The following is a 72,089-nucleotide window of genomic DNA, read 5'->3' on the forward strand; positions in this document are numbered from 1 at the left end:
ACCATGCTGCCTCTCGCTAATAAGTTTATTTGTTTCCAAATGGGAGTAAATCCTGTTCCGAAGAATCCTCTCCAATAATTTCCCTACCACTGACGTAAGGTTCACCGGCCTATAATTTCCTGGATTATCCTTGCTACCCTTCTTAAACAAAGGAACAATATTGGCTATTCTCCAGTCCTCTGGGACCTCACCTGTAGCCAATGAGGGTACAAAGATTTCTGTCAAGGCCCCAGCAATTTCTTCCCTTGCCTCCCTCAGTATTCTGGTGTAGATCCCATCAGGCCCTGGGGACTTATCTACCTTAATGCTTTGCAAGACGCCCAACACCTCCTCCTTTTTGATAACGACATGACCCAGACTATCTACACTCCCTTCCCTAGACTCATCATCCACCAAGTGCTTCTCCTTGGTGAATACTGATGCAAAGTACTCATTTAGTACCTCGCCCATTTCCTCTGGCTGCACACATAGATTCCCTCCTCTGTCCGTGAGTGGGCCAACCCTTTCCCTGGTTACCCTTTTGCTCTTTATATATGTATAAAAAGCCTTGGGATTTTCCTCAATCTTAGCGATGAGGAGAGGTTAGATAAACTTGGATTGTTTTCACTGGAACGACAGAGGTGGAGGGGCGACATGATCGAGGTTTACAAAGTTATGAGTGGCATGGGCAGAGTGGACAGTCAGAAGCTTTTTCCCAGGGTGGAAGAGTCAGTTACAAGGGGACATAGGTTTACGGTGAGAGGGGCAAAGTTTAGAGGGGATGTGCGAGGCAAGTTCTTTACACAGAGGGTGGTGAGTGCCTGGAACTTGCTGCTGGGGGAGGTGGTGGAAGCAGGTATGATAGCGACGTTTAAGAGGCATCTTGACAAATACATGAATAGGATGGGAATAGAGGGATACGGTCCTTGGAAGTGCAGAAGGTTTTAGTTTAGACAGGCATCAAGATCGGCGCAGGCTTGGAGGGCCGAATGGCCTGTTCCTGTGCTGTGCTGTTCTTTGTTCTTTGTTCTTTTAATCCAGTTTGCAAATGACTTTTCATGACCCCTTTTAGCCCTCCTGATTCCTTGCTTAAGTTCTTTCCTACTTTCTTGATATTCTTCAAGGGCTTCGGCTGTTCCCAGCCTTCTAGCCCTTACGAATGCTTCCTTTTTCTTTTTGACTAGGCTCACAATATCCCTCTTTATCCAAGGTTCCCGAAACTTGCCAAACGTATCCTTCTTCCTCACAGGAACATGCTGGTCCTGGAATCTAATCAACTGACGTTTGAAGGACTCCCACATGTCAGATGTTGATTTACCCTCAAACAGCCGCCCCCAGTCTAAATTCTTCAGTTCCTGCCTAATTTTGTTATAATTAGCCTTCCCCCAATTTAGCACCTTCACCCGAGGACTACTCTTATCCTTATCCACAGTACCTTAAAACTTACAGAATTATGGTCACTGTTCCCGAAATGCTCCCCTACTGAGACTTCGACCACTTGGCCGGGCTCATCCCACAATACCAGGTCCAGAATGGCCCCATCCCTAGTTGGACTATCTACATATTGTTTCAAGAAGCTCTCCTGGATGCTCCTTACAAATTCTGCCCCATCCAAGTCCCCAGCACTAAGTGAGTCCCAGTCAATATTGGGGAAGTTAAAATCACCCACCACTACAACCCTGTTACCTTTACATCTTTCCAAAATCTGTCTACATATCTGCTCCTCTACCTCCCGCTGGCTTTTGGGAGGCCTGTAGTAAATCCCCAACATCGTGACTGCACCCTTCCTATTCCTGAGTTCCACCCATATTGCGTCGCTGCACGTCCCCTCCGAGGTGTCCTCCCGCAGTACAGCTGTGATATTCTCCTTAACCAGTAATGCAACTCCCCCACCCCTTTTACATCCCCCTCTATCCCGCCTGAATCTTCTAAATCCTGGAACATTTATCTGCCAATCCTGTCCTTCCCTCAACCAAGTCTCTGTAATAGCAACAACATCATAGTTCCAAGTACTAATCCAAGCTCTAAGTTCATCTGCCTTACCTGTTATACTTCTCGCATTGAAACAAATGCACTTCAGACCACCAGTCCCGCTGTGCTCAGCAACATCTCCCTGCCTGCTCTTCCTCTTAGTCTTACTGGCCTTATTTACTAGTTCCCCCTCATTTATTTCACTTGCTGTCCTACTACTCTGGTTCCCACCCCACTGCCACACTAGTTTAAACCCTCCCGAGTGACGCTAGCAAACCTCGCAGCCAGGATATTTGTGCCCCTCCAGTTTAGATGCAACCCGTCCTTCTTGTACAGGTCTCACCTATGCCTGAAGAGATCCCAATGATCCAGATATCTGAAACCCTCCTTCCTACACCAGCTGTTCAGCCACATGTTTAACTGCACTATCTTCCTATTTCTAGCCTCACTGGCGCGTGGCACAGGGAGTAATCCCGAGATTACAACCCTAGAGGTCCTGTCTTTTAACTTTCTACCTAACTCCCTAAACTCCCCCTGCAGGACCTCGTCACTCTTCCTGCCTATGTAGTTGGTATCGATGTGTACCACATCCTCTGGCTGTTCACCCTCCCCCTTCAGAATACCCCCTGTCCATTCAGAGACATCCTTGACCCTGGCACCAGGGAGGCAACATACCATCCTGGACTCTCTTTCATGTCCACAGAAGTGCCTATCTGTGCCCCTGACTATAGAGTCCCCTATAACTATTGCTCTTCTGCGCTTTGTCCCTCCCTGCTGAACAACAGTGCCAGCCGTGGTGCCACTGCTCTGGATGCTGCTGTCGTTTTCCCCTGATAGTCCATCCTCCCCCAACAGTATCCAAAACGGTATACTTGTTAGAGAGGGGGATAGCCACAGGGGATTCCTGCACTGACTGCCTGCCCCTTCTAGCGGTCACCCATCTATCTGCCTGCACCTTGGGTGTAACCACTTCTCTAAAACTCTTGTCTATGACGCTTTCTGCCACCTGCATGCTCCTAAGTGCATCCAGTTGCTGCTGCAACGGATCCATGCGGTCTGTGAGGAGCTGCAACTGGGTACACTTCCTGCAGATGTAGTCGTCCAGAACGCTGAAAGCGTCACGGACCTCCCATCTCACAGGTGAAACACTTCACCCCTCTAACTGACATTTCTAGCACTAATTAATAAATTAATTTAAAATAAATAAATACTTATTAAATCCTTACCAAATTATGTTACAATTAACTATATGGTCCCTAGTGCTAGATTTCTACTATAAATATTAAATGCTAACTAAATACAGTAATCACCTCCCTCTGGTTTAGTTACTCTACTTATTAATTAATTAGTTAATTAGGGTTTTAATCAAATTTTATCGACGTTTTGTTTTCAAATTCAGTACAGATTCCCTACCAGCCCAATCATGTCACAGCTTTCCTGTGACGTCACTTTTTCACTTTTTTTTAGGTTTTTTTTCAGTTTGTCTTTACCAGAGGTAAGTTTTTTATACTGACCGGTCTGGAACTCCACCCTTTGAGTCTTCTCCCTGGATGTAGGTCGCGAATCCTCGAGGTAAGTTTTTTATACTTACCGGTCTGGAACTCCGCCCTCCGAGTCTTCTCCCTGGATGTAGGTCGCGAATCCCCGAGGTAAGTTTTTTATACTTACCGGTCTGGAACTGCGCCCTCCGAGTCTTCTCCCTGGATGTAGGTCGCGAATCACCGAGGTAAGTTTTTTATACTTACCGGTCTGGAACTCCGCCCTCCGAGTCTTCTCCCTGGATGTAGGTCGCGAATCCCCGAGGTAAGTTTTTTATACTTACCGGTCTGGAACTGCGCCCTCCGAGTCTTCTCCCTGGATGTAGGTCGCGAATCACCGAGGTAAGTTTTTTATACTTACCGGTCTGGAACTCCGCCCTCCGAGTCTTCTCCCTGGATGTAGGTCGCGAATCCCAGAGGTAAGTTTTTTATACTTACCGGTCTGGAACTGCGCCCTCCGAGTCTTCTCCCTGGATGTAGGTCGCGAATCCTCGAGGTAAGTTTTTTATACTTACCGGTCTGGAACTCCACCCTCCGAGTCTTCTCCCTGGATGTAGGTTGCGAATCCCCGAGGTAAGTTTTTTATAGTTACCGGTCTGGAACTCCACCCTCCGAGTCTTTTCCCTGGATGTAGGTCATGTACAGGTTGAGGGGAAACCCAACCTACAGTGAAATCTGCACCCCCTAAGTCCTGTAGCGGTATTTGGAGGACCCTTCAGCAGAGGGCTGGTGAACCCTAAGGGATCTTTGCCGAGAACAAAAGGGGACTGGCAGGCACATGGCTGGCAAAAGAATGGAATGGGGAAAAAGCGACCAAGAGGGCAAGTTAAAAGAAGTCTGGGAGGAATCCCAAATGGAAACTCCTACTGTCGGGTCAGCCAACCCCGAAATATTTGAAAGGTTAGAGCCCACATCCTCCTATGTAAATGCAGACACTAGAAGCACCCCACCAGAGTTGCTCACAACATTTACAAGACCCTGCAGAGACAAAGAAAGTCCTCAAGAGGACAGAGAAACTGTGAGGGCGATACCTCACCTAGTCGAGGTGCTGCAGGGGCATGCAGCAGAATCTGGACAAATGCCTGCAAGCAGAAGTATCCCAGAGAACAAAGGGATTAGCAATGAATCTACCCCCACAGTCAGGAGAAAAGGGAACCAACCATCCCCTAAGGTGAAATGTCCTTGCATGACTCCTCAAAGCACTAAAAGAGAGTTCAGAATGGTTCCACCTATTGCCGCCGCCCATGAGCAGAACTCCAACCTAGGGCTAATTAAATCTAACCCTCCCCCACAACCTCAAAAAGAACAAAGACACCCGAGGCAGTCATGGAAATGTGCAAACTGAAAAACTTCCCCAAAAACCACATGTTTATTGGGATGCCAAAAAGGGCAGTTTAAAGCATCACTGCTACCACCAAAAGATAGGCTGTAACAACTGTTAGGATTTCTGAATGAATGAGAGAGAAAAATGTGTGTTTTCCTGTACGTATCTTCTCTCTAGTCCCTTTTAATGAAATGCTGTTTTGAAAAAAAATTGCATTTCATTCCATTGGGTGTGGAGGTTTCATGAAGACCCCCACCCCCACCTGCCAAGAATGAGGCAGATTAATTTTGTCATTTTGTCGGAAAATGAGATGCTGTTCCTCGAGCTTGCGTTTGCTCTCATGCTCACATCTCTATCCTGGGCTTGCTGCAGTGTTCCACTGAACATCAACGCAAACTCGAGGAACAGCATCTCATTTTCTGATTAGGCACACTACAGCCTGCCGGACTGAACATTGAGTTCAATAATTTCAGAGCATGACGGGCCCTCCATTTGACTTTTATTTAGTTATTTTTACTTTTTTCTTTTTTACATTAAATTTTTTTTTCTTTTGTTAATTTCATTTCATTGTAGTTTGCTTACCCACTGTTTTTTTCATGTTTGTACTTGCTGCTGTTCAATATTCAGTCCGTTAACACCCTGTCTGTACTAATGCTTTGTCTTTCAACACACCATTAACATATTGTTTGCCTTTGCTCCATGACCTCTTGGTCAGCTATGTGGCCTTGTCCAATCTACACCTTCTCCTTTGTTATCTCTTGCCCCACCCCTGGCTCACTTGCTTATAACCTTTGATATTTCTAATATTTGCCAGTTCCGAAGAAGGGTCACTGACCCGAAACGTTAACTCTGCTTCTCTTTCCACAGATGCTGCCAGACCTGCTGAGTGGTTCCAACATTTTTTGTTTTTATTTCAGCTTTCCAGCATCCGCAGTATTTTGCTTTTATTTAAGTGCGTGTAGTAGTTGTTTGTTTACAAATTGTGGACCATTATCGTAAACAACCTGGTCAGGAACGCCATGTGTTGCAAAGATCTCTGTTAAAGTTCGAATGACTGTCTCAGTGGTTGTTGTGTGCAAACGTTTGACCTCGATCCACCTGGAAAAATAATCAATGACAATCAGGTAGGTTTTCCCATTAAACATGAATTGATCCATCCCCAGATGTTCCCACGGTTTGGTTGAAAATTGGGTTGAGATAAAAGATCTCGTCTGGTCCAGTCTGTGCACTGCGCATACCTGGCAATTAGAAATAATTTTTTCTATATCTCTCGAAATTCCCAGCCACCACATGGATGCCTGAGCCGGTGCTCTGCATTTCGTGATACTCATGTGGCCCTGGTGTATTTTCTCCAAGATATCTGCCTGGCGTGAGACCAGAGTCACCAGTCTTTTGACATATACCAACAAATCATCCACAATAGTAAAGTGCTTTCTGTACTCAGATTTTCACCACTGTACCACTGGGACTGCTGTGGTCAAACTTGCATGCAGTATTGGTGGGTACAGATGCACCCTCATCTTGCAGCTGAGCATGATGAATTTCTTGGAGCTTCTTTTTTTAGCTTGCTGGCCATTATGATGCAGTGAACTGAGAATATGACCCAATCTCATGAATGAAGTTAACATCCTGTTGTGTAGGATGGTCAACAATAGCTCTGGACATGCATCTGCTTCCACTTTCCTGATAAAATGAAGGTCTATACAAGCTCTTCTACTTAAAAGAGAAAATCCTTGATTCTGTAGAACATACTGTTTCCAATATCTGTTTTCGCTCATACTGGAGTGTTGCCTGTAGCTTTCCCTTGACTTTCAGTTCAATCCCTCCTGGACCGTGTAACTGAGTTTCCGTTGGTTGCAGGCAATGCATTGATAACCACGGTTGGTTGTCTGATGAAACTGTTACACTTGCTCCAGTTTCTAGTTTAAAGTTGGTGATATGTCCATTGACATATATATCTGCAGTCCAGAATGCATGATTAGGGTTATTGATCTTACCAAGGAAATTTTCTGATTTCTCTTCTGATGGAGATTGTTCAACTTCATTAATAACTCTAGGCATGAAGTCTTTCCCTTTAGAACCTGTGAATGTTGAGGTTTTACTTTGTCACATCTTCCCAAAATGACCTACTTTCTTGCAGTGAAAGCATTCTGTTTTGTTTGCAGAACACTATTTGCACTGGTGTGTCTTTTTGACACCACAGCACTGGCAGGGTTTCATGACGTTTTGCACTTTCCCTCCCAGGTATACCTTCTTTTCTGGTGCTTCTTTTACAGTCCTGTGCTTAAGGAACTGTATGGTCATTGGAGGTTTCCTCACTCAAGGTTGTTCTTCATCTCTCAGGATTGCTCTGTTCTGCTTACGGACCTCTGCTTGTCTCACCAATTGTATTACTTTTTCTAGGGTGAGGTCTTCTGTAGACTGCAATAAATCTGATAGGGATTCATCAGCAATACCTATTACAATGCGGTCTCGTATTAATTCTGATTTTAGGTCTTCATATTCGTATCCTTCAACTAGCCTGTAAAGCTCATTAATAAAAGCATCTACCAGTTTACTTGGCATCTGGACCCTTCTGTTGAATTTGACCCTTTCTAGAATCTTGTTGCTCCTCAGGTTGAAATCATTATTAAAGGCTTTTAAGACTTCTTCATATTTATCTGATGTCTCATTAATGCTTTGTCTTGCAATAACATTGTCTGCTATTGCTCCTATGGAGCAATGTGTTGACTTGTCCTGCTTCAGACCTGCTGTCTAATTTTGAAGCAATTCTGTATCTCAAAAATCTTTTTCTCCAAAGTGACCAATTTTGAGTTTGATTTGGTCCTTCCATGTGTCCAAACCTGTCTGGTGGTGTAACTTTAAGATCCATGGCTTTTCTAAGCTTTCTTTGTAGTTTACTTGCTGATTTAAATTTCCCTTCGAGCATTGGAAGTTTTCCTGCGTTTCTCAGCCTCACACTGACTTCTGCTACGGTCATTGTCTTTCCCTGGGAAATCTCTCTGCTAGACTATGTATTTATTTCTTGAACGCAGCTTTGCTGTGTTATGTCAATAATCTCTTCTTTCCCTTTTCCTGGAGTATCGAGTATTTGCAGTTGCTTTTTTTCCCCTTCTCGTGCTGCCTCACAGTCGCCATGTGGAATGGCGCTGACCTCGGATCTGCCTTTGCTAGGAATTTGGTTTTCCCTGTGCTGCCTGCCTAGTACACCATTAAAAACAAATTTCTACCCTTTTTAAGGGCTGCTCACCAGATTCCCGACCATTGCTTGGTTCTCTGACTGGAAGCCTGTGATCGCTGGACCGGAAATGCTTTTTTTTGCAGAACACCATGCCTCTGTGGTGCAGCCTGAATGCCCCTGCAAGCCGATTCCCCAACTCTCCGTGCCTCTACTTCATCCATGGAGCAGCTCTGGAGCTCCACACAGCCTCTTCTTGAGTTCTGCAGTTTTGGTGCCACTTTTTTCAGGTCTGACTTTCCAACCTTCTTGAAAGTGGTTTTTCATATTTTCTGGGTATTGTACAGCAAGAACCCCCACTGTTCACCATATTGGTTAGTCTAACTAGAAGAGATTACTGAGTCTTTGGTAAGCTTTAATAATAGATAGTTTATTACATATTAAAGAACTATGTGCAGCTTTACAGAAGTATGTCTAACTGCACAAACACCATGCTGCTACTTCTTCTTCAAATCTCCCTCTCGTGTGGTCTCTTGCATCATCATTGTGGGAGGTGTCCCAGACATTAACCCTTCCAAATCCTTATACTACAGTTTGTGCATGTTAAACTCTAAGTTTTATTTAAAGAAAAAGAAAGGAATCTGTTAATTGTGTTTAATCATATGCAGGTAGAGGGTGTTAATTAGGTCTTACCTGAGTGTATATATAAGGGGACACTTACTGAAACGTGAAAGTTTGAGTGCAGAGCTGCATATTTGTAATCTTTTTATTTTGTAAAATAAATGCAAGACTGAGTAAAGATTGGCTTCAGTATAATCCTTTAATAACAAGCTTTCTGGAGCATAATATAGAGGATGTATGAATGGCAGAATAATGAACAGCTGACGTCATAAAGCAAAACAAGGGAAAACAGGATTAAGACTGAAACATGCAAAGAGAAGGAAACAAAATGGGGCAGAAATTGTGGTCTGAAATTGTTGAACTCGATGTTAGTCTGGAAGGCCGTAAAGTGCTTTATCAAAAGATAAGGTGCTGTTTCTCGAACTTATGTTGAACTTCATTGGAACACTGCAGTAGTTGGAGGACAGAGATGTGAGTGTGGAGCTAGGTGGAAAGTAAAAATGGCAGGCCACTGGAAGCTCAAGGTCGTACTTGCGGACTAAATGGAGGTGTTCTGCAAAGTGGTTACCCAATTTGTGTTTGATCTCCCCTATGTAGAGCAGGCTGCATTGTGAGCAATGAATATACATCGACCATCAGATGCTGCATGGTGGTTGGCTCTACCACTGTGCTAATGGAGTTGGCCACCACTTCCGTGCTGCAAAGGATGGGCTTCAAGCTCTGCACAGAGCCCTACCAAGTTGGCGCCAGGCTCCGCCTTGCTCCTTGACATTGAACGCAGGATTTTTGACAAGCCTGCCAATGCAGCAAGCATTTCACTGCGTATATCTATCAGCCTTCTTCTGCAGGCTGCCCCATCAAAGTCGTCACCTGAGTCCTCTGCAGCAGAACTCGTGTGCGGCCTCACTATCTGGCAAGTTGGCACATGTGCTACGCTTGTTCCCTGCCTTGTCTGCTGGTCACCTGTGCCCGGTGTCTCACCACGTGCAGATCTCACCACATGCAGATCCCACCTCGAAGCTACCCTCTAAAGTTTGGGCCATGTTAGTATCTGAACTGATGGCTGTGAATGTGAGAGTGAGCGAGGCTGTTTCTTCTTCATCACTGTCTTCCTGTTCTTCCACTTCTTTCTGTTCCACCATTGCCTAGCCAGGTTGCAGTTCTTTGGTATCTGAAAGGAGAAAGGTGCAAGTATTAGCACCGTCTCCTCTTCACTATGGACGTCCAATCGCTCTACACCTCCATCCCCCACCAGGATGGTTTGAGGGCTCTCCGCTTCTTCCTGGAACAGAGGCCCAACCGGTCCCCATCCACCACTACCCTCCTCCACCTGGCTGAACTTGTTCTCACATTGAACAACTTCTCCTTCCACTCCACGCACTTCCTTCAAGTAAAAGGTGTCGCTATGGGTACCCGCATTGCTCCTAGTTATGCCTGTCTTTTTGTGGGATATGTCGAGCATTCTTTGTTCCAGTCCTACTCAGGCCCCCTCCCCCAACTCTTTTTCCGGTACATTGATGACTGTATCGGTGCCGTTTCCTGCTCCCGCCCCGAACTGGAAAACTTTATCAACTTTGCTTCCAATTTCCACCCTTCTCTCACCTTTACATGGTCTATCTCTGACACTTCCCTTCCCTTCCTCGACTTCTCTGTCTCCATCTCTGGGGATAGGTTGTCTACTAATATCCATTATAAGCCCACCGACTCCCACAGCTACCTCGACTACACTTCTTCGCACCCTACCTCCTGTAAGGACTCCACTCCATTCTCCCAGTTTCTCCGTCTTTGACGCATCTGCTCTGATGATGCTACCTTCCATGACGGTGCTTCTGGTATGACCTCCTTTTTCCTCAACCGAGGATTCCCCCCACTGTTGTTGACAGGGCCCTCAACCGTGTCCGGCCCATTTCTCGTACCTCTGCTCTCAACCCTTCCCCTCCCTCCCAGAACCGCGACAGGGTTCCCCTTGTCCTCACTTTCCACCCCATCAGCCTCCATATCCAAAGGATCATCCTCCGTCATTTCCGCCACCTTCAGCGTGATGCCACTACCAAACTCATCTTCCCCTCCCTTCCCCTGTCAGCATTTCGAAGGGATCGCTCCCTCCGCGACACCCTGGTCCACTCCTCCATTACCCCCACCACCTCGCCCCCGTCCCATGGCACCTTCCCCTCAACCTGCCCATTTACCTCCTCTCTCCTCACTATCCCAGGCCCCAAACACTCCTTTCAGGTGAAGCAGCGATTTACTTGTACTTCTTTCAATGTAGTATACTGTATTCGCTGCTCACAATGTGGTCTCCTCTACATTGGGGAGACCAAGCGCAGACTGGGTGACCGCTTTGCGGAACATCTCCGCTCAGTCCGCAAGCAGGACCCTGAGCTTCCGGTTGCTTGCCATTTCAACACTCCCCCCTGCTCTCATGCTCACATCTCTGTCCTGGGATTGCTGCAGTGTTCCAGTCAACATCAACGCAAGCTCGAGGAACAGCATCTCATCTACCGATTAGGCACACTACAGCCTGCTGGACTGAACATTGAGTTCAATAAATTCAGAGCATGACAGTCCCCCATTTTACTTTTATTTTTAGTTGTTTTTTCTTTTTTCTTTTTTTCTTTTTTACATTTTTTACAACCTTTTTTTGCATTTATTTCATTTCATCTTAGTTTGTTCAGTTTGCTTATCCACTGTTTTTTTTCATGTTTGCACTTGCTGCTGTTCAATATTCAGTCCGTTAACACCTTTTCTGTACTAATGCTTTGTCTTTCAACACACCATTAACATATTGTTTGCCTTTGCTCCATGACCTTTTGGTCAGCTATGTGGCCTTGTCCAATCTACACCTTCTCCTTTGTTATCTCTTGCCCCACCCCCACCTCACTTGCTTATAACCTGTGACATTTTTAATATTTGTCAGTTCCGAAGAAGGGTCACTGACCCGAAACGTTAACTCTGCTTCTCTTTCCACAGATGCTGCCAGACCTGCTGAGTGGTTCCAGCATTTCTTGTTTTTATTTCAGATTTCCAGCATCCGCAGTATTTTGCTTTTATTATATATGCAAGTATTAGGTTGTGTTGAGGGGAAGGTTGGGGTGAAGAAAGAGGTGCATGCTTCATCATCTGTAGTTTGTAAATCAGAAGAGATTATGGGATTGGGGGAAGTGGGATGTGAGAAGGAGGGTTAGGTATGAGGACACCATTATCTTCAATGGCTTCAGACCCACAGCTGGCCATAGTCTCCAATGATGGTGACAACCATCTCCTCCATTGAGGTAAGGACATGCAGCCATGCCTGTCCCCTGCCAGCTCTGTGCTGCTGCCTCCAGTTGTGGGCCACCTTATCCCGCAGGAGAGAGGGAAGTGTGTCAGTGAGTGTAGTGATGTGGCTGTCATGGTTGAATAGCTGGCAGTGTGTACAGGCTGTGAGATGTTAATGTAATGCTTGCAGCAGTACTAAGTGTGTGAGGGTGAGGTGAAGCTAAGTGTTAGGTATGAACATGAAAGATAGAGATTGTTGGTAGATAAGTGATGGGGGTTTGGTGCCTTGAGCAGTGTTTGAGCCTATGATGCAGTTGATGGTATATGGCATTTGAAGATACATTCACTGACCTTGGCCACTCATGCAAGATCATTGAACATTTTGTGGCACTGCATCCAGGCCATCAAGGCTGGACACCTGGCAGCCACAGCTATCAGGTCCCATTGCCTTAGAGCTCTTGTAGGGGGTCTTTGGCCCCCTGTGGGTGGAGGACATGTCACCACTTTTCCCCTTTTGCACAAAGGACTCCAGTCAGCATTGGAAAATCTTGGAGTTCAGTCTCTGCCATGTTGTGCCATTTTTGAGTATTCCCCATGTCAAAATCACTTTTAGAATGTCTTCCATTACCTGCTGCAGCCACAATACACCTCCCCTTTAAGTGGTGCAGGCTGGCTTTAAGTATTTTAGGGTAACTCTAACTTGTGCTAGCATCTCTTGATTTTGTGCCTTGCTTATGCGTGCAGCCACTCAACAGGATGCTTAGTGCTGGCTACACACTGCAATCATTTAAACAAGCAGGCAGCACAAAATTTGTGTGCTGCCTGCATCAGATGCAATGGGTGTGGGGTAATCTTGCGTCACAATTCATGGGGCTAGTGGCCCCTGTAGAGAAAAGCACTAGCACTGACTTGAGAGGCCTGGTGACTGGCTTCTGTGTTGTAGTGATATAATGTACAGAAAATGCTGATAAAAATTGCAGTTATCAACAAAAAAAGGCTGTAATTGTTAGTTATACCATTACTGACATGTTTGTATATGTGGGAGGCAGATCTGTGTTAATGCCATTGTTTTATTTCATTTTTCGTTTTATTGCATTAGTTGAGAATGCAGGCTGAGTTCTGGTAGCAAATAGGTATGTCTGTTTTTCTGGCTGCATTTGTCCTTGTAACATAATCCATGGTAATTGTAAATATCTCGAGCTCCTAAAAGAAATATTTCAAACCATTCTGAATAAAATGTCGGAATTTTGGATGGTTGGAAATTAATGATATGGCTGTAATTTACTTGACATTCTGATATCACAAGCACATGACTGAAGATTGAATGGTTCGCAGAAGACATATGAGCTCAAGATTAAATCATAGAATTGTTGCTAAATTTGGACCCTCTGTTTCTTTTATATTACAAGTGTAACAAAATGAAAATAACGCTAAAAGCAGTGCCACTGAATTTCCTCAGGGCCTGTGGTGCAACGGTGGAAAGGGGGTAAAGCAGCCACAAGAGGTCTGACTGGTGAGAGAAATCAGGTGGGACTTGTAGAAACTTGGTGCCTTCCCGGAGGACGATCCATAAGCAGTTTCTGCTGGAGCCTGGAACAAGAGGTATTCTTGTCCTCCCCATTAACTCTGTTTCTGCTCCATAGATGCTGTGACCTGCTGAGTATTTCCAACATATTCTATTTTTAGTTTACAATTTCTCAAACATCAGTAATCTTTCAGCAAATTTATGCTATTGTATAAATTTTTTTTATAGTTCAAATAATAGTTTATATTTCAAGCAGGCAGAGCTGGTAGGAGAGCTGGCCGCATAGAAACTCTATGGCTTCCTTCTCCTTTCTGGTGAGTGATCTGTTCGCTGGGGAGAAACTGACGTCCAAGTTATAGCAAGGGCAAAAGTGGGGCCCAACAGGGTCTCCAGGCTGCAGATGGTTGGCCGAAGACAGTTCCCTGAGGAACTCCTGCAGCAACATCTCAGGCCTGCAATAAATCACCTCTGACAACCATGACCATTTTCCTTTGTATCAAAAATGACTTCTGCCGCTGGGTTATTTTCTCTTTGACCACCATTGATCTCAGCTTTGTTAGTGTTCCTTGATGCTATACTTTGTTGAATGCTGCCTTAATATTAAGGGCAGTTATTCCCATCTGTCACTTATGATCATGATCTCTCAGGATATCAGATCATGGTATAGGTCCCTGTGGGATATTGTGCTCTGATGCAGATGATTAGTTACTTTGCCTTGTGAATTACAGGAAAATGCAACATTGAAAGCTTAGAGAATAATGGATACTAGCATGTATTTTCTTTAATACAATCTACACACTGTTGAAATTATTCCACGATGGGTCTCCTTTTGTCTACAGCAAGTATCATGATGGCCAGCACATTAGTTTGCTTATGGGTCAAGCATACTCCATTTCAGGGAATTGTTTGGTATATCTATTTTCCCTGGATATTATCAGACATCAAGTCCCTAGCTCATGCAATGTCATTACCAGTTTCCTGAGGAGTCACTGACTTTGGCTGTGATGTGTACTCAGATTTGCTTATCAGGTCTGGCTGGCAGATATCAAACTGATGTTTGTTAAAAGACAGGGATACAATCATGGAGTAATAGTACACTCCAGTGCACTGAGTTCACTGCGTATAGTGGCTAAACTGAAATGTGCATGGAAGATCAACAGAACAGCAAGTCTGGTTGTGGTTGATTTTTGTGAAGTTTGAGAATTGTGTCTGAAACAGTAAGGTGTAATTTGTTACTTTTTGGTAATAGCCTTAATTGTACACATTAGATCTATAGAAAAATATTTATATAATAACATGGATTTGCTGAAAGAGTACTGATGTATGAGAAATTGTAAAATAAAAACAGAAAATGTTGAAAATACTCAGCAGGTCACACAGCATCTGTGGACACAGAAGCAAAGTTAATGGGCTGAATTTTACCAGCCCTATGGAAATGGGTTTATAAGTGGGGGGGACTGGGGAAAGGCGGGGAGTTGTGTCCAGATGGCTTCCCACTGCATTCCCGCCTCCAGGGTAACATCCCAGGGGCAGGTAGGGAAGAAAGTCAGCAGCCTGCTCCAACGAGGCAGGCAACCAATTACACCACTCAAGGGCCCAATTTGGGGCTATTTTCTGATGTCGACAAGATCTTCCTGCAGTTGGAGTGACACTTTGCCGTGTGCAGAGCCCACCAACTCTCCAGAGATGGCCTTCTGGAGAGGCTCCCCCTCCACATCGATGGCACTACCAGCTGTGGGCCTCTTCAATCTAATATTTGCAGAAGGTGTCGGAGACCAGATCCATGTTGTTGTGCTCTTGCCCTCACCTACCTGCCTCAGCAACGCCCAAAACTCTCGATGGGGCTGCTAGCTGGACATCGCTGCCGGCCCTCGGATTGGTCCTCTGGCTTCCCAGATCTGCCCACCATCTTTAATTGGATTGGACTCCAGGAGGTGCCTTCTTAATTGGCTGCCTCCAGGAAGATTGTGCTCGATGTCCTGCCACGGCCACTTCCGGGTTCCCGACCTGGAATTGAGGCTGATGTCAGGGTTACAACCAAACTGGGAAAATCCAGTCCAACGTTTCAGGCCGATGACCTGTCATCAGAACTGAAATGTTTCTCTCGTCGCAGATGTTATCTGACCTGCTGAGTGTTTTCCAGCATTTTCTATTTTTAGTTCAGATTTCTGGCATCCGTAGTACTTTGCTCTTGTATGAGAAATTGTACCTGATTTAGGAGTGTGGGTAAACTCATGATCTCATTCAGTCTAATCAGTTTTCATCTGAAATGTCAGTAATTTCTATTTTGACAGGGTTGTGCCAAAACTTAAGTATGATAGGCTCTAACAATTCATCAGCTGTGACATTTACTTAATTCAATTAAGTTCGTAAATCATGCGGTGAGCTAATTTTCAGATAGAGTTTGACTTATGACTCATTATATTTGGAAATAAGATCTACAGGGTAGATTTTCTTGTTCCTGCAGTTGGGCATGTAGATCAAGGGTTCTCAACAATGGTCTGCAGCCCCCTAGGGGTCTGTGAGCAGGTTCCCAGGGGTTTGCCAAAAATAATTACAGGATTATAGGTCCTCATTTGTAAATGGAAATTCTTAGCTATGAGTCCTAGAATCAGTTACACCTTTACAAGTCTCTCCCTGGCGACAGGAAGCTTTTGTTACAAACTTGCCGAATGGCTATATTTCCCTCTTCCTCCATTCACCAGAAATATCTACAGCTGAGCTGTTTAGATTTGTTTTCGATACTCAGCCACAAACCTTTCTCTGTTTCTCTCACATTGCATTTACTATGTAATGACAGAATGTAACTAGTAGCACACATAATGTTAGATGTGGTTTGGGAGCTCCTGGTTTAATTCAGAATATATGTGGTGAATTAGTTTGCTTTCATAGATAATTTTGTGTTTGTGTTTTCTTTTATTCTTTCATGGGATATGGGTGTCACTAGCAGGTCAGCATTTTTTGCCCATCCCTAATTGACCTTGACAACTGAGTGGCTAGCTAGGCCATTTCAGAGGACAGTTAAGAGTCAACCACATTGCTGTGGGGCTGGAATCACATGTAGGCCAGACCAGGTAAGGCCAGCAGATTTCCTTCCGAAAGGGCATTAGTGAACCAGATGGGTTTTTATAACAATCAATGCTAGTTTCATGGCACCATTACTTTAAAAAAAAATAATTTATTCATTTTTGGGATGTGGGCGTCGCTGGCTAGGCCAGCATTCATTGCCTATCCCGAACTACCCTTAACTGAGTGGCTTGCTGGGCCATTTCAGAGGGCCACATTGCTGTGGATTTGGAATCACATGTAGGCCAGACCAGGTAAGTATGGCAGATTTCCTTCCCGAAAGGACATTAGTGAACCAGATGGGTTTTTACAACAATCGACAATGGTCACCATTAGACTAGCTTTATTTTAAAATTCCAGATTTTTATGAATTAGAGTCAAATTTCACCATCCGCCATGGTGGGATTCGAGCCCATGTTTCCAGAGCATTAGCCTAGGCCTCTGGATTACTAGTCTGGTGACAATACCACGAGGCTATCATCACCCCTGTGTGTATAGGTTAGACAGGTATTTTCCCAAAATTTTACTCACAAAAATTGACGCTGATGTGTTGTAGCAGTCAAAGTGATGCTTGTCAATACATCCTGTTATATGGATGTATATGGTGTATATATTGTTCTCACTGATGAATCACTGTGTAAATGCACTAATCCAAAGTAATAGCACAGCAGGGTCCCAGCTGGATCCCTGGGCTGTGCTCAGTTAGCCATCCTGAGTCGAATGGCAATAAGAGTGCCTCCAACATCAATTGGAAAGGTCGAATAAAGTCAGCCAGGATTCCTACTCCTGATTGCCATCCAGTGACCCCTGCTGGAAAGTGCATGTATGAGGACATCACACAAAACCGGATCATGTTGTCTATGATGCAACTGAATACAGCGTTGCTTCTTTTGCAGCAGTGGAAGTCTTAGCCCCATTTCGTACAACCCACTTCTGGTAAGGTGGATTTTCAGCAATGACATCAATGCAAACAAAGTACTGAGTCAGGATGAATATTGACATGCACATGTGCTTGTCAAAGATATCTCCACGTCTTTTCAGAATTGTTGTTCAGCACCAGAAACATGTTTCACATTTAGGAAGTAAAACAAAAATGCTAACAAATATATATTCTAAATTGTATAACTTTTTATTAAGAAAATATACTTGTGTATTTTGGAGGTCCTTGGAATTATTATAACACAGGAGGGGAGCCTCAGAAACAAAAATGTTGAAAACCACTGGTGTAGATTACCTGGGATCAGTGTATGGAGGGAAGAAGAAGGAAGGGAATGTATCCATTGTAAAAGAGTCTGCCGGTTTTGCTGCAGTAATTTAAAAGAGCAGAGGTTAGACAGGCTTCCTTATGGGTGTGACCTTTGCGGTCTGATTTTCCAGTATGAGCTGTGCTCAGGAGATACAATGCGCTCAGAGAAATCTGTCCTTATGTTTTTCTGAGCAGAAACAAGCCAATTTTCTCCCTCCTTATTAACTCCGCGATGCTTATATATTTATAATAATACTACCACTCCCCAGCTGAGATCTGCTAATTCAGCACAGACTGGAGATTGGATATGGGACCTTCATGGTCTGCATGACTCAAATAATGCCTGGATACATTCATGGAGAATTTGGGGGAGCCAGAAGTAGACTTTATAATATATGGAAGTGTGTCAAAGAACAAAGAACAAAGAACAGTACAGCACAGGAACAGGCCATTCAGCCCTCCAAGCCTGCGCCGATCTTGATGTCTGCCTAAACTAAAACCTTCTGCACTTCCGGGGACCGTATCCCTGTATTCCCATCCTATTCATGTATTTGTCAAGATGTCTCTTAAACGTCGCTATCGTATCTGCTTCCACCACCTCCCCCGGCAGCAAGTTCCAGGCACTCTGTAAAGAACTTGCCTCGCACATCCCCTCTAAACTTTGCCCCTCTCACCTTAAACCTATGTCCCCTAGCAACTGACTCTTCCACCCTGGGAAGAAGCTACTGACTATCCACTCTGTCCATGCCGCTCATAACTTTGTAAACCTCTATCATGTTGCCCCTCCACCTCCGTCGTTCCAGTGAAAACAATCCGAGTTTATCCAACCTCTCCTCATAGCTAATGATCTCCAGACCAGGCAACATCCTGGTAAACCTCTTCTGTACCCTCTCCAAAGCCTCCACGTCCTTCTGGTAGTGTGGCGACCAGAATTGCACGCAATATCCTAAGTGTGGCCTAACTAAAGTTCTGTACAGCTGCAGCATGACTTGCCTATTTTTATACTCTATGCCCCGACCAATGAAGGCAAGCATGCCTTATGCCTTCCTGACTACCTTATCCACCTGCGTTGCCGTTTTCAGTGACCTGTGGACCTGTACGCCCAGATCTCTCTGCCTGTCAATACTCCTAAGGGTTCTGCCATTTACTGTATACTTCCCACCTGCATTAGACCTTCCAAAATGCATTACCTCACATTTGTCCGGATTAAACTCCATCTGCCATTTCTCCGCCCAAGTCTCCAACCGATCTATATCCTGCTGTATCCTCTGACAATCCTCATCACTATTCGCAACTCCACCAACCTTTGTGTCGTCCGCAAACTTACTAATCAGACCAGTTACATTTTCCTCCAAATCATTTATATATACTACAAAGAGCAGAGGTCCCAGCACTGATCCCTGCGGAACACCACTCGTCACATCCCTCCATTCAGAAAAGCACCCTTCCACTGATACCCTCTGTCTTCTATGACAGAGCCAGTTCTGTATCCATCTTGCCAGCTCACCTCTGATCCCGTGTGACTTCACCTTTTGTACCAGTCTGCCATGAGGGTCACATTCTAATTGTTAAACTCTTTGGGGTTATAAGAGGCAACCGTTTGTTGGGAAATTTATTTCTGCTCAACACAGTTATACTGCGATGCTTGTAGTCCATTTAGTAGTTATTTAAACATTTGGAAGATGTTGTGAGGGTAGCAAGGGCAAAGATTGTATTCTGGGTGGGGGACTTCAATGTCCATTACCAAGAGTAGCTCAGTGGCACCATGATGACCGAGCTGGCAGCCTCCTGAAAAACATAGCTACTAGACTGGGCCTGCAGCAGGTGGTGAGGGAACCAACAAGAGGGAAAAACCTACTTGAACTCACACTCACAATCTACCTGTCGCAAATGCATCTGTCCATTTGTAGGAGTGACCACTGCACAGTCCTTGTGGAGATGAAGTCCTGTGTTCACACTGAGGACACCTTCCATCGTGTTATGTGGCGCTACCACCATGTTAAATGATCTAACAGCTCAAAACTGGGCATCCATGAGGTACTGTGGGCCATCAGCAGTAGCAGGATTATATTCAACGACAATCTGTAACCTCATGGCCTGGCGTATCCCTCACTCTGCCATTACCATCAGGGGATCAACCCTTGTTCAATGATGAGTGTAGGAGAGCATGCCAAGAACAGCACCAGGCATACCTAAAAATGGGCGGCACAGTGGCGCAGTGGTTAGCACTGCAGCCTCACAGCTCCAGTGACCTGGGTTCAATTCTGGGTACCGCCTGTGTGGAGTTTGCAAGTTCTCCCTGTGTCTGCGTGGGTTTTCGCTGGGTTCTCCGGTTTCCTCCCACCACCAAAGACTTGCAGGTTGATATGTAAATTGGCCATTATAAAAATTGCCCCTAGTATAGGTAGGTGGTAGGAGAATATCGGGACAGGTGGGGATGTGGTAGGAATATGGGATTAGTGTAGGATTAGTATAAATGGGTGGTTGATGGTTGGCACAGACTCGGTGGGCCGAAGGGCCTGTTTCAGTGCTGTATCTCTCAATAAAATAAATAAATAAAACCAAGTGAAGGTAGAAGACAGGACTATATGAATGTTAAACAACAGAAGCAGCATGCAAAGTGATCCCCTAATCAACGGATCAGATCTAAGCTCTGCAGTCCTGCCACCTCCAGTTGTGAATGGTGGTGGACAATTAAATGTCTAACTGGAGGAGGAGGCTCCATAAACATCTCCTTCCTCAATGATGGGGGAGCCCAGCACATCAATACAAAAGACAAGGCCGAATCATTTGCAGCCATCTTCAACCAGAAGTGCCGACTGGATGATCCATCTCGGCCTCTTCCTGAGGTCCCCAGCATCACAGATGCCAATCTTCAACCAATTCGATTCACTTCATGTGATATCAAGAAATGGCTGAAGGCACTGGATACTGCAAAGGCTATGGGTCCTAATAGCATCTTGGCTGTAGCGTTGAAGTCTTGTGCTCCAGAACTAGAAGCACCTCTAGACAAGCTGTTCCAGTACAGCAAAAACACTAACATCTACCCGACAATGTGGAAACCTGCCCATGTATGTCCTGTACACAAAAAGCAGGGTAAATCCAACTGGCCAATTACTGGCCTACCAGTTTACTCTCAATCATCAGCAAAGCGATGGAAGGTGTCATTGGCAGAACTATCAAACAGCATCTCATTAGCAATAACCTGCTCACTGATACTCAGTTTGGATTCTGCCAGGATCACTACAGCCTTAGACCAAACATGAACAAAAAAACTGAATTCAAGATGTGAAGTGAGACTGATTGCCCTTGACATCAAGGCAGCATTTGACAGAGTGTGACAACTCTCCACCAGTTGGAGTCATACCTAGCACAAAGGGAAATGGCTGTGGTTGTTGGAAGCCAATCATCTGTCCCAGGACATCACTGCAGGAGTTCCTCAGGGTAGTGTCCTAGGCCCAACCATCTTCAGTTGCTTCACCAATGACCTTCCCTCCATTATAAAGCCACTGATGATTGCAGTGTTCAGCATTGCTCACAACTCTTCAGATACTGAAGCAGTCTGTGCCTGCATGCAGCAAGACCTGGACAACATTCAGGCTTGGGCTGATAAGTGGCAAGTAACATTCGTGCCAAACAAGTGCCAGGTAATAACCACCTCCAACAAGAGAGAATCTAACCATCTCCCCTTGACTTTCAACGACATTATCATTGGTCAGCCCCTCACAATCATCATCCTGGGGTTGACCGTTGACCACAAATTTAACTGGACTAGCCACGTAAATGCTACAAGAGCAGGTCAGAGGCTAGGAATCCTTTGGCGAGCAACTCATCACCTGACTCTCCAAAGCCTGTCCACCATCTATAAGGCACAAATCAGGAGTGTGATGGAATACTCTCCACTTGCTTGGATGGGTGCAGCTCCAACAATATTCAACGAGCTTGACACCATCCAGGACAAAGCAGCCTGCTTGATTGACACCCCATCCATCACCTTCAACATTTACTCCCTCCAACACCGACGCACAGTGGCAGCAATGTGTACATCTGCAAGATGCACTGCATCAACTCACCAAGCTTCCTTCGACAGCACCTTCCAAACTCGCAACCTCTAACACCTAGAAGGACAAGGGCAGCAGACATGTGGCAACACCACCACCGGCAAGTTCCCCTCCAAGCCACATCTTGTCTTGACGTGGAACTATATCACCATTCCTTCACTGTTGCCGGGTCAAGATCCTGGAAGTCCCTTTCCAACAGCACTGTGGGTATACTGACACCACATGGACTGCAGCAATTCAAAACAGTGACTCACTACCACCTTCTCAAGGGCAATTAGGGATGGGCAACAAATACTGACGTTGCCAGTGACGCTCACATCCTATAAATGAATTTTTAAAAAGCTGCGAGATGTGGGATTATTTTCAAAAAATGTGAGAACAGAGGCACATACCATTATCAATCATCCAGAAGGATGATATCTGAGGAAGGATGTTCTTGCTATGGAGGGAGTGCAGCGAAGGTTCACCAGACTGATTCCTGGTATGACAGGACTGATGTATGAAGAGAGATTGGGTCGATTAAGGCTCGTGTTCGCTAGAGTTTAGAAGAATGAGAGGGGATCTCACGAAACCTACAAAATTCCAACAGAACTGGACAGACTAGATGCAGGAAGGATGTTCCCGATGGCGGGGGAGTCGAGGACCAGGGGTCACAGTCTAAGGATAAGGGGTAAACCATTTAGGACTGAGATGAGGAGGAATTTCTTCACCCAGAGAGTGGTGAACCTGTGGAATTCTCTACCACGGAAAGCAATTGAGGCCAAGTCATTAAATATATTCAAGATATAGTTCTTAGAGCTAAAGGGATCAAGGGATATGGGGAGAAAGCAGGAACAGGGTACTGAGTTTGGATGATCAGCCATGATCGTATTGAATGGTGGTGCAGGCTCAAAGGGCTGAATGGCCTACTCCTGCTCCTATTTTTCTATGTTTCTATGAAATCTGGCTCTTTATCTATATATGCAGAAGAGGGCCTGGATTTCTCTCTTTTATTCCCAAAGTGGATTGGATAGCAGCGGAAAAGGTGAGGGAAACTGGGAGGTAAGGTTGACTGCCTCCTCCCCATCATAACCTCAATTGCCTTCCCCCTCCCATTTATACCATTCTTGTCTGCCACATGTAGATACCAGCATGGGGTGGCAGAGCTCAGATTCCAGTCCTTTATTTTTCTCATCTGCCCCTCTTGCTACCACTCACTGGGATTGCCTGATGAAAGGTGACAATAGGCCTGAAGTGGCAGCAGTAATGGCTCTGAAGTTTAGAAACAGAGGGGGAGGGCCTAGTAGAAACCTCTTCCTCCACCCTACTCCTATCACTCTGTTTTGGCTGAAGGCTTTAGTAAAGGAATTTGTACAGGTTTGCAGTCTTATCCCCTCTTTAATCTTGCCTTGAACCTCTTCTGGTGTGGCAGTGGTGGATCAGTTGCATCACCGCCTGGATCTTCTTGGGGGTGCGGGGTGGGGTGTTGGCATCACAAGCTGGTGTGTCGAAGGAAGGATTTCTAATTAAAGGGTCCCCAGCAACCACAGAAATGTTCAGCAGACCTGGGAAGTCTCTCACTCTCACCTGGAGGTCCGACTGCAGGATCTGAGGAGCTGCAGTAAGGTGATGTTTCCCAAGGATGGGGAAAAAGAGAACAACTTCTCCAACCAAGCAAATGTGGATGGAAGTGGCCAAGGAAGTCAGCAGGAGAAGTGTGATCCTTCCATCCGGGATCACTGGAAGGTGGGAAAGGTGAGTGGCATCGCACTTACAGGTGCGAAGACCCACATGCTGACTTGCCCAGCATTCTCCTGCACAGCACTCCCAATCATCAGTAAAGTGAAGGAAGGTGTCATCGACAGTGCTATCAAGCGGCACTTGCTTAGCAATAGCCTGCTCAGTGACAGTCAGTTTGGATTCCGCAAGGGCCACTCAGCTCCTGACCTCATTACAGCCTTGGTTCAAACATGGACAAAAGAGCTGAACTCAAGAGGTGAGGTGAGAGTGGCTTCCCTTGACATTAAGGCAGCATTTGACCAAGTATGGCATCAAGGAGCTCTAGCAAAACTGAGGTCAATGGGAATCAGGGGGAAAACTCTTCGCTGGTTGGAGTCATACCTAGCGCAAAGGAAGATGGTTGTGGTTGTTGGAGGTCAATCATCTCAGCTTCAGGACATCACTGCAGGAGTTCCTCAGGGTAAAGGCCTGCTACCCGACCCGAACCCGACAGGACCTGCCGACAAATGTCGGGCTCGGGTCGGGTCAGGTCGCTCTTCCGGGTCCGGCCTTCGGGCTCGGGTCGGGTCGGGCCAGGTCCGAGATGGGTTGGGTCGGGGTTGGGCTGGACACACATTGCAAGAATTGCAGGTAAGTGTTAAAAGTTAAAAACTTACCTGAGCTGCAAGTCCGGGACATCAAGCAGGGAAACTCTGAGTCTGTGCAGTGAGCGTGTGAGCGTCTCTATGTCGTCATCATGCTTATGCTGCAGCTTCCTGAAGATTGGGAGTCGGAAGGTAGGTAAAGGAAACATTGCGGTGGTCGGGTCGGGCTCGGGTCGGGTGGGGGTGGGTCAGGCTCAGGTTGGGTTGGGCTCGGGTTGGGTCGGGCTCGGGGGGAAAATGGAGGGACTCGGGCCGGGTCAGACTCGGGTCCGATGTGGTTCCATCGGGTTTGAGTCAGGTTTTTTTTGTGACTTGAGCAGGCCTTTACCTTGGTAGTGTCCTAGGCCCAACCACCTTCAGCTGCTTCATCAATGACCTTCCTTCAGTCATAAGGTCAGAAGTGGGGATGTTCGCTGATGATTGCACAATGTTCAGCATCATTCGTGACTCCTCAGATACTGAAGCAGTCCGTGTAGAAATGCAGCAAGACCTGGACAATATCCAGGCTTGGGCTGATAAGTGACAAGTAACATTCGCGCCACAGAAATGCTAGGCAATGACCATCTCCAACAAAAGAGAATCTAACTCTCTCCCCAATACATTCAATGGCATTACGATCACTGAATCCCCCTCTATCAACATCCTAGGGGTTACCATTGACCAGAAACTGAACTGGAGTAGCTATATAAATATCATGGCTACAAGAGCAGGTCAGATGTTAGGAATCCTGCAGTGAGTAACTCACCTCCTGACTCCCCAAAGCCAGTCCACCATCTACCAGGTACAAGTCAGGAGTGTGATGGAATACTCGCCACTTGCCTGAATGGGTGCAGCTCCAACAACACTCAAGAAGCTCGACACCATCCAGGACAAAGCAGCCCGCTTGATTGGCACCCCATCCACAAACATTCACTCCCTCCATCACCGACGCACAGTGGCAGCAGTGTGTACCATCTACAAGATGCACTGCAGTAATGCACCAAGGCTCCTTCAACAGCACCTTCCAAACCCACGACCTCTACCAACTAGAAGGACAAGTGCAGCAAGTGCATGGGAACACCACCACCTGCAAGTTCCGCTCTAAGTCACACACCATCCTGACTTGGAACTATATCACCGTTCCTTCATTGTCGCTGGGTCAAAATCCTGGAACTCCCTAACAGCACTGTGGGTATACCTACCTCACATGGACTGCAGCAGTTCAAGAAGGCAGTTCACCACCACCTTCTCAAGGGCAATTAGGGATGGGCAATAAATGGTGGCCTAGCCAGTGAAACCCACATCATATGAATGAATTTAAAAAAACTCCTCTGAATAATGCACCTTGCAGCTGCAATCATTGCTCTCTCTCCAGGCACCTCCTCACATCGCCTGTGGACAGCCAATACTCTCACTCACACTCATCCTATTACCCTCTCGCCCCATGCCTCACCATCTCTCTCCATAAATGCTGTCCTCCCCTCCTATCCACACAATCCATTTCTAAATCTCATAACTCTCTGCTTTCTCTCCTTTCAGGAGGCAAGAGCACACAACCTCAAGGAGAGGCAGAGACCCGGGAAGGGGGGCGGTGGGGTGGGGGTGGTTGGTGTGTGTGGGGAGGGAGAGATGTGGCCCTCCCTCCAGTGACAGGCATCTTGATGGCCACTGACAATGCGTGCCAACCTGGCCCACTGGGAAGGAGGTCTTGTTCCAGGAGACTGCAGATGTCATCAACGGCCTGCCTCCTGAGGCACTACTGCTCAGATATGTCGAGAGAGCTGATCCTCTGCCTGTAGACCCTGTGTTGGGGTTGTTTCCTCCTTGAAGCTGCATCTCTGTGTCTATCCCCTCTGTTCTGTAGAGTGGCATGTGGCTGAGGAGAGGACAGCTGGTGTTGCTCCTGCTTCTCTTATTGCTCATGCTGTTGGTGTTGCTGCTCTTCTTGTTCTTCATCAGATGTGAAGGTGGAGCTGCATCAGCTGAATCCATGTCATGTTGAAGCTGACAGCAGGGAAGTGCAGCTGAAGGTGGGTGAAATATAAGACAGGTGAACTGACTTTCAAGAAGTTGGAAATCGTCTATGAAGCAGTGAAAGCACTCTCTCAAACGTTCTGTGAGCAGCAGCCTCTCACCTAGGGATGGCTGGAGCTTTTCAGTTTCATTATTCAAAGGCTTCCCAGCCTGTTAGTTTCACTGAAGAAGCACTGCCCATTGTGCATTTTCCTGGTCAACCCTGGCAAGTTGCGGACAGCTCAGGAAACTGGTGCAATGGCTGTTAAAATCAGAATGCTTGGTAACTGTACTGAATTCTGAATTTTTAAATGACTTACCCAACAGATGCACAGTGGTTTCCCAATTGCCTTCAAACCCACCCAGGTGAAACCTGGAAGTGGGTGGGATGATGTTGGGATTCCGAAGTGATGTCATTTTTAGGGGATTTAACTTCTTGTATGTATCCAAACCTGCCTCCCCTTGCCTAGGAAAACTCCCCTCATTGCTCTTGAAATCCAGGAAACTGGACCAGAGTCATGACAACAGGTATAGGTCCCACTGTGATTCTTTACAGCAGGAAGAGTAAGATCCAACCTGTAGACTTCAATTAAGTTGTTTCACACTACTCCCCCCCACCCCCAACCAGCCCCCACGCTGGTCTGGGTCCTACCACCTGTCCTTGCAAACCAGCAGCCCATCTGCAACCTTCCTTTCCTCTTCAAAGTCCATTAATGTGCTGTTGTCTCTCAAATCTGTAACCATCTTTTCCAGAACTCTATATTTGAATCCCTCCAATTAGGTTTCTGAACCTGCCACAGTACAAAAATGGCTCTTCGCAAAGTCAGAAATGACATAATATGTGATTGTGACAAAGGTAAACTATCCCTCCTTGTCCTTCTTGACCTGTCTGCTGCCTGTGACATAGTTGACCACACTATTCTCCTTTGACGTCTCTCTATCGTTGTCCAGTTGGGTGGGACTGCACTTGCCTGGGTCTATTTTTATCTATCTAATCATAGCTAGAGCAATGGTTTCTCTTCCTGCTCCTGCGTCGCTATCTGTAGTGTCCTCCCCTCCTATTTCTCATCTACATGCTGCTTCTCAGTGACATAATTCGAAAATACAATGCCAGTTTCCACATGTACTCTGATGTAATCCAACTCAACCTCATTGTCACCTTTCTTGATCTCTGCACTGTCTCTAGATTGTGAGACTGATTGTCCGACATCCAATATTGGATAAGAAGAAATTTCCTGCAACATAATATTGGGATGACCTAAGCCATTGTCTTTGGTCCCCTCTACAAATTCTATTCCCTTGCCACCAACTCCATCCCTCTCCCTGGCAACTCTCTGCAACTAAACCAAACTGTTCACAACCTTGATGTAGTATTTAACCCTAAGATCAGCTTCCGACCACATATCCATGCCATCACTAAGACTGCCTGTTCACATATCTGTAACATTGCCTGAATCTGGCTCTTCCTCATCTCACCTGCTGCTGAAACTCTCATCCATGCCCTTGGTACCCTTAATCTTGACTATTCCAATGTGCTGCTGGCTGGCCTCCCATCCTACACCTTCTGTAAACTGCACAATCTTGTAAGTCCATGCTTGATCTGTTGTTTGAAGTATATGTATTTATGTGCTAATATCTTAGAATTAATGGCCCTCCTGTAGAAGAAGAGGAAAAGATTGAATAGATGTTACCCCAGGCAGGGCTAGAACTGGAAAATAATGGAGTGAAATTGAGTGAGGGTTGGAGAGTGCTCTTCCCCCTCAAAGATGTGGACTGTATGAATCCCGGATTTTCTTGTTAATTAATGAAAATCAACTTAAATATTATGACTGGCTATACATTTCTTTCATTTTATTGTTACACCTAATCTTCGACAGAACTATTTTCCTATTGTACTGAACTATTTTATATTGTACCCTGGGTGAAAGCAGCTGAGAGCTGACTTGATGGAAACTGGTTTGGGCCTTCATTGAGCAAATGTTAAAAAAAGGTAAACTGCAGCAGGAATATAGCAGAGCAAGAAAACAGACAGGCTGCTGCAAGGGAACTAAAAGATTAACACCTGAGCAGAATTCCAGAGGTCCAGATAGAGGGCAGAGCGGAGACAAAATAGCTGAGTACCAAGGCCACTATGTTTTTCTTGCTTTAGTCAAGTTTGGCATTGGAATGTTGACAAGCTGATAGGAGCATGGGAAGCCAGAGATCTTAAGAGTTTGACCTGGCTTGGGCAGGCAGATGAATCAATTACATCTTTATAATCTTTTATAATTGGGCCATTCAGATAATAGCGAGGCAATGATTGGGTTAAATCAGTCTCTATAGGCTTTGCTGTGTAAAGAAAGTATAAGAGGAGATTCCCTGTGCACAGAAATTGTAGAAGTATTACATGTCGCATTGACTGACATGACTGTACCGGGGGCATGACCAGGCAGTAGTTATGTGGAGATTGTACTTCTACCCAGGGTGTAATGGTAATGCTGTTGTGCTTTGATACTATTGCTCAGATATTAGTATGTGTCAAGTCTTACTTACACTGAACAAAATATAAGCACTGTCACCAATAAGGGTTATCACTTCAAATCATTTCAGAACTTGAGAATAAGGGGTTAAAGGGATAATTAACTCTGATACCCCAATTCTGAACAATCCAAACTCTGCTGCTTGTGTCCTAGCTTGCACCAAGTCCCGTTCACCAACCACCCCCATGTTTGCTGATCTACATTGGCTTTTAATTAAGCAATGCCTCGATTTTAAAATTTTCTTGTTTTCAAATTCCTCCATGGAATTACTTCTCCATATATAGTTGTAGCCTCCTACAACTCTGAGATGTCTGCCCTCCCCCAATCCAATTTTTAGTATCCTTGATTTTAATCGGTCCACCATTGGCAGCTGCCAGCAGTGCCTTCAGCTGCCTAGGCCCTAAACTCTGGAATTCCCTCCCTAAACCTCTCTAACTCTGTACCACTCTTTCCTCCCTTAAGCTGCTCCTTAAAACCTACTTCTTCATCTGCATTTGTACCTCCACATATGACTTGTTGTCAAATTTTGTTTGCTAATGCTCCTGTGAAGTATCTTGGGATGTTTTACTACTTTAAAGGTGCTATATAAATACAATTTGTTGTTGTTGAGCTGGGTGGAATATTTTTTAAAATGAGTTTGTAGTCTTCCCATTACCTAGAGATTTCCCACACCAGAGAAAAACTGATTTTGATTGTAGAAACTGAGGAAGAAAATAATGTGTTTTATTTAAACTTGAAAACTAATGAGTATTATGAAAGTGTGAGGTGGTTATGCTGCTGCAAATTCACAGTTCTTTGTAAACCTAAATATAGCAACAATGCAAGAAGAGTAAACTTCAGAGCTGTTTTGTTATGAAAAAGCAGCTTCCATTGTTTGCAGCCACATGATAACATACGAGAAATTTTGGTAAAATGAAACATTGCATCATTATTGTGCCATGTTGTCATGAAAATGAATAGCTGTTCTGACCTTTTTTCTAAAACCTCTTTAAATCAAAATAAGTTCACCACGCAATTTTCCTTTTTATTGTTACTACATTGTCATTAGTTTCTCCTCCTACTCAAGACCTTGACTCTTGCTGGGTTTGAAGGCAGCTGGCACCAGCTACTCTCTGGTCTTCATCTATGTGGCTGTTCTAGATGGTGAGTATTCGCACGTAGTCTTGTCATGGTGAGAATCATAGCTGAGCCTGATCATGTCCTCTCTCCACATCCATGCATGCATAATTCTTGTGTGAGTTGTTGGATGGTGATACTTAGCCCAAATGCATCTGAGCTAATTGCAGCACCCTGGCTGAGAATAACTTGGTATAGACCAGGAATAGAAACTCAAACATTCTTAATATTGTGACTCATTGGTTTAACCAGCTAAGTCACTGAAGCTAGTGACTTACTTTATATTACTAGTAAACTCAAAAACACATTTTAAAATGACCATGTACTTACAAATGGCTTAACTATATTTAGAAATTGTATTTAAAAGGCAAGATTACCTTGCCATTGCCCTCTCTTGCTCACAATCTTATACAAAGGGCTATTATTTTGTTGTGAAACCATTATCTTTGGTTAACTACACTCCAAATTCTAAATAATTGTAGACAGCCACACGAAACAATATTTCAGCATCAACCTTTGGATTGTTATCATTTGTCAGAGATCATTGAATTCCCATTTGAAATGATGTCTATTCATTGTTATGAAAGTGCCTCTATGTTTTTTAAAATATATCTTTTGAGGGTTCATTTTTGAAAGATTGAAGAAATGTTAAACTTTGGGGTTTTCAAAGGGGGTCATGTAAAGGCCACTTGACTTTGCAAAAAACAGTCCCTGGAAATGTTATTTAAAAGGGGCACTAAGAGGTCTTGTGAGGGATACAAGCCTTTCCGGGAAACCACTTGACTTCCAGCAACAATAACAAGCCTTTCCAGGAAACCACCTGACTTCCAGCTCAATAAACAACAGAGAACTTTGGACACCTGGAGAAGTTATTTACAAAGAAGTGACAGGTCAAGATTGATGGCGGTCAAAAGCTTGTTGTCGGTTTCGACTTTGATTTGTTTTGAGTTAAGGGTGAACTGTATAAAAAGGGAGAGAACTTCCAAGGAAAGAAGAGAACTTCCAAGGAGAGAAGACAACAACCCAGCTTAGCTTTCCAGCACCTCTCTAAAAGACCCTGAGAAGTTCACTGTGTCAACTCATCTCGTCTCCCGTCTTTGAAGAAAAGCCTGCTAAATTTATTCTCATTGCTGCCTGAACAGAACTGTTCTGAAAGATCCCAGTGATCCGTCTACATGTACTTGGAGGCTAGACTGCATGCCAGTTTTGGAGCACAACATATTTCATCTGCTGTTTCTTCAAGAATGAGTAAGTATTCAGCCCAAGTGTTTTTTTGTCTCTAATTGAGCTCTAAAAACAAAAATCTCTTTATTTTTCCTGTTAAGCGGTGTATGTGTGTGTGTGAAGGGCTAAGATAAAAAGGGAACTTTAATATTTCAGTCTGTGTGTTTATGCTTTACTTCATTACTGGTTAAGACTCGTTTTATAATAAGCTGATAATTTTGTTTTTTATTATGAAACCTGTTTGGTGTGTTTTATTCTGGGATAAAAATAGATTCTATGATTGACCGTATCGGTAACTGGGAATTTTTAAAAATATATGTTGTGACCCGTGGAGATGTGGAATTAGAATAAACGATGCACTCCTCCCTCCTCGGTCAGAACACCTGTAGACATTTGATGAAGTTCCATTTTCACTGTTCTCTTTTCACAATTCATTTTGGTATTCATTATCAGATAAATAGTACCCATATTTAGAAAGTGGATGAATGACTCGACAAACAAAACTCTACATCTCTATTCTTTGTTTCAGCTGACTGGCAGTTTTTCAGTTCTGTCAGGTTTGGTGCATTTGCACCAGGGCTGTTGAGACCTCCCGCAAAACGCAAACTGTATCAGTATTTCATTTTGAGAGAGGACTAACTCCTAAATAATGTTTGATACTGAGAAAGACAGCCAAAGACATTAAAGTGATACCATTAAAGCCTCTAAAGAAATTAGAACAGAAGCTTGAAAAGGCTTTTGCGGCTTTCACAAAAATACTCCTTTATATTAAATTGGTTTGTTTTTCATTTTTTTTCTTAAGGGGTTGTAGATGGCAGGAACTTCTGCTGTCTGTTATAATCTATTTTTTCATTCATACTGTGATACCACTGGATTAGGATCTTGAATTTTAAACAATCACTGATTTTAAAAAAAAATCTGCCTATCCTGATCTTAACTGAGCAATTAAGAGCAATAACCCGATGTACAAGATTATTCCATCTTATTAAAAAAATCCAGTGAGGTTTGTAATGATAGTATCATTCTTGAAATCACAGGAGCTGATGCTGCAATCTTTGACACCTGTAGCATTGCACTAGCTCGCCTTATAATGAGATTCAAAGGCTTCAGGGGACAGTCTCAGAATAAGGGGCAGGCTATTTAGGACTGAAATGAATTTCTTCACTGAGGGTGGTGAATCTTTGGAGTTCTCTGTCCAAAAGGGCTGTGGAGGCTCAGTCATTGAGTATGTTCAAGACTGAGATCGATAGATTTCTACATGTTAAAAACATCAAGGGTTACGAGGATAGTGCAGGAAAATGGTGTTGAAGTAGAAGATCAGCCATGATCTCACTGAGTGGTGGAACGGATTTGAAGGGCTGAATGGCCTACTCCTGCTCCTATTTCTTGTGTTCGTATGTTGTGCTAAATCACTGAATCTCAATCACGCGAGTGGAGGTCCCCATAGTACAAGTGGAACATCTCAACAGTACACCACAGGCTAAGCAAACTTTTGAATGGACACTGCAGTTCCTTCAGTTGGATCCTTGCACTTAAAGGCACCGTGCTATTCTTGGTGTATCTGTTCGCAAGTCCCCAGAAATGTTTTCATTTGGTGTATTTTCCAGAATTTTTAGAATACAGTTCGTCACCCAGAAAATTGATATATATTTTAATTACACTTGAATAAGCCAAGTATTTTTGTAAAATTTAAATGATAGATTAAAAAATAGATATTTTTGAAGATGTGATAAAGTTTATTTAAAACTTACTGCACCTTTCAAAAAAGCTTTAACTGTTCAAAGCATATTTTAGTTAAGAAGAAAAATAAAATTGTTCCCATTTTCAATAATGTTGTTCTTTCCATTGCTGAAGCAAACTCTAGAGATAAATTTAATCCATTCACTGCTTTTGATCTGAAATGCTATTAATAAAAACCTTAATCTTGGTGAAACAATCATTTACTTTATTGTTTTCTTACATGTATGAGTTAGTTTGATTGGGGCATTTAAAAGCGAAATAACCTCTGTGTTTGTTAACATATCAGTCTCAATGAATACACTGGAAGAACGGGGTGTAGACCTTCTTGACTATGAATTTGCTTTTTTCATTAAAAGATACATTTATTTGAGTTCTAACTTTTTAATTATTTTATTAAGAACCCTGGTTGCATCTCCTGGATTGTGCTTTGTACCAGACATGTCTGATGGCTGAGAGTATACCAGCAGTTTGATGACTACTTCTGCTGCAATCATTTCAGAGTTCTCCTGCAATGGCCAAGGCTGCCACCTGGAACAATTGATGGAACTAACTGTAGAGAAGGAATTGGTTCAGAAGACAAACCAGCACAACTAAAGGTGCTATGTTTCTGGGTCCTGATGGCATGAATTGTAGGCTGTTGAAAGAAGTCAGGGAGGAGATGGCAGAGATTTTGGCCTCAATGTTTCAATTCTCCTTACATATGCAAATTGTGCAATGGGACTGAAGATTAACCAATGCAATACCGTTGTTCAATGAGGAAGAGAAAAATAAATCAGGTAACTTAAGTAGACTGAGGAGCCTAAAGTCAGTCGCAGGCAAACTCATAAGGGGTGATTTTGTTTTGCAGTCGCCTCATTCATGCCTAAGAATGCAGCAGTCGCAGAACCAAATCATGTGGAGGATTTGACTCACCACAGCATCACTGGTTATCACCCACTCTGATTTTCAGATGGCAACATAGGCAGAAACTTCATTTACATATACAAATCAGAGTCAAATGATGCAGTTAAGACCCCAATAACCCATATTGTTATTGCCAGTTCTACAACCTACCCATAACCATGGATGGTACAAATTTAGATAGCTTTTTCCAGTACTAATTGAAGGGATCCTTAACTTCAGTAAAGGAAATCTAGAAGCAGTTCTGGCACTCCATGTTGCTGCAAGCATTACAAATATTTTCCTTGCCACTGTAAGCTGCTGTTTCCTATCATTCCAAATTCTTCCACTCCTCCACTTTTAAGTTGTTGCTGAAAGCCCAAGAACTTATGAACATAAAAACATATGAATTAAGAGCAGGGGTAGGCCCCTCGGCCCCTCGAGCTTGCTCCACCATTCATTAGGATCACGGCTGATCTGATTGTAACCTCGATTCCACATTCACATCTGCCCCCCGATAACCTTTCACCCCCTTGTTTATCAAGAATCTATCTACCTCTGCCTTAAAAACATTTAAAGACTCTGCTTCCACTGCCTTTTGAGGAAGAGAGTTCCAAAGACTCACGACCCTCTGGGAGAAAAAAATTCTCCTCATCTGTGTATTAAATGGGTGACTCCTTATTTTTAAATAGTGACTCCTAGTTCTAGATTGAGGCATATTTATTTTGTCACATGGAACATAAATTTTAAACTCTTACTGGACTGAAATATGGTTGTACCTGCATTTTAAAAGGACAGTGGCTAGAAACATTTGTATTCTAAGAGACAGTTGCCTGGAGAAGACAATGGAACTGCTCCCTGAGAACTGCTCCTATTAACCCAAATGGATTTTGATCACCAGACATTGAATGTGTAAAAAGCCAGCATTCCATTCCACCCCACTGAGGGTGTCTGCTAAGATGGACAATCCACAAACCGCAGAAACAGTTGTTCCAAATAAGGGGTTAGTCACATGACTTAACCTGCTGGCCAACTTGGAGTTCTAAATTGTGTTCACAGAACAGTTTGAAGTCAGACTGCAATTGAACTTGAAGGAAGACAGCATCTCCCTCTCTCTCTCTCTCCCTCTCATGCAAAGACAGGGACTCATGGAAGAAACTAAGCCAAGACAGAAAACCATCAAAACAAGTTTGAAAGAGTGCACTGGGCCCCGTCGTGACGACAGTATTTAACTGCAACCAAAGATTTCACCTCGCACTCAAAAGACAGTAAATGAACTCCAGCTATTGCTTTAAACCTTTCCCCTTTATTATTTCTCCTTTTCTGTCTCTATCTGCGTGTGTGTTTATCACGTATGAATGTTAGCGTGGTTGCTTCGCGCATTTTTAGTAGTTTTAACTGAATTAGAGTTTTAAGGTTAATAAACTAACACCTTTCTTGCTTAAATCTAAAAAAAACTGGTGATTTCTTTGCCATTAAATTGGAGAGCAGTGAACAAGGATTCACTGAGGGGAAGCTAAAAGCAGTGTTTTAAAAATTAAACCCTGTTACTGTCAAACCAGGAAAGGGCTGAGAGGGAATCCCTTGACCCCTTTCTCACCTGGTCGTAACAGTATATGGATTTTCAGAAGTTGTCTCACAAGAGAATTATTGGAAAAATACAGGTGTATGATATAACAGAATTGTAACAGCATGGATAAAAAATTATTTGATGGTAAGGAAATAAAAAGAGTTGGGGTAAAACAGGTATTGTTTGGACTGGAAAAGGTTAGGAAGTGATGTATTCTAGGGCACTGCTGGGCCCACTTTTGTTCTTGGTATGTATAGATGATTTGGGCTTGGGAAAACAATCTTGAAATTTGCTGATAACACATAAGTAGATGGGGTGGCAATCAGTAAGGAGGACTGTAAAAGACATTAGGAGGAAATAGATACAATGGGGGTGAAATTGGTCTACAGCAGCAATGCAAGATGGGCTTGCAGTGAATTGACAGCCACTTATTCACTGTGCCAGCTTTTATTTTCTATTGATTTGGAAAATATTGCCAAGATTTTTAACTTCAAACCAAGTAAAAGTGACTGTGAGGCTAGGAAATGAGTCTCCAAAGAGAGTTTGAACAATTATTCCATGACATTTAGTGGAAAGAAGTTCGGGCATGGTGAAAAACCGGCTGCGGATACGCTACCAATCCGTTTGTGCTGCTGGCACACAGCAATTTAACCCCCAACATCAAGAATCCAAAGGCAAGATTTTGAGGTCCTACCAGGGGCAGGAATAGAGGTGGGTGGGTGATAAAAATAGCAGCGCCAGTCAGGGTGCTAGTTTCCCATTGCCAGTGAGTTTCATTAGGATAGCAGGGGGGTTTGGGGGGGGTGGGGAGTGGGGGGGGGAGGTCGGTGTCCCAGAAACCCACCCGATTCAGGGATAAGGCCAATCAAATTTGATAAGAAGCTCATTGAGAGCTTGTTGAGGGCCATTTTTGGACTTTGGTGGGGATGCATGTGTTGCACGGTAGGTCAGGAGCAGACCTGGTGCATGGAGATGGCGACACAGCAGGGAGCCAGTCGTGGCCGTATCATCAACTTTGGTGGGCCTATAAAAGGGAGCCCAGCTGAGAGGGGCACTCAGCCATTGGCACGCAGGCGCCTTCAGGTGTGCAGAGGTTGCAGGGAGAGGGTTCTGTACACACTCGGGCCCTGCAGGGGGTCATCATCCCCCTGGCCTCGTGGAGGCATTAAAAAAAGGGGTTAAGGCTTCCAGACATTATAGGGAGTCCAACTGAGTGCAAGGAAGGCAATAGCTGGTAATGGAAGCATGACTCTCAGATTTTAGGTCTAGTGGCGATGAAGAGCAATGTCCTCAGCAGGAGAGGCAGAGCCCTGGGCATAGGGAAGGCAGTGGAGAAGGATGAGGGGCAGGAAAGCAACAGAGACCATGACCTCAGCATAGGATCTACCACTGAAGATGGAGCTTTCTGCAGATGTCAGAGAACCACTGTCACAGGAGACTGCACTTATCCAGGTAGATGGTCACAGAGATTTGTGCCCTCATGCTGGAAGATCTCACTCCTCGCAGCACTGTTCTCTATGCCATGCCAGTAGCCGCCAAGGTTGCTGTGGCTTTGAAATTCTTTGCCTCTGGCTCCTTCCAAGGATCAGCCTTGGACCTTGATGGCATCTCACAAACGGCTGCACACCACTGCATTTTGCAGGTCACTGATGTCTATTGTGAGAGCTGAGCAGTACATTCAATTCCAGACAGATGGGACCTCACAGGCACAGAGGGAAGTGGGTTTTTCCTCAATTGCTGGATTCCCCCAGGTGCAGAACATCATCAATTGCACCCATGTGGCCATCAAGGCACTGAGTCACCAGTCATTTCCTCTCTGTCTTCTTTCAACAGTCATGACTCTTTCATCCTCTGGCAGTCCAGGGTTTCAACCCCCAAACTCCATGGATGAATTCTATGGGACAAGGGTTATCCCTTGAGGAGATGGCTACTCACCCCTTTACGAGATCCGAGACGGAGCCACAGAGGTGCTACAACTGAAGCCATCTGCTCACAAGGGCCACTATCGAGCAGGCCATCAGGCTTCTGAGGATGTGATTCTGGTGCCTGAATTGGTTGGGTGGTACACGGCATTACACTCCTGCAAGGGTCTCGCACATTCTGGTGGTCTGCTGTGCTCTCCATAACATGGCCCTCCAGAGAGGTGTGGACTTTAAAGACAGTTAGACACTGGAATGAGACAGCTCATCAGAGAAAGAGGAGGAGCAGGACATGGAAGAGGAGGAGGAAGAGGAGGAGGAAGTTGCAGAACAGAGGTGCCCTGGCTGCACAGGAAGGTGGTTGAACCTGGTGCAAGACTTGAGGGTCTTGCCAGGATGCTGTCAACATCACGGATCATCTGATGCAGGCACGATTCAGCTGAGCCCTTCTACCTCAGGAGGATGATTTGTTCTGACACTCACTTCGACCATTCTGTGAGAGCACTTCCATTGAAGACGCAGCCTGGAATAGATCCACTGTCATTGCCAATAAATGATGTACATCTGTCCAGAGTTTCATTGCCCCCTTCAAGGACCATTGCATCCCTTCAACATCTCTTCCTTCTTTTCCACTGTCGCTATTAAAGAATGGAAGTTCACACATCTGAAGCATGTGTCAATATTTACATTGTGTTAAATTACATGTAGATTTTAATCTGGAGCAATCAGATTGGCAATAGTAGCCTGGATGATGAGTTCATAGAATACTTTTGAGAGGGTTTCTAAGAGCAGCATAGTCTGGAACCTACCAGAGAGCAGATCATATTAGACTTGGTATTGTGTAATGTGACAGGATTAATTAATGACCTCAGAGTAAAGGCACCTCTAGGTAGCAGCGACCACAATATGATTGAATTTTACATCCAGTCTGAAAGAGAGAAGAATGGGTTGAAGATGAATATTTTAAACTTAAATTAGGGCAACGATGTGGGCATGAAAGCTGAGCTAACTGATGTGAACTGGGTTACTAGGCTTGGAGACAGATCAATAGAGAAGCAGTGGCAGACATTTAAGGAAATATTTCAGAATACTCAGAATAAGTATATTCCTACTATAAAGAAAAATTCTAAGGGAAGGACCCACCATCCGTGGTTAACTAAAGACGTTAAGGAAAGCATCAAACTTAAGGAAAAAGCATATAATTGCGCAAAGATGAGTGACAGGTCAGATGATTGGTCAGAATATAAAGAGCAGCAAAGAATGACTAAAAGTTAAATCAGGAGAAATAAATTAGAGTATGAGAGGAAGCAAGAAATTTAAAAACAGACAGCAAGAGTTTCTACAGGTATTTAAAAAGGAAAAGAGTAAGTAAAGTGAATGTTGGTCCTCTAGAGAGTGAGAATGGGGAGTTAATAATAGACAATAAGGAAATGGCAGATGAAATAAATAAACATTTTGCTTCTGTCTTCACTATAGCGGATACAAAAAACATTCCAGTAATAGCCGTAAATCAGGAGGAGGAAGGAAGAGAGGAACTTGGTGAAATTACATTCACCAGGGAAACAGTACTGAGCAAACTGATGGAGTTGCGGACCGATAAGTGCCCGGGTCCTGATGGGCTTTATCCTCGGATCCTAAAAGAGATGGCTAATGAGGTAATAGATGCGTTTGTGTTAATTTTTCAAAATTCGCTAGATTCTGAAAAGGTTTCATCAAACTAGAAGTAGAAAATCTATTCAATAAGGGAGGGAGACAGAAAAAGTAACTATCGGCTGATTAGCTTGACATCTGTTGTGGGGAAGGTGTTAGAATCGATCATTAAGGAGGTTGTAGCTGGTGTTATGACTGACTGCTCCAGTCAAAGCCCCCAATCAAAATGTATGATTCTGATTGTGGTGGAGAAACGCACTGTTAATTCAATCCCATCCCTCCACAGATCACCTAACATATCACTTTAAACTTTCCAAATTACCAAAAGAAAGACCCAGCCAAATTGTACCATCTATTAACCCCCTAAAGAAGCCAGCCAAACCAGGTGTCTTTAAATCAACAAATTAACTGTTTGATTAAAAAAACTAAATTCTTACACACTATGAAGGCATAAACAACATTTAAAATCGATAAAATTTGAGTCCTTGCAATTTTACAGTCGAATGTTGCTTGAAATCCTCACAGCTGTTCGAGGGAAAATAAAGGTTCTTCCACAGTAGAACAGTCCATAGACTAATTCCAGCAGTAAGTGATGCTTTCCTTCCTTCAGCGAATTTCAACAATTAATGACTTGCAAACACTTTTTAAATGAATCAATTTGGCTTTAGAATTTTTGAGGGATAAAAGATTGTCACAGTCTAACTTCCCTTCCTTCAGTTTAAATTACCAGAGATCTCTGTTTTGGCTTAATTTTTGGGGGGGACTTTTGAGAGATAATAATAATTAAACAGACTAAATTCTCTTCCTTCAGTTTAAATGGCTGAGAGCTCTTTTTTCAGGTGCTAACACCTGCTGTCTGTCTGTGTACTCTGTTAGAACAAATTGTCTCCAACTATAAAGCCAGTTCAAAATTGAATTGTAACAAATGTATCGTGTGATGCTCAGGCCAAGTGGCTATATCCAAGGTAATGAGAATGCATCCTTTGAATCGTTATCTCTGAATGGTTGTTGCCGTCTAACCAGGATGCTGTGAAGCTGGTTAGTTCCTTCTCAATATGGGTGTATCCAATGGCAACCAGAAATGCATTTTCTATAACTGCGGAGGCTTGCTGGTTCTTAAAGCAGTATTGATCCTTTGCAAGCCTGAAAGGCAAACCACATATTCCCCAGAGAAAAAAAGCTACAGGACCATGACACCTCCACCCCTGGTGGAATGAAACACCATTCCTGAAATGCGTTTCATTACAATGGGTAAAAAAAATACTAATTGAAAAAACGCGAACACATTTTTTTTTCCACGCGTTTGCAGATATACAAATTTTTAAAAAAAATGTTTAGACTACAACAACAAGTTCCACCAGAACATTTCGGCTTTATATTTTCAAAAGGTTGTTCCAATTAACCCATTTCAAATTTACAAGCATAGTCTTCCAAGTATTTTCCTTCCAAGTGTCCCCATTGTCCATCATCTCAACCAGGTGAACTGCACAGCTAGGAGAACTGACCACTACTGGGTTTACTATTCTCTGAGAAGTTTCTCGAGTACCCCTTAACCTATGTGGCATCACTTGACACTGGAAAACCCTGTCCAGTGTAACAGAAGCTGATTTTTTCTTACCCTGGGGTGTCAAAGGAATTTGACAGTATCCTTCCAACACATCTGTCTCTTTAAGACACATTGTGTTGCCCACTCTGTCCATACAGTCCTTTAAATGATAATTTGGGTAGGAGTCCACCTCCTTTACCACAGTGACTTTTCTAGAGTCTATGCAAGTTTGAGCCGTCTCACCAGGTTTAGTCATCAAGACCATCTACGAATTCCAGCTGTCCTGACTCGGTTCATCTAAGCTGCCCTTCAGCATGCATTGTACCTCTGCTTCCACTTGGGCCTGTCTACCTGGACCTAAGCAAAAAGGATGTCATTTTAAAGGAATGGCTCCCCCAATACCCACATCGTGTGTGACTAAGGTTGTACAAACATTTTGAAACGTTTTGAAAACCCTGGATAGGACTTCACGCTGTTTTGCCTCTAAGTGTAAAAGCCTATGGTTTAATTTTCTAGCCATTCTGCATTCGCTAATGGGATAGTTGGAGGTTCACTCTGAGAATTTCCTAGGCCTACTTCTGCCTCATCCTCAGTATCCGTTTCCTTCTCCACATACCTGACATACCTGTACTGGCTTATCTTCCTCCCTGCGGTAATATGGTTTCTCAACCACTGGTATGGAAACTAGCGGTGCTGGTTTTATAGTAGGTTGTGGTTTTCCCACCATTTGACAGGTATGGCATGTCCTACAAAATTGTCTCATCCTTTGTAAGACCTAGCCAGTAATAATGTTTGCTTATGTGTGATTTTGTTTTCTGAATTCCCCTATGTCCTGCAAAAGGAATGTCGTGTGCCAACCTTAATAATCCTGGTCGATATTTAGGTGGTACCACTATCTGTTCAACAACTATCCAGTCTTCGTCAGCAAGTCTATGAAGCAGTCTCCATTTCCTCCTCAAAACCCCGTTTGCCATATAATAGCCTTACAGAACTCCTTTTGCCTCAGCTTCTGACAGAGCCATCTGTGCTATTCGGTATATCTCTGGATCAGCTTGCTGTGCTGCAATCATAGACGATCTGTTAAACATCTCATTTGGATTATCCTAATCCTCAACTAAGGTGTAAGATTCCTGGCTATCTATTTGTGCTGCCCCTCTTACCTCTGACAATAGATCCTGTTTAACTATTGCTCGGGTAACTACACACACAGGAAATATTCCAGGAACTTGTTCCTGTAATTGTTCCATTTCCTTTATTTCACTTGGTTCCTCTGTAACTATAGGAGAAACTGATACTTTTGATCCGGCCAAATAATTTCCTAGGTGTAGATCAATTCCCTTTACGGGTAAACTGTGGACAACCCCTACAGTTACTATCCCAGATATTAAGTCAATCTCTAGGCATACTTTATACAAAGGTACGGGTATACACACCCTGCCAATTCCATTAGCTAAAACTTTAGCCTTCAAGGTGCTCTCTGGTGGAAACCTCATATCTTTCCCTAGCAAGAGTATTTGGGTTGCTTCTGTGTCCCTGAGTATAATGATAGGTTTTCCTGCCTCACTTACAGGATACGGAGTTACTCTCCTCTTTAACAAAAAATCATTATAACTCTCAGGTATTTTATTCTTAACCTCTACACTGCTTTTAGTTTTAGTATCTAGTTTCACATTCACATCTGTCATTAAAGCTATAGCCTGGTCTGCTATACTCTCAGAGTCTTTTCCTCTGCACTAACTTTGCATACCCCAACATGTCCTATGGGTTTACCTTGCAATTTCCAGCAATCTGAACGAAGATGACCTGTTTTGTTGCAATGATAACACTTTGGCTTGTGAACTTCACTTCTACCCTCAGCATCTTCCTTTCTGACCTGAGGAGGTGATCCTGGGGCATTTCCAGCTGTTTCTTCTTGTCCCCGGCTACATGCCTTTCTTTCACTCTCCCACTTTCTATCCTTCTCGGGTTTATGGGGGTGACAGACAAAATGGGTTGGCTTATTCAGAATCTCAAAATCATCAGCAATGATGCTTGCCTAGCTTTCAAAACTTTCAGGCTATCTGTATGAGTTCTCACTACTGAAGGAATGGAGTTTTTAAACTCTTCTAAGACAATCAATTCTCGAAGGTTCTCATATGTGGTTTCTATCTTTAATGTCTGTATGCAACAGTCAAAATTCATTTGCTTCACCCCCTCAAATTCTAAATATGTCTGCCCAGTCAACCTACTTAAGTTCCTAAACTTCTGACGGTAAGCTTCAGGGACTAACTCATATGCAGCATGAATAGCCTATTTTGCCATCCCATAATCTGCAGAAACCTCTTCAGAAAGGATGGCATAAGCTTCATGAGCTCTGCCTACCAGCCTGCCCTGCATGAGCGATGTCCAGCTTTCTTTCAGCTATTTCATCTGTTCGGCTATTTTTTCAAAAGATATGAAAAATACCTCTACATCCCTTTCCTCGAACTTAGGAACAGCCTGTATAAATTTAAACAACTTCTCGCTGGGTCCTGATCTAAATTCAGATTCTTCCTGATCCTTTTGTCTTTGTTCCATCTCTTTTAGCCCAAATTCCCTCTCTTCTCTTCCACTTTCTCTTTGAAGTTCAAGTTTTCGTATTGCTATTGCTTTCTCTTTTTTCCTGTTGAAGCTCCAGTTTTTTCATTTCTAACTGAATCCAAGCCAATTCCACTGCATTACTCTTGGACCTACTACCCTCTTGTCTCTCGAATTCCCTTTCTTGTTCCTCATATTGCCCTTCATCTGTATCATCATCATCATCATCATCATCATCTTCTACCAATTCCAGCTGTTTGGCTATTACGTCAAGTATCACTGCTTTTTTGGCACCTGATTTCAATTCCAACCCCAATTTTGCTGCCAATTTTAAAAAATTTGTTCTTAGCTAAAGTTATCAAGTTACTCAGGGAAACATTCTGCTTTTCCAAAAACTCTGCTACAGCCACTAATGCTATTACAATGGTATAGACTGTACCTTATTATACAAGAGACCTTGTTCTTTCAATTTCTTTATAATTGGTGTCAGATTTAGATCCCAACAATTGAGTTTCGAATTGATATGAGCCCAGATTCGAGAGCAATTAATATGATGCCAGTCGCAGGACCCCAATTTAAATATGTTATCCCAGAGTCGAGTAATTACTATGATTCCAAATGCGAGCCCTCCAAATTTGTCTGATTCTGATCCCAGATGCGAGCCACTGAATTAAATATGATTTAACTGCGAGTGAGCCCCCATTTAAGATATGATTTAAATCCAGAAACCCAATTAATATGTGATTCCAATCTCAAGTGAGCCCCCAATAAATAAGATTCAAATCCTGGATGAGAAACCCAATTAATATGTTATGACTGACTGCTGCAGTCAAAGCCCCCAATCAAAATATATGATTCTGATTATGGTGGGAGAAACGCACTGTTAGTTCAATCCCGTCTCTCCACAGATTGCCTAACATATCACTTTAACCTTTCCAAATTAAAGAAAGACCCAGCCAAATTGTACCATCTATTAACCCCCGAATGAGGCTAACCAAACGAGGTGTCTTTAATTCAACAATTAACTGTTTAATTAAAAAAACTAAATTCTTAAACACTTTGAAGATATAAACAACATTTAAAATGGAAAAAATTAGTCCTTGCAAATTTACAGTCCAATGTTGCTTGAAATCCTCACAGCCGTCCGATGGGACAAAAAAAGGTTCTTCCACAGTAGTCTAATTCCAGCAGTAAGTGATGCTTTCCTTCCTTCAGCGAATTTCAACAATTAATGACTTGCAAACACTTTTTAAATGAATCAATTTGGCTTTAGAGTTTTTGAGAGATAAAAGATTGTCAGTCTAACTTCCCTTCCTTCAGTTTAAATTACCAGAGATCTCTGCTTTGGCTTAATTTTTGGGGGGAATTTTGAGAGATAATAATAATTAAACAGACTAAATTCTCTTCCTTCAGTTTAAATGGCTGAGAGCTCTTTTTTCAGGTGCTAACACCAGCTCTCTGTCTGTGTACTCAGTTAGAACAAACTGTCTCCAACTATAAAGCCAGTTCAAAATTGAATTGTAACAAATGTATCACCTGATACTCAGTTCAAGTGGCTGTATCCAAGGTAATGAGAATGCACCCTTTGAATCGCAGTCTCCGAATGGCTGTTGCCGTGTAACCAGGATGCATTCTGTGAAGCTGGGTGGTTCCCTCTCAATATGGGTGTATCCAATGGCAACCAGAAATGCATTTTCTATAACTGCTGAGGCTTGCTGGTTCTGAAAGCAGTACTGATCCTTTGCAAGCCTGAAAGGCAAACCGCATATTCCCCGGAGGAAAAAAATCAGCAGGACCATGACACTGGGCACTTAGAAAACCTCAAGTTAATCGGGAATAGTCAGCATGGTTTTGTGAAGGGGAGATCACGTTTAACCAATTTATTGGAGTTCTTTGAAGGAGTAACATGCACTGTGAATAAAGGGAAGCCCATTGGCATACTGTACTTGGATTTCCAGAAGGCATTTGACAAGGTGCCATATAAAAGGTTATTGTACAAAGTAGAAGCTCATGTGGTGTAGGGGGTAACATATTAGCATAGATAGAAGATTGGCTGGCTGGCAGAGAACAGAGAGTATGCATAAATAGGCCCTTCTCTGATTGGCAGGATGTGACGAGTGGAGTCCCACAGGAGTCTGCGCTGGGTCCTCACCTTTTTGCAATTTGTATCAATGACTTAGATGAAGGTAGCTACATTTGCAGATGACACAAAGTGTGTCGGAAAGTATGCTGTGAAAAGGACATAAGGAGGGTGCAGACCGATATAGATAGTTTGAGTGAGTGGGCAAAAATCTGGCAGATGGAGTATAATGTGGGAAAATATGAAGTTGTTCACCTTGACAGGAAGAATAAAAAAGCAGACTATTATTTAAACAGAGAACGACTGCAGAATTCCGAGGTGCAGAGGGATTTTGGTGTTCTAATGCAGGAGTCACAAAAAGTTAGTATGCAGGTCCAGCAAGTAATAAAGAAGGCTAATCAAATGCTATCCTTTATTACAAGAGGAAGTGAAAATTAAAGTAAGGATGTTATGCTTCAGTTATACAGGGCATTGGTGAGACCACATCTCAAATACTGTGTGCAGTTTTGGTCTCAATATTTAAGGAAGGATGTAAATGCGTTGGAGGCGGTTCAGAGGAAGTTTACTAAATTGATACCTGGAATGAACAGGTTGTCTTATGAGGAAAAGTTGGACAGACTGGGCTTACTTTCGCTGGAGTTTAGAAGAATCAGGGGAGACTTGATTGACGTATATAAGATCCTGAAGGGTCTTGACAAGGTGGATGTGGAAAGGATGTTTCCTCTTGTGGGTGAGTCCAGAACTAGGGGACACTTTTTTAAAATTAGGGGTTGCCCTTTTAGGACAGAGATGAGGAGAAATTTTTTCTGTCAGAGGGTTGTGCGACTTTGGAACACTCTGCCTCAGAAGATGGTGGAGGTGGGGTTATTGAACATTTTTAAGGCAGAGCTGGATAGATTCTTAGCAGGTCTGGCAGCATGTGTGGAGAGAGAAGCAGAGTTAACGTTTCAGGTCAGTGACCCTTCCTCAGAAGTTGTTCTGAAGAAGGGTCACTGACCTGAAACGTTAACTCTGCTTCTCTCCACAGATGCTGCCAGACCTGTTGAGTATTTCCAGCATTGCTTGTTTTTATTTCAGATTTCCAGCATCCACAATATTTTGCTTTTATTTTAGTGGATAGATTCTTGTTAGGCAAGGTAATCAAAGGTTGTTGGGGTAGATGGGAGTGTGGAATTTGAGACAGAAACAGATCTGCCATGAATGGCAGAGCAGGCTCGAGGGGCTGAATGGCCTACTTCTGCTCCTAGTTTGTACGTTCATAGAGAAAAAGTCTACATTTGCAGGTGAGGCAAACCCAATTGAACCACTCAGTGCTCTGCCTGGCCCGGTGACCTCCAATCTCAGTTACTTCTACACAATGGTCTCCTTGTGGCTTCAACTGAGATGGAGGCAGCCTGCTTGCTTGTCTTTGCTTGCAGCTGAGATGCATTGGTGGTCATTCTTGTTCTGAAGGTGTAAGTGTGGGCAACTCCAGAGGTTGCTGTACCCATGTCAATTTTTTGAAATTTAAACCAGTCAGCTTGACTCTGATTGGTCAAGGCATGCCCTGAGCAATGAACCAGTGAATGGTTGGCAATTATTTTGTCTAGCTGAAACAGGTGCAGTGTGTGTACATGTTCTTTCTGTCTGCAAAGAACAGGGCCCTGTGTATTAATAATGTAGCTTCCAGTACGTGCAAATGCGCCACACTGCGAGCCCGACTGACAATCTGAAATAATTCTTAGCACACTGCGGATTATTTAGTAAATGTTGTCCAATTGCAGAATCACATCTAATGTTGGACACTGTGTTTTGAGTTTTGCAAGCACGGGCTGGTCGGGTATGGCCTGTGCCTTGTCCGTTGCAAACAGTGGCAGGGACATGTTGTTTGATACGATCTGACAGTCTTTGGGATGTATGGCCGATGTACCTAGCATCACACTGAAATGCAATTCAGATATCACATTACTCATTTCTGTGATTGGCAGGACGTTGTTTTGGCTGACGGCAGCATCCTGTGAGTGGCAAACACCACACGTGTTGCTACTGCATCGTAGCAGCGTGAAACAGCTAGTTTCACCAGTTGTTCAAATTTTGGGGATACATTACACTTCCAGAGTAATTTGAAGTAGACTGGGCACTTTTCAGGGCCAAAAATGACGGCCTTAGGCCCGTTCGTAGGTTTGCGCGATATACAGCGAAAAATGATCTGATCAGGGTAGCCATTATCATGCAGGATGCCTTGATTCGTTCTATTTCAGCATCAAGCTTTCATGGTGAGCAAAGGCTCGGGCCCTATTTACTAAGTTGCCGAAAAGTACTAATAAGAGCTGCTAATGAAATCACATGCTTTTAAAATGTATGACTTTTGAAACTGCATTTCGTGATTAGGGAGAAAAACAGCCACTCCATCAATTTCTATTAAGAAGAATTTCACTTTTGTGCTGAATGAATTTCAATTATACGTCTCTGAAATGTTTCTTTGTTCTATTTCAAAACCATACTTTCAAAATGTTGTGCTCTAACTCTAATAGATTTTGCAGGCAGTAGTTTCCACTAGGATTTAAAAAGCTTTAAACAATGTTAGAAATGCAGAGCTCCATCTTCTAGGTGTATGACTAGTGCTGACCTTTTCTGACTTAACAAAACACAGGTGAGAGAGTTAGTTGGCTTCAAAATTCAAACAATTTTTAAAATTTGAATTAAGATTGACCTGAAGAAAGACATAAGTGCAATTGGTTGTGTGTAGGAGGAGGATCACCAAGCTCACCACCATTAGACTCTTAAAGCAATGATTGATGTGCCTTGATAGGCTACCTGCAATATACTCTGAAGAGAATCTCCCACATAACAGTGGCGTGCTGTGCTCTGCACAATATTGTTGTCCAGATGGGGGAGGCAGATGAGCAGGAACTTTCTTCATCTTATGAGGAACAAGACAGTAAAGACGAGTGAGAAACAGAGAAAGGGAAGCCACCACAAAACCTTACATCTAGAGATGCAAGGAATGCATTAATTGTTCAATAGTTTGAATTAACAGTTCAGTTCTCTCCCATGAGAACTGAAACAAATGTTTCTTGCAGTCACAGTTCTCTGCTGAGTACCCGTCTCTGCAGAACCTCCAGGAAAGGTGCCATTCTGCTTGGTGGCCTTGCTCCATCCATTTCTCCCCCTGAGGAGCCGGGCAGCTGGGTGATCAGTCTCTGCTAAATAAACCATCTCATCACACTGGCACACTCCCAGCATCATAGTGTATGGTCAGCCAAGAGTACTGAGGGCATCCTGCTGTTTCCCATTTAGGTAGAAAATTAATTGCAGCACCAATGGTAACTATTTGATCAGATGGGTCTTTCACAGCTGTCATGCTAGGCCCCCACCTGCCAAGAATGAGGCACATTAATTTTGTCATGAACATTGATTTTAAACTGTTACTGGAGTGAAGAAAGGACTTGGTAAACAGATCAGCTGTGGCTGAAAAAGACATTTGCATATTAACAGACGGTGATTGGAAGGACAAAGGACCATTCCCTGACACATTCAACCCACAATGGACCTTGATCACCAAGTATTGTGTGTAAGGTGATACAATCCAAGACGTGGTCAGACCAGTTAGTCACATGACTAACCTGCTTGGCATCCTGGGGTTTTCTGAATTGTACAGACAATTTGATCTGAGAGTGTCTGCTTGCTCCTGGGCTGAGAAGATCTTTCCTGTCTGCTCCCATCTCTTTCTCACAAGCCTCTGAATCCACTGAAGACACATGAACCCCAAGAGAGAAAAGTTTCCTGCAGTGAACAAGGTTTCAGAAGAATACTGGGCTGAAACGAAAAGGAAGATCTACCTACAATCAAGGACTTTACTGTGACCTCGACGAACCGGAACAAAACCTCTTCAGATATTGCCTCAAACCTTTCCACTTTATTTTTTCTTCTGCTGTTTTCTGTCTCTATTTGCATGTATGTATCACGTATGCATGCTATCGTGGGTGTGTTATGTATCCGTAGGCGTCAACCGAATTAGAGTTTAAGTTTAAATTTAATAAATTTCAACTTTTCTTCTTTAAACCTAAGAAAGCCTGTTTGTGCTGGTTTATTTGCCTTCTTTTTGGAAAGTAGTAAACAAGGATTCACCAAGGGGGAGCTAAAAACATGGTGTGTTTAAAATTAAATCCTGTTACGGTAAGACAAGGGGAAGGCTGAAAGGGAACTCTAGACCCCTTTCTCACCTGGTTATAACAGAAATTTGGGTGCTAGGGTCTGGAATTGACCCATAGACAAATGAGAGAAATTGGAAGTAGGAAGCCAAATTGTTTCCAATCAAAAAGGAGCAAGATTTCAGTATAGGTTTTCTTGTGGTTGTGTGTGCTTGAATACTAACATGTCTGCAACTGAAGCTAGTAGCTCCCCAAGCCAGGCTGAAGTAACTTGGGATAAGTTAAAAGCACTGTCTATGGAGGAGTTGAGGAAAATGGCTGAACAGTGTAGGATCACTGTAAGTGGCAAGACTAGGAAGTCTGAACTCCTAAGGCTAGTGGCCAACCATTTTTCCCTTGAATCTGAAGAAGCAGAAACAGGGTTAGAAGCAGACTCTGACAGGGTATTGTTAGCAAAGATACAATTGGGACAGAGGAAACCTAAATTTGAGGAAAGCGAGAGGGAGAAAGAAATTATGAACTGACAAAAAGTGCTATCCTTGGGGCATATGAATTAATACGCGAAGCCTATCACCAAAAGTTTAGAACCCTCAAGAAGCAAGCTAATCTGGAGTTTGAAAGAAGTAAGCAGCTGGCTTTTGACCAGTGGCTGAGGGCTTTTAAAGTAAAGCTCAGCTATGAGAATCTCAGAGAAATAATTCTGTTAGAGGAATTTAAACACTCTCTCCCACTCTCCATGAAGACCCATGTAGAGGAGCAGTGGGTTCAGAGAGCCGGGAAGCGGCCTTACTGGCTGATGAATTTGCTTTAATTTATAAGTCAGTTTCCCAGGGGAGAACCTTTCCTAGTCACCTCTACAAATCTAAAAGGGACAAAGGGTGGGAAGGTGATAGGAGCCCGAGCAGTCCTGGGAGAGAAAGGAAAGCAGGAGACACAAGGGGCCCTCCTCTAGCCTAAAAGGAAGGTGCTCTGAGCAAGAGTGAGACCCAGAGACCTGTGTGCTTCCATTGTAATAAAGCAGGGCATTTAAAATCTGACTGCTGGAAACTAAATGGAAAACCTGTAGGGTTAATCAGGGCACACCCACTCAGTGAAGAAGTAAACCTGATGGAAAACACAGCAGAACAGTCCGCACAGTTGTGGCTTGAACTGCAGTAAGAGTGAGACCCAGGAAGCTTACTATTGCAAGTGCAGGAAAAGGTAGTAGGGTTCCTGAAGGTTATCAGGGTTTTGTGTCTGAAGGGAAAGTAACCCCATACCACTCGAGTGGGGCAAGCAAGCCCATAGTAATTCTCAGGGACACAGGGGCCACTAGATCCCTTTTACTGGGAAATGGCCTGACCTTTCTCCCAGAGAGTGCAGTGAACAGCAGAACGGTGGTGACTGGTACTGGAGGGCAGTGCATGCTTGTACCTGTACATAGAGTGCAACCTAGTTTCGGGACCAGTGACCGTAGGGACTGTCCCTTGTTTGCCTGTGGATGGGGCTGATCTGCTCCTAGGTAATGATCTGGCGGGGGTAAAGGTGGTAGCCACCCCCCCCAGTAGTGAAAGAAAGACCGCAGTAATTCAGAGAGACAAGCAGCGGCAGGAGACGGACCCCTGCAGATTCCCTGAATGTGTAGTGGATCAGGCCATGATCAAACCAGCTCCCCCAGAGGAGACTGAATTGGCACTGATATTGCCTCAAACTTTCCCACTTTGTTTTCTCTTCTGCTCTTTTCTGTCTCTATTTGCATGTGTGTATCACGTATGCATGCCATCATGGGCACGTCGTATATCCGTAGGCGTCAACTGAATTAGAGTTTAAGTTTAATAAATTTCAACTTTTCTTCTTTAAACCTAAGAAAGACTGTCTGTGCTGGTTTCTTTGCCATATAATTGGAAAGCGGTGAACAAGGATTCACTAAGGCGGAGCTAAAAACATAATGTGTTTAAAATTAAACCCTGTTGTGGTAAGACCAGGTGAAGGCTGAGAGGGAACTCGAGACCTCTTTCTCACCTGGTCGTAACATGGAGCTTTAACCCACTGTGGGTTAGAAAAGCACATTGACTTCTATTGATGAAATTCCAAACAAGCTCTTTTCCATTGTGTTACACTTACCGATTACAAAATTCATATTCAAATTGCCTTGATATTATAGTGTGTAATGCATAGTTCAAATCTTGTCTGAATATTTCTTGTGGCGTGCTTGATTTTTGTTCAACCAAAATGGGTAGTATTAGAATTAGAATTAGAATTAGAATTAGAATATTACAGCGCAGTACAGGCCCTTCGGCCCTCGATGTTGCGCCGATCATCTGACCTACACTATTCCATTTACATCCATATGTCTATCCAATGACCACTTAAATGCCCTTAAAGTTGGCGAGTCTACTACTGTTGCAGGCAGGGCGTTCCACGCCCCTACTACTCTCTGCGTAAAGAAACTACCTCTGACATCTGTCCTATATCTTTCACCCCTCAACTTAAAGCTATGTCCCCTCGTGTTTGCCATCCTCATCCGAGGAAAAAGACTCTCACTATCCACCCTATCTAACCCTCTGATTATCTTGTATGTCTCTATTAAGTCACCTCTCCTCCTCCTTCTCTCTAACGAAAACAACCCCAAGTCCCTCAGCCTTTCCTCGTAAGACCTTCCTTCCATACCAGGCAACATCCTAGTAAATCTCCTCTGCACCCTTTCCAAAGCTTCCACATCCTTCCTATAATGCGGTGACCAGAACTGCACGCAATACTCCAGGTGCGGCCTCACCAGAGTTTTGTACAGCTGCATCATGACCCCGTGGCTCTGAAACTCGATCCCCCTACTAATAAAGGCTAACACACCATATGCCTTCTTAACAGCCCTATTAACCTGGGTAGCAACTTTCAGGGATTTATGTACCTGGATACCAAGATCTCTCTGCTCATCTACACTACCAAGAATCTTCCCATTAGCCCAGTACTCTGCATTGCTGTTACTCCTTCCAAAGTGAATCACCTCACACTTCTCCGCATTAAACTCCATTTGCCATCTCTCAGCCCAGCTCTGCAGCCTATCTATGTCCCTCTGTACCCTACAACACCCTTCGACACTATCCACAACTCCACCGACCTTCGTGTCATCCGCAAATTTACTAACCCACCCTTCTACACCCTCATCCAGGTCGTTTATAAAAATGACAAACAGCAGTGGCCCCAAAACAGAACCTTGCGGTACACCACTAGTAACTAAACTCCAGGATGAACATTTGCCATCAACCACCACCCTCTGTCTTCTTTCAGCTAGCCAATTTCTGATCCAAAGCTCTAAATCACCTTCAACCCCATACTTGCGTATTTTCTGCAATAGCCTACCGTGGGGAACCTTATCAAACGCCTTACTGAAATCCATATACACCACATCCACGGCTTTACCCTCATCCACCTGTTTGGTCACCTTCTCGAAAAACTCAATAAGGTTTGTGAGGCACGACCTACCTTTCACAAAACCGTGCTGACTATCGCAAATGAACTTATTCTTTTCAAGATGATTATAAATCCTGTCTCTTATAACCTTTTCCAACATTTTACCCACAACCGAAGTAAGGCTCACAGGTCTATAATTACCAGGGCTGTCTCTACTCCCCTTCCTGAACAAGGGGACAACATTTGCTATCCTCCAGTCCTCTGGCACTACTCCTGTCGACAATGACGACTTAAAGATCAACAACAACGGCTCTGCAATCTCCTCCCTGGCTTCCCAGAGAATCCTAGGATAAATCCCATCTGGCCCAGGGGACTTATCTATTTTCACTCTTTCCAAAATTGCTAACACCTCCTCCTTGTGAATCTCAATCCCATCTAGCCTAGTAGGCTGTATCTCAGTAATCTCCTCGGCAACATTTTCTTTCTCTACTGTAAATACTGACGAAAAATATTCATTTAACGCTTCCCCTATCTCCTCTGATTCCGCACACAACTTCCCACTACTATCCTTGATTGGCCCTGTTCTAACTCTTATCATTCATTTATTCCTGATATACCTATAGAAAGCCTTAGGGTTTTCTTTGATCCTATCCGCCAATGACTTCTCGTGTCCTCTCCTTGCTCTTCTTAGCCCTCCCTTTAGATCCTTCCTGGCTAGCTTGTAACTCTCAAGCGCCCTAACTGAGCCTTCACGTCTCATCCTAACATAAGCCGCCCTCTTCCTCTTGACATGGATGGAATGCAGTATCAGTTAACTCGCACTGAACCTGAATTAAAATTGTCACTGTAAAAGGAAACTGTGCCATGCCGAGTGGCATTTTAAACATCAAGGCAGATTTTAGTCTCCTTTGAAAGAGAAATGTTTAAAAACTTATATCCTCGCAGATCTTGCTTAACAAGCATTTTTTCTACTTCCTAGTAAGATGTGGCTGATTAAACTGGTATCTCCCTGTAATGAGATCACATTCCCTAGATATTTCATTACTAAAAAAAGTTTATCTTTTTGTCTATGCATGGATGTGAAGAACAACTTGCTGCCTTTCTGTCATTTGATCAAATCTAAAAAGCTCCTTGAATAGCTAGCTGTCTTGTTTTGCATTTGTAAAATATTTTTTAGCAAAGCTGTCACATATATCAAAAAATGTTTTACAAAACAGTTCTGTGGGGAGGGCAAGAGGCTAAGGACAACATGTTTGACAGAATTTGAAAAGGTATGGGGAAAAGGCAGGATACTGGAACTAGGTGGATTGTTCCTTCAGAGACCCGACACAGGTGTGATGAACAAATTGGCTGTCTTGTACAAGAAAACTCTTTGAATTCTTCTTACCATACACAATTCTGTGAACTGACTGCTATGATTAAGTGATTAGATTACATCATATCAGAGATGTCAACCTTCAAATTTGAAATCTGTGTGATAGTGTCTTTAAAACATACCGGGATCAGGTCTGGAAGCAGAATCCCACTGGGATCCAGAAGGCAAAAACCTCAGTTTCTCTAGGATTTCAAGCATTTTCGTGTCAAAAGAATGGTTTTTCTTGTAAGATAATCCTTCCCCCTACCATAGTGGGGAGGAGAAAGGCTGGCCTGTATTATTGGGCACAGTGATGTCCAGTATGCCCCGTGCAGGCACCATGCACATAGGGGGCTGGGAACCTGTGCACAAGCTGTGCATTATATTTTGGGGCTTTTACATTAGATATTGAACGTGGCTTGAGAGTCACTGATCACTCCTGTTAGCAAACCTCACGTTCTCTGTCAACTGAAATATGGTGCTGAATTTACCCCAGGCTTGAATACACTCAGGGGGTGTAAAGTAAATGCAACATGTTTGGTGGGGGAGGAAAATGTGTCAGGAGCTGGTCCTTGCCCAGAAAAGTAATGCTGCCGAATTTCTAATGGAACTGCCATCCCTCATATACAAGGCCCGTGACATGGCAAGGAGGCAGGGCTGGTGCTATGGCTTCTCTCACTAATTTCCCATGGATCCTGCCTCTTTTGTAGCCCTGTCCTGATTCTTATGGGGTGTAAGTGTTGCTCATTGGAATGTCCAAGTTTAAATCATAAATGGAAGACCGCAGAATTGACTTCCAATTTGTTTTGATAATTCCTGTTGAAAGGAGGTAGTGGTAGTGGTTGGGGGTGGGGGAATGACATCACATGCAAAGCTGCACCTTTTGAAGGCTGCCTGCCAACGTGGTCTCCAGAACCACATCTTCTGTCCTGCCATCTTTGGTATTGTAAGGCATTTGGGATAGCTCTTGTATTTTTGTTATGTGCGAAGGCATTTGTTAATAGCTCCTGTATTTCTGTCCATAAGTAAAATGTAATCAGTTGTGGCGTGGAACAGGAGTGGAGCTCACCTGGGTGGTGAAGACGTGGAGGCGAAGGATATCGGGACAAAGGGAGAAGAATTCTAACTGAAGACATCATCGCTGGGGTTCATATTGGACTTTTTATAAATAAAAGACAATGAAAGTGAACTAGGACCCCTACACATACACACAAATAGATGGACGAATCATGATGTGCCACCGATGTGATAGCCTGGGCTGTTACCACATCAGTCATCCTGTCTACAACCACACTCAGGGACAATGACCTTTTGAAATATGTGTGAATAGTTTCCTTCTTTCCTTATCAAAATGCAGATATCACATCCATGGGTGGTATGCACCTCAGAACCCCCCCACCAGCCCCTGCTGAGACCAGGATAAGACCACATGCAGGTGGTCTTGCAGAGCCAAGGTGGGATTGATAAAGCACTGAAACCCAATCGGATGACCAAATTCAAAACCTTACCTTATATGTCGAGGGACCAGGGTCAGAAAGGGGTATAAAGCCACAACTCACAAGGATATTGTTGCTGCAGCCAGTAAGTGTGACTTGGTCAGTTACAGGAAGTCATGCGGAAGACATTGCTCAGTGGACCTGACCATCCGGGAGCGTGTTTCCGTATGCGGGGCTACTAAGCAACTGGTATAAGTATGGGTCCTAGTTATCCCTGTCTTTTTGTGGGATATGTTGAACATTCCTTGCTCCAGTCTTACTTAGGCCCCCTCCCCCAACTCTTTTTCCGGTACATTGATGACTGTATCGGTGCCGTTACCCGCTCCCACCCGGAACTAGAAGACTTTATCAACTTTGCTTCCAATTTTCACCCTTCTCTCACCTTCACATGGTCCATCTCTGACATTTCCCTTCCTTTTCTCGACTTCTCTGTCGCCATCTCTGGGGATAGGCTGTCTACTAATATCCATGATAAACCCACCGACTGTCACAGCTACCTCGACTACACTTCTTCACACCCCGCCTCCTGTAAGGACTCCATTCCATTCTTCCAGTTTCTCCATCTCCGAAACATCTGCTCTGATGATGCTACCTTCCATGACAATGCTTCTGATATGTCCTCCGAGGATTCCCCCCACTGTGGTTGACAGAGCCCTCAACCGTGTCCAGCCCATTTTCCGCACCTCTGCCTCACCCCTTCCCCTCCCTCCCTCTCAGAACCGTGACAGGGCCCCCCTTGTCCTCACTTTCCACCCCACCAGCCTCCAGATCCAAAGGATCATCCTCCGCCACTTCCGCCACATCCAGCATGATGCCACTACCAAACGCATCTTCCCCTCCCTTCCCCTGTCAGCATTCCGAAGGGATCATTCCCTCCACGATACCCTCGTCCACTCCTCCATTAGCCCCACCACCTTGTCCCCTTCCCATGGCACCTTCCCCTGCCCATTTACCTCCTCTCTCCTCACTATCCAAGGCCCCAAACACTCCTTTCAGGTGAAGCAGCAATTTACTTGTACTACTTTCAATGTAGTATACTGTATTTGCTGGTCTCCTCTACATTGGGGAGACCAAACGCAGCTTGGGTGACCGCTTTGCAGAACACCTCTGCTCAGTCCGTAAGCATGACCCTGAGCTTCCGGTTTCTGGCCATTTCAACACTCCCCCCTGCTCTCATGTCTGTCCTGGGATTGCTGCAGTGTTCCAACGAACATCAACGCAAGCTCGAGGAACAGCATCTCATTTACTGACTAGGCACACGACAGCCTGCCGGACTGAACATTGAGTTCAATAATTTCAGAGCATGACAGGCCCCCCCTTTTTATGCTTAGTTATTTTTTCTTTTTCCTTTTTTATTTGGTTATTTTATTTTAGATTTTTCAGTTTGTTTAGTTTGTTTCCACTGTGCTTACCCACTGTTTTGGTTTTTTTAATGTGATTTTTTATGTTTGTGCTTAGAGTGCTCTGTGCTTTACAATCATTCATACCCTCTCTGCACTAACGCTTTGTCTTTCAGCACACCATTAACATACCATTTGCCTTTGTTCCATGACCTTCTGGTCAGTTATTCTCTGTGACCCCGTCCTATCAACACCGTCACCTTTGTTATCTCTTGCCCCAACCTCGCTTTATTTGCTTAAAACCTTTTACATTTCTAATATTTGTCATTTCTGAAGAAGGGTCACTAACCTGAAATGTTAACTCTGCTTCTTTCTCCACAGATACTGCCAGACCTGCTGAGTATTTCCAGCATTTTTTGTTTTTATTATTAGTCATAGAGTCAGAGAGTCGTACAGCATAGAAACAGGCCGTATGGCCCACCGCGTCCATACCGACCATAATGCCTATCTATACTAATCCCACCTGCCTGCATTAATTCCATATCCCTCTATACCTTGCTCATTCAAGTACCTGTCCAGATGCCTCTTAAATGTTGCTACTGTTCCTGCCTCCACCACCTCCTCTGGCAGCTCATTCCAGATACCCACTATTCTTTGTGTGAAAAATTTACCCCTTTGATCCCCTTTAAACCTCCTCCCTCTCACCATAAATCTATGCCCTCGAGTTCTAGTCACCCCTACCATTGGAAACAGACTCTGGCTATCTACCCTATCTATACCTCTCATAATTTTATATACCTCTATCATATCCCCTCTCAGCCTCCTTCGCTCCATGGAAAACAGACCCAGCCTATCCAATCTCTCTTTATAACTCAAGCCCTCCAAACCAGGCAACATCCTTGTGAATCTTTTCTGCACCCTCTCCAGCTTAATCACATCTTTCCTGTAGTGCGGCGACCAGAACTGCACACAGTACTCCAAATGCGGCCTAACCAACGTTATGTACAACTGTAACATGACATCCCAACTCTTGTACTCAATGCCTCGGCCGATGAAGGCAAGCATGCCATATGCCTTCTTCACCACCCTGTCTACCTGTGTTGCCACTTTCAGGGAACTATGTACTTGCACTCCAAGGTCTCTCTGCTCAACAACACTCCCCAGGGCCCTGCCATTCACTGTATATGTCCTGCCTTGGTTTAACTTCCCAAAATGCATCACTTCACACTTGTCTGCGTTAAATTCCATTTGCCACTCCCTTGCCCACTTTCCCAGTTTATCTATATCCTGTTGTAACCTTAGACAACCTTCTTCACTGTCCACTATACCGCCAATTTTGGTGTCATCTGCAAACTTACTAATCACGCCCCTTATATTCACATCCAAGTCATTAATATATATGACAAACAACAGAGGGCCCAGCACCGATCCCTGTGGCACACCACTGGTCACCGGCCTCCAATCTGAAAAACAACCCTCCACTACCACCCTCTGCTTCCTATCACCAAGCCAATTTTGTATCCAATTTGCTACCTCACCCTGGATCCCATGTGTTCGAACCTTTCAGACCAGCCTACCATGCGGGACCTTGTCAAAGGCCTTGCTAAAGTTCATATTGACAACGTCCATCGCCCTGCCCTCGTCAATCCTCTTGGTCACCTCCTCGAAAAACTCAATCAAATTCGTGAGACATGATTTCCCACGCACAAAGCCATGCTGACTATCCCTAATCAGACCATGCCTTTCCAGATACATATAAATCCTGTCTCTCAGAATCCCTTCCAATAACTTTCCCACCACTGATGTAAGGCTCACTGGCCTGTAGTTCCCTGGTTTATCCCTGCCGTGCTTCTTAAATAAAGGCACAACATTAGCTATCCTCCAGTCTTCCAGTACCTCACCCGTGGCTAACGATGATACAAAATTCCCTGCCAGGGCCCCAGCAATCTCCTCCCTTGTTTCCCATAGCATCCTAGGATACACCTGGTCAGTTCCTGGGGATTTATCTACCTTAATGAGCTTCAAAACCTCCAACACCTCCTCCTTTGTAATGTTGATATGCTCCAGGATATCGGTGTTCCCTCCCTTAAACTCACTAGCTTCCATGACCTTCTCCATGGTAAATATGGACGAGAAATATTCATTTAAGACCTCGCCCATTTCCCGTGGCTCCACGCATAGATTGCCACACTGATCCTTAAGGGGACCTACTCTCTCCCTAGCTACCCTTTTACTCTTAATATACATATAGAATCTTTTAGGATTCTCCATTATCTTATCTGCCAGGGAAATCTCATTGCCCCTTTTCGCCCTCCTAATTTCCTTCTTAAGTGCAGTCCTACATCCTCTATACTCCTCGAGGGACTCGCTCGATCCCAGCTGCCTATACCTGACATATGCCTCCTTCTTTGTCCTGACCAGACCCTCAATATCCCTCGTCAACCAAGGTTCCCTAACCTTGCCAGCCTTGCCCTTTCATCTAACAGGAACATGCCGGCCCTGAACTCTTCCCATCTCACCTTTAAAAGCCTCCCACTTGCCAGACGTCCTTTTACCTGTAAACAGCCTCTCCCATCCAACTTTTGAGAGTTCCTGTCTGATGCCATCGAAATTAGCCTTTTTTTGTTTTCTTGTTTTTATTTCAGATTTCCAGCATCCGCAGTATTTGGCTTTTATTTTAGCATTTAAATATTTACCCAGTTACTGATACAGTCAATCGTACTCTTTATTCCAGATTAAAATACACCAACCAGGTTTTTTAATAAACAGCAAAATTATCAGTTTATTATAAAACAAGGGGGCGGCACAGTGGCGCAGTGGTTAGCACTGCAGCCTCACAGTTCTAAGGACCCGGGTTCGATTCTGGGTACTGCCTGTGCGGAGTTTGCAAGTTCTCCCTGTGTCTGCGTGGGTTTCCTCCGGGTGCTCCGGTTTCCTCCCACAAGCCAAAAGACTTGCAGGTTGGTAGGTAAATTGGCCATAATAAATTGCCCCTAGTATAGGTAGGTGGTAGGGAAATATAGGGACAGGTGGTAGGAATATGGGATTAGTCTAGGATTAGTATAAATGGGTGGTTGATGGTCGGCACAGACTCGGTGGGCTGAAGGGCCTGTTTCAGTGCTGTATCTCTAAACTAAACTAAACTAAACTAAAACTTATCCAGTAATGAGGCAAAGCATTAATACACAGATTGAAATATGAAAGTTCCCTTTTTAAATATCCAACACACTCACACACACCAGAAAAAACAAAACAAAAATAAAGAACTTTTCTCTGCAGAGGTCTTTTACAAAAAAAGAATACTTTGGCCAAAATACTTGCTAATTCTTGAAGAAAAAGGATGAAATATGTTATGTCCCAAAAATGGCATACAGTATGTCTTCCAAGTACACATAGACAGGTCACTGGGATCTTTGCTGGACCAGTTCTTTTCAGGCAGCATCGAAAGTTAATCTGGCACATCTTCCAGGAGCATCTCAGGGGAAATGCAGCATCAGGGGTTTTAGCTCTCACACACTGGATTTGCAGGGATTTTTCAAAGAGGTAGAGAAGGAGGAGCTGGGTTTTTCTTTTCAGTAGGCTACAAACCCAACTGCTTTCAACACTGTCCACACCCCAGCTGAACCAAAACAATATCCCAAAAGCGAAACCTCCTGACCACCGTAAATATTGACATGTCACTTCTCTGTAAACATCTCCCAAAGTCACCAAGGTTTCTATTGTTTAAAGAGCTTAAAATATGCGACATCCAGTAAAGGTTTGTTTTCAAACAAGACCTCTCAGTGACCCCTGTAAAAAATACATCCATGGAATCTTTTCATTTTCCCAAATGAACCAATGTCCATAATTCTAAGATGAGTCCTCAAAAATTTTTTAAAAAGGAAGCACTTCCATAACAATCCATACACTCTGTCTTTCATAGACACCTTCCCCCAACCATTCCCCTTGTCATGCCTTCTGCCTTTTTCTTTGCTGTGTATTCTGCCCTCCTTCCTTTGCCACTCCAATAGAGAGAAAAAGAGTGCTTGTATTGGAGCTGAGACAGGAAATAAAACATTCTTCTCAAATCCTCCATATCTGGTGGCAATGGCTATCAATTCTTTTGGAACTGATCACTGTTTACACTTTCAACTTTAGACCAGGTTATCGGCCCACAACAGGACCTGCACAGTGACCCTCAGTGACATAGGCCCCATTGTATCTATCTTGGGATTTACTGGGGAAGTCTGTTAATGGTCCTAGGTGTTCCCAGAAATACCAGCATGATGGAACAAGAATGGACAGAATACGCACCAAACCTCCGTCATGCCCCCATCGATCAGGATTTTGTGCACAAAGTAAATGGTTCAGTTGAGGGCCTCAATTGACTTGGTGCGGGAAGGCCGTCCTTGGCCTTCCCCACCCTGGACAAAATAGGATGATGCCCAGGCAACGTTGGAAACGGCGCCCCTGCCATTTTGTTTGTCCCCCCCAACTCCGTGCCCACCTCCAAGGAAAGAACAAAATTGTGCCCAACATTTTAGGTCTGTGAGGCTGAGTGACTAATAGGTTGGTGAAAGAGGTGGGTTTTAAGAGGACCTTGATGACGTTACCCCAGTGGTTTAACAGATGGAAGATAAGAGAATGTATAGTTTCTCTAGTAGGTTAATGTAACTTACATGATTAACCATTGAAACACAGATCGGAGTTTAATGTCTTTGGACCTTTCAAAGTGACTGTTGTAATCTCACCACAATTTATCACTCCACAATTCTTTATAACTCACCTCTTCTACACAAATATTGAAACATTCTGCGTACATGGAAAAGATGTCACAAGAAATTATGGGTTTACTTCAGCAAGCTGAGGATCACTTGTTTTCTTATCTCCCAAATTCATGGTGTGAATAAGCTGATGCCCATGTGAAGCTTTGCATCTAATATGTATCTACATAGATCTTATCTTTAAGCTGCCATAAATATAAGGGGCTGAATTTTTCTGCTTACTTGAAGTCCCTTTGCTGGGGCTAAAAGCAGGAGGTGATCCCACTTTAGCCAGCAGCAGGACCCTGGGGCAGCATATTGCTGGCAGTGGCCAATTAAGATGCCGCCACTGGGGCTGCCATTCAATTAAGGACAGTGACCCACCCCCAAAGAGCTGCCGGACCAATCAGAGGGCTGGCAGTTCAACGGCCTCAGCAGCACCACTGGTAGCGATGACCAATGCTGAGACTGCAGCTCTAGGGAGCGGGAGCCTCAATTGCAGGGTGTCCTCAAAGGCAGGTGTAAGATTATTAGGTTACTAAAAAGTTACCAATTGCATTACTAATTGTTAGATTCTAACTATTATAAACTAACAACTGACATTGTTATAAACTAACATTTAGCTTTATTAGAACCCTTCTTTGTAGAATGGTAAAGTGGGAAAGCTTAGGAAATAGTGCTCAGTATAGACAAGATGTCAAGGTAGAGCGATTCTGGAAGATTATGTCAAATTTTAAGATGCTTAATTGCAGTAAAAGGGTGAGACCTTGAGAGCAGACAGTAAAAACAGATTCTGTGAGAACAAAATGTAGATTTGTCTCATAATGAGATAAGGAAACACGAAATGTAAAAGTATTGAGATAAAGTAATCAACACAAAGCGGTATTATCTACATAAATCTGAAAGGTTAGCAACAACCAAAAAATTATGCTTGATTGGTTAAGAAAGGCATCCTTCAACACAAGACTAATCACTGATTGGAGGGGGGGGAGAGGGGGAGAGTTAATTGGAAAGAAGCCAGGATAAAAGAAGCCTTGACTGTGTCCCTGTATGGCAGAGAATTTTTGAACAACAAGAAGAGACAAGAGAGCGAGACTGAACAAAAAAGCTTGAAGACTAATAGCTGCAAGAGAAAGAGTCATGTCTCTGCCATCCAGTCTCTAATACCGGTAGTATCTGTGTTAGTCTGTTAATCATTGCCTGAGTTTGTGACTATGGTTCAGCTGAAAACTTAATAAATTTGTCCTTACTTTTATCGCAATAAAATCGATTCACAACAGGCTTTATGCTGCCAAATCCATTCCCACCCTAGAAGGGAGCATAAACCACCCCTATCTTATCTAATCTTACACTGGTCAGTTGGGTTGGGGGATGCCAGGGCCAGGTAGGTAGTCCTTGGCGATTGGACAGGGGAGGTTGTCATGGTGCACCGCTGACATTGCCATGATGGCAGCCATTGCAGCCATGTGAGCCATGGAGTGCCCATTAAGAAGGTACCCCCGCCCCCTTCAAAACACGCAGCGGCGGGGCCTCCTAACATGGGCAAAATACATGCAGAGATGGGAAGTGGCCCTTACCTAGCCACTTAAGTGGCTCAATTGGCTGCCAGGCAGGCAGCCACGCTGCCACATTTCCCCCCCCCCCCGCTGGCAATATGCCATGGTGGCGGGAAGACGTGGGCTCCCCTCCTGAGGCTTTCCCCCACCATATTGCCAGCTCTCCCACCTCTCGGCCTGCCTCCAATGGACTGGAAAAATTCAGCCCAAGGTTTTTCCCTGTATTTTCAGTTTGTCGTTTTCTGTACAGATAACTACTTTTTCCTTTGTCTTTTTATTTGTGTTCAGACTGACTTTTATTTCATCAACGTTATGCTATGTTCATTTAACATAAAACCAAAAAAGTGCTGGAAATACTCAGCAGGCCAGCAGCATCTGTGGAGAGAGAAGCAAAGTTAACGTTTCAGGTTAGTGACCTTTCATCAGAACTGGCAAAGGTTAGAAATGGAGGTTTTAAGCAAATAAAATGGGGGTGGGGCAAAAGAGAACAAATGGGAAGGTGTTGATAGGACAGAGGGTCACAAAGAATAACTGACAAGGAGGTCATGGGCAAAGGCAAAGGCAAAGAGTGTGTTAATGGTGTGGTGAAATACAAAGCGTTAGTGCAGAGAGGGTGTTAAATGACAGAATAATGAAAGCCCTAGCCACAAGCAAAAACATGAAAAAAATGAAAAAAATGTGGACAGGCACATGGTAAAATAAAAGTGTAAATATGAAACAAACTAAAATAAAATGAAATACAAATAAAAAGTAAAAAGTAAAACAAAAAAAAGGGGGACCAGTCATGCTCTGAAATTATTGAACTCAGTGTTCAGTCCAATAGGCTGTACAGTGCCTAATCGGTAAATAAGGTGCTGTTCCTCAAGCTTGCGTTGATGCTCACTGGAACACTGCAGCAATCCCAGGACAGATATGTGGGAATGAGAGCAGGGGGGTGTGTTGAAATGGCAAGAGACAGGAAGCTCGGGGCCATGTTTTCGAACTGAGCGAGGTGTTCCACAAAGCTATACCCAATCTGCGTTTAGTCTCCCCAATGTAGAGGAGACCACATTGTGAGCAACGAATACTGTATACTACATTGAAAGAAATATAAGTAAATTGCTGCTTAGCCTAAAAGGAGTGTTTGGGGCCTTGGATAGTGAGGAGAGAGGAGGTAAAGGGGCAGGTATTACACCTCCTGCGCTTGCAAGGGAAGGTGCCGTGGGAAGGGGACAAGGTGTCGGGGGTAATGGAGGAGTGGACGATCCCTTTGGAATGCTGACAGGGAGGGGAGGGGAAGATGCGTTTGGCAGTGGCATCACGCTGTATGTGGTGGAAATGGCGGAGGATGATCCTTTGGATGTAGAGGCTGGTGAGGTGGAAAGTGAGGACAAGGGGAACTCTGTCGCGGTTCTGGGAGGGAGGGGAAGGGGTGAGAGCAGAGGTGCCGGAAATGGGCCGGACGCGGTTGAGAGCCCTGTCAACCACAGTGGGGGGGAATCCTCGGTTAAGGAAAAAGGAAGACATATCAGAAGCGCTGTTGTGGAAGGTAGCATCATCAGAGCAGATGTTTCGGAGACAGAGAAACTGGGAGAATGGAATGGAGTCCTTACAGGAGGTAGGGTGTGAAGAAGTGTAGTCGAGGTAGCTGTGGGAGTCAGTGGGTTTATAATAAATATTAGTTGACAGCCTACCCCCAGAGATGGAGACAGAAAAGTCGAGGAAGGGAAGGGAAGTGTCGGAGATGGACCATGTAAAGGTGAGAGAGGGGTGGAAATTGGAAGTAAAGTTGATAAAGTTTTCCAATTCGAGGTGGGAGCAGGAAATGGCAACGATACAGTCATCAATGTACCGGAAAAAGAGTTGGGGGAGGGGGCCTGAGTAGGACTGGAACAAGGAATGTTTGACATATCCTACAAAAAGACAGGCATAACTAGGACCCATGTGGGTACCCATAGCAATACCTTTTACTTGAAGGAAGTGAGTGGAGTTGAAGGGGATGTTTTTAATGTGAGAACAAGTTCAGCCAGGTGGAGGAGGGTGGTGGTGGATGGGGACAGTTTGGGCTTCTGTTCAAGGAAGAAGTGGAGAGCCCTCAAACTGTCCTGGTGGGGGATGGAGGTGTAGAGAGATTGGACGTCCATAGTGAAGAGGAGGCGGTTAGGGCCAGGAAATTGGAAATTCTCAAAATGAGGTGGAGCGTCAGAAGAGTCAGGGATGTAGGTGGAAAGAAACTGGACCAGGGGAGAAAAGATAGAGTCAAGATCGGAAGAAATAAGTCCAGTGGGGCAGGAACAGGCTGAAACTATGGGTCTGCCGGGATAGTCCTGCTTGTGGATTTTAGGAAGGAGGTAGAAGCGGGCTGTCTAGGTTACGGGACTATGAGGTTGGAAGCTGTAGAGGGAAGATCTCCAGAGGAGATGAGGTCAGTGACAATCCTGTGGTCAGTAGCTTGATGTTCGGTGGTGGGCTCATGGTCCAGGGGGAGGTAGGAAGAAGTGTCTGAGAGTTGGCGCTCAGCCTCTCCAAGGTAGAGGTCGGTACGCCAGACAACAACAGCACAACCCTTGTGGCTAGGGCTTTCATTATTCTAAAAGCAAAATACTGCGGATGCTGGAAATCTGAAACAAAAACAAGAAATGCTGGATTCACTCAGCAGGTCTGGCAGCATCTGTGGAAAGAGAAGCAGAGTTAACGTTTCGGGTCAGTGACCCTTCTTCGGAACTGACAAATATTAGAAAAGTCACAGATTATAAACAAGTGAGGTGGGGGTGGGGCAAGAGATAACAAAGGAGAAGGTGCAGATTGGACCAGGCCACATAGCTGACCAAAAGGTCACGGAGCAAAGGCAAACAATATGTTAATGGTGTGTTGAAAGACAAAGCATTAGTACAGATTAGGTGTGAATATACTGAATATTGAACAGCAGCAAGTGCAAACCTGAAGAAAAACAACCTGAAAAAAACAGTGGGTGAGCAAACTGAACAAACTAAGATGAAATGAAATAAATGCAAAAAAAGATTGTAAAAAATGTAAAAAATGTAAAAAGGAATGTAAAAAAAAAAGAAGGAAGAAAAAATAACTAAAAATGACTAAAAATGAAAGTAAAGTGGGGGGCTGTCATGCTCTGAAATTATTGAACTCAATGTTCAGTCCGGCAGGCTGTAGTGTGCCGAATCGGTAGATGAGATGCTGTTCCTCGAGCTTGCGTTGATGTTCACTGGAACACTGCAGCAATCCCAGGACAGAGATGTGAGCATGAGAGCAGGGGGGAGTGTTGAAATGGCAAGCAACCGGAAGCTCAGGGTCCTGCTTGCGGACTGAGCGGAGATGTTCCGCAAAGCGGTCACCCAGTCTGCGCTTGGTCTCCCCAATGTAGAGGAGACCACACTGTGAGCAGCTCCTGCTTGTGGACTGAGCGGAGATGTTCCGCAAAGCGGTCACCCAGTCTGCGCTTGGTCTCCCCAATGTAGAGGAGACCACACTGTGAGCAGCTCACAGTGTGGTCTCCTCTACATTGGGGAGACCAAGCGCAGACTGGGTGACCGCTTTGCGGAACATCTCCGCTCAGTCCGCAAGCAGGACCCTGAGCTTCCGGTTGCTTGCCATTTCAACACTCCCCCCTGCTCTCATGCTCACATCTCTGTCCTGGGATTGCTGCAGTGTTCCAGTGAACACCAACGCAAGCTCGAGGAACAGCATCTCATCTACCGATTAGGCACACTACAGCCTGCCGGACTGAACATTGAGTTCAATAATTTCAGAGCATGACAGCCCCCCACTTTACTTTCATTTTTAGTCATTTTTAGTTATTTTTTCTTCCTTCTTTTTTTTTACATTCCTTTTTACATTTTTTACATTTTTTACAATCTTTTTTTGCATTTATTTCCTTTCATCTTAGTTTGTTCAGTTTGCTCACCCACTGTTTTTTTCAGGTTGTTTTTCTTCAGGTTTGCACTTGCTGATGTTCAATATTCAGTATATTCACACCTAATCTGCACTAATGCTTTGTCTTTCAACACACCATTAACATATTGTTTGCCTTTGCTCCGTGACCTTTTGGTCAGCTATGTGGCCTGGTCCAATCTGCACCTTCTCCTTTGTTATCTCTTGCCCAACCCCCACCTCACTTGTTTATAATCTGTGACTTTTCTAATATTTGTCAGTTCCGAAGAAGGGTCACTGACCCGAAACGTTAACTCTGCTTCTCTTTCCACAGATGCTGCCAGACCTGCTGAGTGAATCCAGCATTTCTTGCTTTCATTATTCTGTCGCTTTGTATTTCACCACACCATTAACACACTCTTTGTTTTGGCCTTTGCCCCATGACCTCCTTGTTGGTTATTCTCTATGACCCTCTGTCCTAAAAACACCTTCCCATTTGTTCTCTTTTGTCCCACCCCTGCTTTATTTGCTTAAACCTATTACATTTCTAACCTTTGCCAGTTTTGATGAAAAGTCACTGACCTGAAACGTTAACTTTGCTTCTCTCTCCACAGATGCTGCCAGACCTGCTGAGTATTTCCAGCACTTTTTTGCTTTTATTTCAGATTTCCAGCATCTGCAGTATTTTGCTTTTATATATATGTTCATTTAATGTTTAATATCCTCAATTGCTTGGCTCTTACTTGTTTTTCTTTTCTGCCTCTTTCCTCATGGGCTTTTTTTACATTTCAGTATTATTTTTCTTTGTTCCTAACTGACAATTTGCTGCAGTAGTGCTCACCTTCCTCTTTGTATCTACTGTTCATTTCCAGCCCCTATTTATGCTATTTTTGCAGGACAGGAGAAATGACTAATTTGGAAATGGCTGAAATTGCCCCACATGCACCATGCTTCACCTCTCCTGTATACAACATGTAAAGTGCAATGCATTATGGTGTGATGTTAGATGGCATGAAATCAACTGTCCCGATGTCAGTGGTGTGAATGGGGGCTGGAAACACTGACATCCAAGTGAAAAGCAGACAGATGGCAACTATGCAAAATTTCCATAGTAGTTGTTAGCTAAGGCATCCTTTGGGATGATAAGGGTTAAAAATTAAAAAAAAATTGGCACTGTCATATTAAATAAATGCTTTTGCTGACTTGCATATGATTCATCCTACTTAAATTCTTACATAAAAATTTTAAATTGAAGCACACAAGAGAATGAAATGGAACATTTCCTCTTGCAAGCTGTGACCCTTCCGACAGGGGGTATGATTAGTTCCCATTTATAAATAACTCCAACAGAGCAGCTTCATTCAGTTAGACCTGGAAAGACCCAGGATGAGAAATTTTAATATTTGCTTGCAAATGCCACGCTGTCATAGCAACTGCAACTCACTGCTAGCTAATGAAAATTTCTCCAAGAATGTCACCATTTATCAATAACTTTATTAAAATTGAGTTCAGAGACCGCAAGTCTCACCTCACAGCTTTTAATAAAACATTAGATCTACGTAGGATGCCTGCAGGTTGGTGGAAAATCCCATATGGCCTGCTGAGAAACATGAGTTACTAATTTGAATAATGCATCATCTCTCCTGGTGCTGTGGAGAGCTTTCCCGATGCCTGCAAATCATAAACTGCTGATTAGGGAGTCCCCTGTAGTAATAGCTCAATATAGACAACTGTAATAGGTTATTTTGTACTTCTATTTTTTATTCCTGGTAGGTTACCACTTATTTCTAAGTTATTTTTCGACTGGATGTCTTAGTAAGGCTAAAAAAGTCAGTAAAGATCATGCAGTTTTCACTTCCAACAAAATCAGCTTGCTTCTTTGTCGTGTTTTTAGTGCAGTAATACATAGTAAAGCACTTCACAGGAGCTTTATCACACAAAATTTGACACTGAGCCACAAAAGGACATATGACCAAAAGCTTGGTTAGAGAGGTAGGTTTTAAGGAGCATCTTAAAGGAGGAGAGAGAGATAGAAAGGTGAAGCAGTTTAGGGAGAAAATTCTGGAGTTTAGTGCCCAGGCAGCTGAAGGCAGTGCCAGTGGTGGAGCCATTAAAATTGGGATGTGCAAGAGACTAGAACTGAAGTAAGCGCAGCGATCTCTGTGGAATAAAATGGTAATCTTTTTTGTGATGTATAAGTGACACTGGAATCGTTCAATTGAATTATTGCTGTTCATACAACTTAATACCAAGCAGATCAGTTGGTTTATGCTTGATGGTTCATAAGTCCCATGAGGAACCACCAGAATATTCATGGCATGGAATAGCATGCAAAACTGCCAACTGCATTTAAACTGTCAATGAGAAGGTTAACTGTATATATCTGGCAGAGGTCACAGGACTGAGATGTGGTGATGAAGTAGTGATTACTTACAGCTGAATGACTTGCTAGGCCACTTAAGAGAGCATTGAGAAAGCTGGATAGGGATAGTAAACTCCCTTTCCTGAAGGACATTAATGGACCAGCTGTGCTTTAAAGACAATTTTGGTCATATTTTCCTGGTACTTGTACCTGAATCGTTGATACAACTACTAGCTGCTAGTCCTGTACCATAACTACTACACTACCATACTATCTATCAACTCTTTTTTTTATTTTGGAGCTTAATTTTGGAGCACAAACATCAAGACTAATGCTCCAGTGCAATACTGTCGGAGATGCTGTCTTTTGGAGAAGACATTAAACCAAGGCCCCATCTGCCTTCTCAGGTGAATGCAAAAGATCCCACAGCACTATTTTGAAGAAGAGCAGGTGAGTTGTCCCTGGTGTCCTGGCCAATATTTATCCCTCAATCAATGTCACAAAAACAGATTATTTGGTCATCATCACATGGCTGTTTGTGGAAGGTCGTTGTGCCCAAATTGTCTGCCACATTTCCTACATTATAACGCTGACTATACTTCAAAAAGTACTCCATTGGCTGTAAAGTGCTTTGAGACATCTGGTAGTCATGAAAAGTGCTACATAAATGCAAGTTTTAGAAAAATTCTTACTGCAATCTTAAAAGAGGTATGTTATCTCTATTATTTCTTTGGTATACCAGAATATTAATTTTCTGAAATTCAGTCCAGAAAATGCCAGGAACATTCATTTAATGCAGAAATTTGCCATAACATTTGGGTTTTGTGACTCTTGTTTTAATAACCTGAGGGTTGTAAATCCACAGCCATTCTGGCAGATTCCCACTGTAACTTCAGCATAAGTTTGCCATACCAGCTGGAAAATAGGCTGGGACCTGGTTACTCTGTTTCCCGAAGACCTTGTTGATAATCCATCCGTTGTTTACATGGGCATTTGAATAAAGCGGTGGAGACTGCAGACATTGGATTCCCGTGCACCCGGCCTAGTTAGGGACCTGTTATATGGTGAACACTGGTATAACTAACCAGGGGGCTGGTCGAGCAATCATTGCTGGTGGGTCCAACCGAGGGATCCATGCCAGGAATGTGGTCTGGGCCCCTGTAGATTAAAAAATGTTTTTTAAAAACGATTTTCAGGTGGCTTCCCGTCTACAGTGGCCACAATATTGGAAAAATGTCTCTGCTGGGATAGCTCAACACCTCCCCCGTCCTGGACAGATTTGATGTTGCTCCCTAGATGTGCCTAGCTCCTAAAAGTTATGCAAATCCTGTGGACTCCACCCGACACCATGAATGTTGGCACAATCAGTGGCAAAGGTCAGAGCAGGCACATCTTGGTACTTATGCTGAGCAGCCCAGTTTTCTTAAATGGGGATTTAAAGATTTCTGTACACCATTGCGATCACAAGTGAGCAATGGTTACACAAGGCGACCAACTAGAGAACAGGCCATCCTAAACTGGGTATTGTGTCATGACAAAGGATCAGTTAACAATCTTGTTGTGTGAGGTCCCTTGGGGAAGAGCGACCATAACATGATAGAATTCTTCATTCAGATGGAGAGTGAGAGAGTTGATTCTGAGACTAGTGTCCTGAATCTAAATAAAGGAAACTATGAAGGTATGAGGCACGAGTTGGCTATGATATATTGGGGAATGTTACTTAAAGCGTTGACAGTGGATAGGCAATGGCTAGCATTTAAAGAGCACATAGATGAATTACAACATTTGTTCATTCCTGTCTGGCGCAAAAATAAAACAGGAAGGGTGGCTCAACCGTAGCTTACAAAAGAAATTAGGGATAGTATTAGATCCAAGGAGGAGAATTATAAAATTGGCAGAACACGCAGCAAACCTGAGAATTGGGAGCAGTTTAGAATTCAGCAAAGGAGGACAAAGGGATTGATTAAGAAGGGGAAAATAGAGTATGAGAGTAAGCTTGCAGAGAACATAAAAACTGACTGTAAAAACTTCTATAGATATGTGAAGAGAAAAAGATTAGTGAAAACAAATGTGGGTCCCTTACAGTCAGAAACAGGGGAATTTATAATGGGGAACAAAGAAATGGCAGACCAATTAAATACATGCTTTGGTTCTGTTTTCACAAAGGAGGGCACAAATTACCTTCCAGAAATGTTGGGGAACACAGGGTCTAGTGAGAAGGAGGAACTGTATGAAATCAGTATGAGGAGGGAAATGGTGTTAGGGAAATTGATGGGATTGAAGGCCGATAAATCTCCCAGGCCTGATAATCTACATCCCAGAGTACTTAAGGAAGTGGCCCTAGAGATAGTAGATAGATTGCTGGGCATTTTAAAAAATTTTATAAACTCTGGAACAGTTCCAATGGATTGGAGGGTAGCTAATGTAACCCCACTGTTTAAAAAAGGAGGTAGAGAGAAAACAGGGAATTATAGATCAGTTAGCCTGACATCAGTAGTGGGGAAAATGCTAGTGTCCATTATAAAAGATGTAATAGCAGAGCACTTGGAAAACAATGAGAGGATCGGACAAAGTCAGCATGGATTTATGAAAGGGAAATCATGTTTGACAAATCTACTGGAATTGTTTGAGGACGTAATTAGTAGAATAGATAAGGGAGAACCAGTGGATGTGGTTTATTTGGACTTTCAGAGGCTTTCTATAAGTTCCCACGTAAGAGATTAGCGGGCAAAATTAAAGCACATGGGATTGGGGGTAAGGTACTGACATGGATAGAGAACTGGTTGGCAGACAGGAAACAAACAGTAGGAATAAATGGGTCTTTTTCCGAGTGGCAGGCAGTGACTAGTGGGGTACTGCAGGGATCAGTGCTGGGACCCCAGCTATTCACAATATATATTAATGATATAGATGAGGGAATTAAATGTAATA

This window comes from Heterodontus francisci, chromosome 4 (assembly GCF_036365525.1).
Source record: "Heterodontus francisci isolate sHetFra1 chromosome 4, sHetFra1.hap1, whole genome shotgun sequence".
Taxonomy (NCBI): domain Eukaryota; kingdom Metazoa; phylum Chordata; class Chondrichthyes; order Heterodontiformes; family Heterodontidae; genus Heterodontus; species Heterodontus francisci.